Raw genomic sequence first — 54,900 nt, forward strand, 5'->3', positions numbered from 1 at the left:
GCACAGCTGTCAGAGCTGCTGTTAGAGAAAATTAATCAACACCATCCAACCTATCAGATCCAAGAATTCAACAGCACTGTGGTATGAAGTGCAATAGCACAGTTTTGCCATGTCTTTGTTAATTATGATGTTAAATGCAGGCCTTCCTGAAGACTCATCCCCGCTTGACATGTCCGTTTTGTGCATTCTTACTTCATAGATCGATGGGTGAAAATTAATTATTATCCTTATTGTGCAGCTATACTAAGCTAACAATGCAGAATGCAGCATGTTTATCATCTCTGTCAGGGGTTTGTTGCTTTACCGGTACTGTACTGTCCTCCTGTACTGTACTAAAAACTATACTAAGTAACTTTAAAAACGCACAATGGAATTCAACATGATATCACTTTAGATCCATGCATATATTTGAAATTTATGATATTGTATGTAATGCACACACATCTTGAAACATCGATAAAGGACATTTATTGTCAAACTCAAGAATTAATTCACAATAAAAAAATTCAAAGTGACAGTTGGTCCATGTTCGGACCGTCATGCTGGAGATTCTGGGTCTGTGTCGTCCAGGGGTCTCAGCAGCAGTGACTGAGGGGGTCAGGAATCTGTCACGGAGGTGAGCTAGCCTGATGTGCTGATCCTGAACTGGCGTCGTGACTCGAGGCTGACCAGGGCGTGGACGATCCCTGGTGCTCCCTGTCTGTCTGTAACGCTGACTCAAACGGGAAATGGTCGAATGATGAACACCGAAGTGCCGGGCGACCTCTGTCTGTGTACTTCCGGCACGCAACATCCCGATGGCCTGTTCACGTTGATTTTGGCTTAGGCGTGGCATCTTCAATAATGACAATTTTCCCATCATTTCCCCCGGGTATTTATAGGCAAGATTGTGTGTGTACAGTGTATGCAAAATTTGTTTGAAAATGAAAGCCTGTCCATGTCATTGACTACCCGAGTCATATTGTACGTTACTGAGTACAACTCCCTTAAATTCTGATTTGAGCACAGATTTGGACCTTATTCGGGCGGAACGAAGTTATTTTTCCATTGTGATATATTTCTTTTCTTCTTGAGATAAACTCAGCACGAATTCAGCAAGTTTTATCAATGTGCGTTTTTAAAGTTACTTAGTGTATATTATGATCCAGTTGTACAAATGACTTATTCATCCCTTTGCTCAGGGAGAGTGTGTGGCTCCATCCGTGCATCTGGACCTTAAGCCGAACCAGTTTCCTCGTCCCTGCTGATGAAAAGCTTCCCCGTGATGTGATTCTACCACCACCATGCTTCACTGTGAGAATGGTGCTCTCAGGATGATTTGCAGTGTTGCTTTTCCATCCGTGTGCCAAAGCAAAAAGGTCTCATCAGACAAGAGAACCTTTTTCCTATGTTTCCCAAGTCTCCAACATGCTCCATCTCCAAATTAAAATGACTACTGTGGATTTTTCTTACCTTTATTTTGTCATCTATTCTGTGCTTTCCTGATAGAATCAGATCTCTGTTGGGAGGACAGAAGTACGAGTGACAGATATGGAAGATGGGAATGCCTAAGGATTCCAGTTTCCATGTTATTCCATCACAGACTTATTTGGTGAACTAGCTTGTGTCGCTTGTCGCCTGAATGATTAATCCATGTCGTACTTTTGTAGGACTAAGGAAGCTGGCTACGTTTGATCCATGGATATGTGGTATCTGTAATGCAGGATTGAACACAAGGAAGCAGGCAGGTCTTAGTTTCTGCTGAATGATCGCATCAAGTGCTCTTAGATCTGCACCATATATTCAGGATAAATGAGCTGTGATGGCTTACCTGTCTGTCCATAATGTGCCTCAGTGAAAAACAGCGAGTGTATAATGCTGTGAACCTGACGTGCAGAAAGGCAAGGCAAGGCAAGTTTATTTGTATAGCGCATTTCATACACACAGGCAATTCAATGTGCTTCACAAAAAATAAAAGCATAAGAACAGTAACAAAGAATTAAAATAAAAGTAAATCATTAAAATCCAAGATTAAAAAGAAATTAAAATAAAGAAAGTAAAATCAAAATTAAAAGAAATTATATTAAAGGAAATTAATTACACTTTAGGTAAAAATGAATCAAGTGAAAGCATCTGAAAACAGCTTTGTCTTGAGCCTGGATTTAAAACTAACAACAGTAGGAGCATTTTTGATATCATCTGGAAGTTGGTTCCAAAGCTTAGCAGCATAGCAACTAAAGGCTGCTTCACCACACTTCGTTTTGGCAGCTGGTATTACTAGCAAGTTTTTCTCTTGTGATCTTAGAGACCTAGTTGGTGCATATAATTGAAACATATCCAGTAGGTAGCTGGGTCCCATCCCATTTAATGTTTTAAATAGAAGAAGTAATGCTTTAAAGTCAATTCTATAGCTCACTGGGAGCCAGTGCAGAGACCTTAGGATTGGAGTGATATGGACGACCCTTTTTGTTCTTGTAAGAACCCTTGCTGCTGCATTTTGGATTAGTTGAAGCTCTTTGATGGTCTTTTTTGGAAGACCTGTGAAAAGGCTATTGCAGTAATCAACCCTACTGGAGATGAAAGCATGAATAAGTTTTTCTAGATCATGTTTTGACATGAGACCCCTGCGTTTAGAAATGTTTTTTAGGTGATAGAATGCAGACTTTTTTACCACTTTCATATGACTGTTGAAGTTAAGTTCGCTGTCAATAAGGACACCAAGGTTTTTGACAGTATCCTTTGCTTTAAGCCCCTTAGTTTCAAGAACAGTGGCAATCCTAAGCCTTTCCTCCTTTTTGCCAAATATAATTGCTTCAGTTTTATCTGCGTTCAGCTGAAGAAAATTGTGAGACATCCATTTGTTAATTTGGTCAATGCATCTATGAAGAGACTCAAGAGGGGTATAGTCATTAGGTGACATAGCTAAGTAAAGCTGAGTGTCATCTGCATAGCTATGGAAGTTTATTGAGTTATTCTTAATAATTTGTCCAAGTGGGAGCATATAAAGGTTGAATAATAATGGTCCCAGGATTGAGCCCTGGGGAACCCCACAGTTCAAGGACACGGGTGATGAACTGTGGCCTCCAATGGCCACATAAAAAAATCTTTGTTGTAGGTAAGATTTTAACCAGTTGATTACTATACCAGTAAATCCAACCCAATGCTCCAGTCGATGTAACAGTATGGAATGATCGACCGTGTCAAATGCAGCACTTAAGTCTAAAAGAAAGCCTTAATGCAGATTAATGCACTGTGAAAGTGGACCATTGGCTCTTTTCTAGGAAGTACAAGTGTTTCTTTTGTCGGACTGATTAAGCCAAGATGACTATTGCAAGAAATCTAAATAAGCGTCATACGAGACGTCTATTGACCATCTCTCAGATTTAGAAACTCCGCCATGCACTGCTCTCTCTCTCTCTCTCTCTCTCTCTCCTGCTCTTCTGCTTTAACGTATCTGATGCCTCTATTGACATCCACATCATTCTGCCTTGTTGAGTTATTGGAAGTTCCCTAATTGACTTTGTGTGCGTGTGTGTGCTTGCTTTCGACTCGCTCCTGCTAATGTTAACCCCTCCACCCACTTCTTTGCAAAGGACAGCCGTGTTTATCTCTTCCAAACCTTCCTGGATCTCCATGGAGCAGCCAGACTCGAGCGTCCCAGTCATAAGCAGTAAAGTGCAGCTTCATGGAGTGTTGTGGAAAAGAGCCTCCGGAAGACCATCAGCCAAATGGGCTCGAAGGTATAGTGGGGATCTCATCTCACCTTCTGCTGAGATAAGGGGTTTGGTTTATTACTATTTTACAGTCTGTACTGGTTTTAAATGCTTGATGTCCTGAAAGTTTGAATAAATATCGGCGTTTGGATGATGTTTGTATTGATACCTACTGGTTAATTTACAGATTTTATTCTCCTGATAGTAAAACCACGATAGGTTTATTCCTCGAGATGATGAGTCATGCAGTAGGAAGTATTGCGCACACATTCAGTGTTTGCAGTCCATCTGAGAAAAGAGTAAAGGAGAACGTACAGTACACATCATTATCACTTGTACAGTATAGTGCCTGAAGTGCATTACTGATCCTGGTGCTTTTAATTCTGCAACAAAAAAATATGAGATATGCGATTTATAATCTAGACTGTAACAATTAATATGCAGATGAACAATATGAATAATTTAAAAAAAAAACAATATTTTCAGATTCACATCACTTTTTATTGGAGACCAAAATCTTAATATGCTTCATACAGATTAAACAGGTTGCATTATAAAGCATCTTTAATAAAGGAATCACAGTCAGTCACTGATTTAATGATGTTCCTGAGAAACGGCAAATTCGTCTGTCCTGAAGTAACCTGAAAAACTTAGTGACTCTGGAAACAACTTCCATGAATAAACATCGCCGTATTAATGATTACAAACGAGTATCAGACAAAAGTCACTGTGAATGAGTTCTTACTGTAGAAATGATCGTGTATTAAATTGAGTGCGTACATACTATAAGCTAGTAATTAGAATAACAATCAGCACAATTGTCAGAGCTGCAATTATAGAAAATGAAGCAATTCTGATAAATCATTAACAAGAATTCAGCAGCACGGTAGTAGAAATGCCCAAATGAATGGCAAATTATAGCTAGAATAGAAATAGAACATAAATGATACTATATATACACACTACCATTCAAAAGTTTGGGGTCACTTTGAAATGTCCTTATTTTTGAAAGAAAAGCACTGTTCTTTTCAATGAAGATCACTTTAAACTAATCAGAAATCCACTCTATGCATTGCTAATGTGGTAAATGACTATTCTAGCTGCAAATGTCTGGTTTTTGGTGCAATATCTCCATAGGTGTATAGAGGCCCATTTCCAGCAACTCTCACTCCAGTGTTCTAATGGTACAATGTGTTTGCTCATTGCCTCAGAAGGCTAATGGATGATTAGAAAACCCTTGTACAATCATGTTAGCACAGCTGAAAACAGTTGAGCTCTTTAGAGAAGCTATAAAACTGACCTTCCTTTGAGCAGATTGAGGCTACGTTTACATTAGACCGTATCTGTCTTGTTTTCTTCGCGGATGCACTGTCCGTTTACATTAAACCGCCTGGAAACGCCGGGAAACGGGAATCCGCCAGCGTCCACGTATTCAATCCAGATCGTGTCAGCTCCGGTGCTGTGTAAACATTCAGAATACGCGGATACGCTGTGCTGAGCTCTAGCTGGCGTCTCATTGGACAACGTCACTGTGACATCCACCTTCCTGATTCGCTGGCATTGGTCATGTGACGCGACTGCTGAAAAACGGCGCCGACTTCCGCCTTGTATCACCTTTCATTAAAGAGTATAAAAGTATGAAAATACTGCAAATACTGATGCAAATACTGCCCATTGTGTAGTTATGATTGTCTTTAGGCTTGCCATCCTTCCACTTGCAAGTAGTAAGTGATATGCGCTGGGATCACACACACAGCGGCTCAGTCCCGAATCACAGCTTGTTCACTTCACTCGCGCGCTCTGTGAGCTGCGCAGGGCCGGAGTGCGCACCCTCCAGAGGGCACTCGCTGTTCAGGGCGGAGTGATTTGGAGCGCAGGATGCCTGCGGAGCCGAGCATATCCGTGTATTGGTACTGCTGTGTGCACGCGAATCGTGTATTGCTGTTGCTGTGTGCACACTAATCGTTTTAAAAACGTTAATCTGATGATCCGCTGATACGGTCTAATGTAAACATGGGCTGAGTTTCTGGAGCATCACATTTGTGGGGTCGATTAAATGCTCAAAATGGCCAGAAAAATGTCTTGACTATATTTTCTATTCATTTTACAACTTATGGTGGTAAATAAAAGTGTGACTTTTCATGAAAAACACAAAATTGTCTGGGTGACCCCAAACTTTTGAACGGTAGTGTGTGTGTGTGTGTGTATATATATATGGACACAAGTGTTTTACTGTAAAATATGCCACTTGTATTTTTCATCCGAGCTCCATCCAGGACATGGAGAACCAAAACTGTGACAAATCTCTATGACACTCGTGAGGAAATTGATGAATAGGTTTTTTTTATAAATTTGGGGAATTTTTGTTTGTGAATGTTTCAATCTAATAAAAATAATTATATGGGCGGCACGGTGGTGTAGTGGTTAGCGCTGTCGCCTCACAGCAAGAAGGTCCAGGTTCGAACCCCGTGGCCGGCGAGGGCCTTTCTGTGTGGAGTTTGCATGTTCTCCCCGTGTCCGTGTGGGTTTCCTCCGGGTGCTCCGGTTTCCCCCACAGTCCAAAGACATGCAGTTAGGTTGACGTGGGGCGGCCTTGGGCTGAGGTGCCCTTGAGCGAGGTATCGAACCCCTGACTGCTCCCCAGGCGCTCTGGTGTGGCTGCCCACTGCTCTGGGTGTGTGTGTGTGTTCACTGCTTCAGATGGGTTAAATGCAGAGGATGAATTTCACTGTGCTTGAAGTGTGCATGTGACAAATAAAGGTTTCTTCTTCTGAAAATCACACATTGGCTGCAATATATGACATTTATCTTCTTGTGTTAAAAAACTCCCATTTTTCATACAAAATACATCGCGGATCTGAGTGACATATTTCCTGATATTTCACTCCGATGATGTCACTCCCAGTGTTTTACCGCTGACTTGACGCATGTTGTCAAAATGGCAAGCCGGTTCAAAATTAAAATTCTTTTCATTAACTTGCGTTTTTTTTTTGTAGATGTGTCCATATAGTATAAATAACACTACATGGTGGGACGAAGATATGAAGTTTATCTTCTTATGTTGAAAAATATTTTCACTCGTTCGCTTTGCTCACTCATGAGTATGTTCACCACTCGAAGATAAACTCCATATCTTCGTGCCACCATGTGATATGCTTTATATTTGTTATTCCATGAAATCGAGTCGTACATGAGCTGATAGCTGCTATAATCCATGTACAATGAGATGGAGTGGAATAACTGTTTTATTCTATCCACATTCACTGGATTCTGAGAAACGGAGCATTTTTTATTTTTTGCAAATTCAATGAATAAAACTTTATACAAAACGTCCGACAAAATCATTTCCCCTTAGAACGTAAACAAACTGCTGAAATGACAGGTGAAATTTGTGGAAAATGCGATAATAATTCTTGAAAAATAAAAAAAAGAAATGTTCTTACCATCAAATACTTTCATTCCATATTTTGTTGCTTTTTTTGTGGTTTTGTTTTCAAGTAGAGTTCGTATTTCGTCCTCGGTTGGTTCAGCAACACGCGCCGCCATTTTGTTTTTCTCCACTCATGGTATATGAGCTGATATCCTAGTAGTAGAGTAGCCAATCAGAGTGTGCGATTGCTCATATCCAGTGAATGTGAATAAAATAAATAAGTAAATAAATAATATATTCCCCCTCTAAAAATGTTGGGTAACAAACCTATTTAGTTACCTAAATAAATTTAACAAAATTAATGCAGCATTTGGCCTGTTTTTTTTTTTTGTCTTTTTTTTTTAAATTTGAACAGATTCTTCATTATCAAAGACAGCTTCCTGCTCTACTATGCTGAGAATGAGAAAAGAAACTTTGAAACTAACAGATACTTCAATATTCATCCAAAGGTAAGCGTCTCAGATATCCACTCTGAAATCCAAATCCAAAATGCGAAGAGCAACTGGTCCGAAAATTGTATTATTTTCTTCTTCTCTTCAGCTTGAAGTCTGTTTCTTTTTTGCTGTCTCACACACTCCTGTTATTTTAACAGGGAGTTATCCCTCTGGGCGGATGTGTGGTCGAGCCAAAGGAGGAACAGGGCATGCCTTTTGCAATGGTTCTCAACCATGAGGATTTTAATGTATGATCCATTCTTCTGTTCACCTCAGGCTACTAAAAAAAAATACCAGACAAGACATTGTCCAGCTTTTTGCTATTAACTTTTTTTTTTAAATCATCCTTTACAGGGCGACATTGTATTAGCAGCCGAGTCGGAGTCAGAGCAGAGCCAATGGCTGGAGATGCTGGAGGAGTCAGGAAAAGTGTGAGCTTAAGTACTTAAGTGCATCCAGTTAAGTGCAAAGGTTTGCATACCTTGAGGACAAATTAATCTTCAGTGAGTGCTGCACTGGATCTGGAGCCTATCCCAAGTGGCGAAAAAAAAACAAGGCATTTATTTTATAAAAGCACAACGTTTTGTGCAATTCATCAATTCCCACTCATTAGTTAACTCTCCTGTAACACCACAACTACCAGCATCGTTGTGCACAAGATGTTATTTTTGCACGTCTTTTCAAACTGTTGCTCATGCTGTATAACAGGAGCACGCTCAGAGGAAAGCGCTATCTACCCTCTTCCACATACATGAGCTCAAAGGTACTTGCGATTGGCTAGTGTTGCTCTAAATAACAGAGAAGAAACAGGAATGCCGTCACACCCACCCAAACAGTACAGTCCCTTTTTACCTCTTGACTTTCAAGCCCAAAACGAGATATAGTGTATAACTTGAGTGCATTGGGTTGATGCATTGAGTTTCTGTGCATGGTTTTCCTGTATCCAGGTGGGATTCCAGTGCAGTGTGTTCTCTGGTATCCTCCTAAAAAGATACTAACATTGGCTTCAAAAATGTCTGTCCAGTGTGTAGTCTTGCATCATGCCCAGTCAGGGGCGCAGATACGTTTTTTGAACTGGGGGGGACAAAAAACTGGGGGGGACAAAAAACTGGGGGGGACAAAGCTGCCAGCAAACCAACCCCAACCCCAATATGCCTGTCAAACTTGTTGTGGGTAACCATAGCAACCAAGCTCGAGCCTGTGCAGTGTGCGCAGCTCAACCAACCGAATATCAGTCTTTGTTTTGTTTTATGTGAGTTGTTGCAACTATGTATACACTGCTGTGCACCTCAATAAACCGAATGGTAATTAGTCTTTTGATTTTTCCGTGAGGTTTGCCTTATGCAAAGAAAGACAGCATAGACGTTTTTTCCTCCCTACCGAACGAGGTGAATTTAAATCTGGGTGGGACGAATCCCACCCGTCCCACCCTCTATCTGCGCCCGTATGCCCAGTGTTCGTCTAGATCCACTGTGACCCTGACATTACATTACATAGCATTTGTACGCCACTCTTATCCAGGGCAACGTACAACGAGTGCTAAAGTCAGATACAAGAAGTGCTGAACTTCTAGACAAGAAAGTTCAAGTGCAAACTGAACAAGTGACAGAATAACACCAAGTGTAATATTCTGTTGAAGTACCAATACTCAAACAGCCAAGGAAGCAAACCGTACACAGCCTGGGTTGGTCGAGACCGAAATGCAGTTACACAGTGGGCAGGGAAGAAAGGGAGAGGTGCAGCCTGAAGAGGTGAGTCTTCAGTCTGTGCTTGAAGGTGGTCAGGGAGTTGGCAGTTCTGACCTCAATGGGAAGGTCATTCCACCAACGGGGAGCCAGGACAGACAGTAGTCTTGAGCGGGCTGGGCAGAAGTGGAGAGGAGGAGGGGCCAGGCGACCAGTAGTTGTGGAGCATAGGGATCTGGCTGGCATGTAGGGGTGGATCAGAGTCTGGAAGTATGCTGGCCCTAACCCCTTGACATCCTGGGAAGCGAGCACCACTGTTAAATTTGATACAAGCTGTAATAGGTAACCAGTGCAGATCAGCAAGCAGAGGGGTGACATGGGAAGAACGAGGGAGGTTGTAGACCAGGTGAGCTGCAGTGTTCTGCATGAGCTGCAGGGGACTGATGGCAGAAGCTGGAAGGCCAGCAAGGAGAGAGTTACAGTAGTCCAAGTGGGACAGGATCAGTGCTTGGACCAGGAGCTGATTAGAGTAGCTGGTGAGGAAAGGGTGGATCCTTTGGATGTTGTAGAGAAGGAATCTACATGTCTGGGTTACTGCTTTATATCGTTTTCTATGAAGTCTATCAAAGACAACTCTATGGGAACTTACCAAGATTAACCACTATAATTAGGCAGTGTCGTCTTGCCCTTGCAGGCCATGTGATGCGACATGTGGAACATGCAAGTTCTTTCCTCTTCTGGGAACCCAAGGAGAAACAAAGAATTGGTCATCCCCCATCATTCTTCAGAGACTACCTCTGAAGGATGTCATTGAAAACTAGAAAAAGCACTCAGAGAGTGCAGACCTCCGCCAAGAATCCTTTAAAAAAATCCGGGATCCAGAAGGTGATCCGGATCACTGCCAAAATTTAATGGATTGTTACTTGTGCCCAGTCACACCTCTGGAAAAAATTTCAGAGCAATCCGTTCATTACTTTTTTCCGTAATGTTGCTAACAGACAAACCAACCAACAAACAAACCAACGCTACCGAAAACATAACCACCTTGGCAGAGATAATGATTCTGGCCTTGATGGTGAGGAGCTGTTGGTGGCAATGAAGGATCAAAGTTGTTGGTGAAAGGATTTCATATTGTCACTGACTGTTGTTGGATGACAGTAAGTAGGAGTTCCTGCAGTGATGTTTGCTGAGGAGGAGAGTCTGTCATCGAACACTGTCCCTAGGTTCTTTGTGCTGGGTGAAGGTGACCTAGATATGTCCCCCAGGGAGATAACGATGTCCAAGGGTGGAAAGGATGGAGCAGGAATGTGAATCACCTCTGTCTTGCCTGGTTTGAGCTTCAGGTGATGGTTGTCCAGAAGAAAGTCAAGTTTATTTGTATAGCGCTTTTAACAATAAACATTGTCACAAAGCAGCTTTACAGAATTTGAACGACTTAAAATATGAGCTAATTTTATCCCTAATGTATCCCCAATGAGCACGCCTGTGGCGACGGTGGCAAGGAAAAACTCCCTCAGATGACATGAGGAAGAAACCTCGAGAGGAACCAGACTCAAAAGGGAACCCATCCCCATCCGGGCAACAACAGACAACATGACTATAACATTAACAACATAAAGTCAGCTTTGTTGATGCTATAAACCCCCCACTGACGGAAATCCAAGCGCAAAACCGTTCACGACAACCGCAGTCCCAAAGTCAGCAAGTCAATTGCAGTCCTAAAGTCAGCAAGTCAACTGCAGTCCCCAGCCAAAAAAGCACCACTGCAAGAGTCCAGAGCGTCCTCCAGGTGCGACCCCCAACTGTCCACATGGGGCCGCCCTCCACAGGAGCGATGCAATAAGACTCCAACCAGACACGGGGCACCAGGATGGATCAGGCAGGTCCGAGGAGCAGAAGAGGTTCACCATCTCCATCCCAGGACCGACATGTAACTCAGAGGGACAGATTTGGGGGGGGGGGAGAGAAGAGAGAGAAAACACAGGTTGTTAGGTATGCCCAATGTCACCTGAATAAGGAGGAACAGTATCCATATTGCACTGAGTACAAGCAGGGACTCCGGCAACTAACTATGACAGCATAACTAAAAGGGGAGAGCCAGAAGGTAACACAGGCATGAGGGAGTCCCGGGACATAAAGCAGCAGCCACTACACCGTCAACAAACTCGAGTGAGCAAGTGAGTGGGGACTGACAGCATCCATACATCCCAGTTTACCAAAACACTCTGTCTGAGGATCCTCCAGATCTACACCTTTACCTCATAAACACCATTAACACAGGGCTTGACTAAACAGATATGTTTTCAGCCGAGACTTAAACGCTGAGACTGTGTCTGATTCCTGAACATTACTTGGAAGGCTGTTCCATATCTGTGGGGCTTTGTAAGAAAAGGCTTCGCCCCCTGATGTAGCCTTCACTATACGAGGTACCAGCAGATAACCTGCACCTTTTGATCTAAGTAGGCGTGGCGGGTCATAGAGGAGCAGAAGTTCACTCAGGTACTGTGGTGCGAGACCATTCAGTGCTTTAAAGGTCAGTAGTAGTACTTTATAATCAATAAGAGAGCACTTATTGAGTATGAATGAGTGTATGTCATGATGTACTGTATGGCCAGAAGTACTATATATGGACACCTGACCAATGACACCCACCATATATGCTTGTTGAACATATCCCACTCTTTCAGGAAGGCTTTCCACTAGATTTTGGAGCATGGCTGTTGAGATTTGCCCATTCAGCCACAAGAGCATTAATGAGGTCAGGGACTGATGTTTGACGAGGAGCCCTGACACGCAGTCAGTCTTACAATCCATCCCAAACGTGTTCAGTGGGGTTGAGGTCAGGGCTGTGTGCAGGCCACTCCAGTTCTTCTACTCCAGTCTTGGAAAACCATGTCTTCATGGAGCTTGCATTGCCATGCTGGATCAGGTTTTGGCCTCTTATTTACAGTAAAGGGAAATGTTAATGCTACGGCATAGAAAACTCTATTCGAGAATTGTGTCCTTCCAATATGGTGGTGACAACAGTTTGGGGAAGAACCACATATGGATGTGATGGTCAGGTGTCCACATACCTTTGGCTAGGTCGTCGTCTTTGGCTGTCCATCACTACCGATGATGACTGCTTCATTAGGATGTGCGGAAACGCAGATGGGCTGCAAGGCCTGCACCAGACTTATTCTCCTCTCCTAATGAAGCACCTTGCACAGTAAGGTAAGACAAACAATGTCGTGGCCCCATCATGTTGTCTCTCTGGACCTCCAGACCTGATGCCAAGTGATGCACAAAAGTGCCACAGACCTGACGGGTATGGAAGTTGCCCCACAGTGACAACTGACTTGCCAAGTGATGCCATCCATTGGGCATTTGAGTGGCTCTTCCACATGCCATTGACCCTGTTGGGTTCATCTGCCATACTGCACCGAAAAGTACCCTGCTGCCAGCACCTTATTGGTGATGTACAATTTAACCCATAGCTGGAACCCAGGCAAGTGCTACCACTCCGGGTCAGAGCGGATTAAGGGGTAACTCCACTTTCCCCAATGCTCAAGTCCTCCTGGACCTGAGACTCACCACCAGTTGTAATTTAAAGTCACACCCAGGACTAAATAAATTTGGCTAAGTAGTGTGTTCTTGGCAAACGTTTGCACTCAAATGTGTAAAGATGCATCCAAAAATCTGACTTCTCTACCAAGAACTATTTTTCTGTCATCATTGTTATTCAGAAATGCTTTTTAATCTGATTGATACACACTGAATTATACCCAAATGTTTGTGGATAAGAACTGAAATAAATCAGAATACACGGTGATGTTCAGACAGACATTTTCTTCAAATGATAACAAATCCATGCTCCAAACATACTCCGAAATTAATCGAAATGTAACTATCATTTCACAAAACTATATAACTGCGTATCCAGCTTGAAGACCAAGACATATAGCATCCTACTGATGTGTGTTGTATAATTTGTAATGATGATGTGGTGATCTATTTTCAGCACCTGGAAGAACGCCCAGCTAGGGGAAGCTATGATTGAGAGTCTGGAGGCTCAGGGACTGCAGCTGGCCAAAGAGAAACAGGAGTACCTGGGTGAGGCTTATGGATGCATCAGTATTACAGCTGAACTCGATTACGTTTCATCATAATGCGTTTGAAATGCTATCTTTTACGTTGGCTTTGCTGAAATGCTTGGGTTATCAAACCTATCCATTTCCTATCCTGCTGTCAGCAAAACCTCATGTTGGTAAAAGTAGCACAGTCTGATAACTTTTATTACAAAAGTCTCAACCTGCGCTTGTTTTGCTCCAGATAAACTCATGGAGGAGACTGAAGAACTCAGCTTACAGAGAGAACAAAAGGCGGTTAGTTATTTTAGACGTACACACACTGAGGTGACAGGGTTGGTTTTTCTTTCTTTTTTTTTTTTATAACTCAGTGTAAGTAGACACTTGTATTTGCTGTGTTTCTATGTGTTTTAAATATGTTTTATGCTGCTAAATATCTCTTATCTATCCTGTGGTTCTCAGACAAATTCTTATAATTATATGGATGCAAATTTGTCTGTTTATTAGTAATGCTCGTGTGTTGACATCCATCTGTGGATGCATAGGGAATGAGATGTGTGTATGCGTGTGTGTGGGTGGGTGTGGATGTTTGTCAGATTTTTTTGCATGTTGTCTGTTGGCACGAGTTTATTGATAAAAAATGGCATTTTATCAAGTGAAAATATTGAATTAAGTCAATGTATCTAGTATTTCCTTGTATAAGATTACAATAAACCAAGTATAAGGTTATTAAACCTATTTCTAGATTTGAAATAGTCTTGTTCTATTGGCAGATCCATCCATACAGCCAACTATTATCTATGCCGCTTAATCATCAGGGTCTCAGGGAAGCTGGAGCCAATCCCAGCTGACTTCAGGAGAGAGGCGGAGTTCATCCTGGACGGGTTGCCAATGTATCACAGGGCTAACACGGAGACAAACAACCATCACACATCCACACTTATGGGCAATTTAGAGTAGCCTGTTCACCTAATCTGCATGTAGGTGCTAAAGAAGGCAACTGGAGTTGCTTGAAATTCTTGAAGATGTTTCACCTCTCATCCGAAAGGCTTCTTTAGTTCTGTCTGACTAGTGGAGAGTTCCAGGTATTTATCCTCTCGTGGACCAAAAGCAAGCCTAAGGAGATATGTAGTGAAAGTTCATTATGTCTACCTATTGAAACTATTCTTTAAATTCGTTTCTTAAGACAAGGATTTTTTAAGATGTTACCTTGACAGTTTCAGCGATAAACTTCCGCCTTCTTCAAAACAGTCACCAGATGTCGAGTGGTGATGTGCCTTATCAGCTGATGTTACTCTAAGGAGGCGTGAACGTCCCGCCCAATTTGACAGGTAGTCCACGCCTCCTGCTGTCAGGTCGCTCCTCCAGATCGGCGCTCCAGGTGTGTGACAGCGCGTACGCTCCCTCATCCCGGTTCATCGTCCTCTGCGCCCGCTTTCGTATCTCCACTGCCTCCAACGCTGGAATCTATTTTCTTCAGCGCGAATGACTCTGGCCTCTTCCCAATTCATTATATGATTTTGCCGTTTGCAGTGGTCTGAAATGGCTGATTTTAAGTTTTCTTGGTTTGCTTTTTCTTTTTCGGATCTTGTGAGTCTTTTTGTTGTTTCTTTTTCACACTCTATTTGGTGTTCTTTTTTGTGAGTGTGGAAGCATCTGCCCGTTTCACCAATATAAACTTTATTACATGAACGGCGAGGGATTTCATATATGACGTTGCATTTATTGTCCAGTTGTATTTTGTCTTTGGGGTGAACTAGCAGCTGTCGGAGGTTTTTGTATGGTTTGACCGGGGTGTTGATGTGGTATTTCTTCATGGATCGTTGGATGCGTTCTGTAACTCCTTTTATGTATGGTAGTGTGACAAAGCCTCGGTTTGTTTTTTCTGTGTTTTTCCTTGTTTGTTTGTTTTTTTCCTTTGTTTGTGTCTATAATTTCCCTTTTCGGATTGCCCACAGTGGATATTGGCAGTTTTTATTGGCAAAATCATATAATGAATTGGGAAGAGGCCAGAGTCATTCGCGCTGAAGAAAATAGATTCCAGCGTTGGATTTTAGAGGCAGTGGAGATACGAAAGCGGGCGCAGAGAACGATGAACCGGGATGAGGGAGCGTACGCGCTGTCACACACCTGGAGCGCCGTCCTGGAGGAGCGACCTGACAGCAGGAGGCGTGAACTACCTGTCAAATTGGGCGGGACGTTCACGCCTCCTTAGAGTAACATCAGCTGATAAGGCACGTCACCACTCGACATCTGGTAACTGTTTTGAAGAAGGCGGAAGTTTATCGCCGAAACTGTCAAGGTAACATCTTAAAAAATCCTTGTCTTAAGAAACGAATAGAATAGAAAAAGCCTAAGGAGAGTCGTTGAGGTCACATGGGTTGTTGACCCTCTCAGCCATCCTGTAGGTGTTGGGGTCACTGGAGGCCAGGTGTGAACGGTGTTAGTAGCCTAGAGCAGTGGTTTTCAAAGTGGGGGCCGCGGCCCCCTGGGGGGCCGCCAGGGGGTGCTAGGGGGGCCTCAGAAAGTTGGAGGGACGATAACCAAAAAATTGCAGAAAAAATATATACTTTTTTAAAATAATTATTATTAAATATATTGTAATTAGTTTTTTAATCATCTCATCTCATCTCATTATCTCTAGCCGCTTTATCCTGTTCTACAGGGTCGCAGGCAAGCTGGATCCTATCCCAGCTGACTACGGGCGAAAGGCGGGGTACACCCTGGACAATTCGCCAGGTCATCACAGGGCTGACACATAGACACAGACAACCATTCGCACTCACATTCACACCTACGCTCAATTTAGAGTCACCAGTTAACCTAACCTGCATGTCTTTGGACTGTGGGGGAAACCGGAGCACCCGGAAGAAACCCACGCGGACACGGGGAGAACATGCAAACTCCACACAGAAAGGCCCACACCGGCCACAGGGCTCGAACCCGGACCTTCTTGCTGTGAGGCGACAGCGCTAACCACTACACCACCGTGCCGCCTTTTTTAATCATTATTATAAAATATACTTATTAATAATAATGCATCATATCGAAACATTGTTTGCCATGCTCATCTCTCCGATTGCCTGTGACGTTGCGGTTTGCGCCATTTATCAAGCTGCTTTGCTCCTCAAGCTAGCGTATTGCTAGTGCAAAATGGACAGGTTTTTGAAGAAGAGACCGAAGGAACAAACCAACAGCCCTGCTGTGGAGGACACTGCTGCGAAAAAAACTAAGAAGTCCTGGCCAACTAAAATCCGAAAATATGAGGCAGCATATATTAAGTATGGCTTTACAGCCATACAGCCATGATTGCCCGAAATGTGTCCTCTGTCTGGAGACCCTGCCAAACGAGTGCTTAAAACCTTCGAAACTTCAGCGTCACTTGGTACAAAAACATCCGACAGATGCCGAAAAAACAGTCGATTTCTTCAGACGCAAAGAAGAGCATTTGGTCAGGCAATCTGCTGCATTCACACAGCAAGCTACTGTCCCCGAGCGGGCCCTGAAGGCATCATTTTTAGCCTCGTACCACATTGCTCGTGCTAAAAAACCTCACTCAATTGGAGAAGATTTGATTTTACCAGCCACCAAAGACATTGTCCGAGAATTGCTTGGTGAGGATGCTGCCAAAAAAATCGCTGCTGTCCCACTCTCTGATAACACCGTGAGCCGACGGATTGGTGACATGGCTCAAGACGTATCTGCTCAGCTGTTGGAGCAGGTGAGAGCCAGCGAATACTTCACACTTCAGCTGGATGAGAGCACAGGTTTATCCAGTCAGGCCCAACTGCTTGTGTACATCAGATTTATTTCACAGGAAAGATTTGTGGAGGAAATACTATTTTGTAAAGCACCTGAAAGAAGAACTACTGGGAAAGACATTTTTCAAGTTTTGGACGATTACATCGAGTTTAACGGATTGGACTGGACCCGTTGTGTGGGGGTGTGTTCGGATGGAGCCGCGGCAATGACCGGGAAGATCAGTGGAGTGACCGCGCTCATTAAGCAGAAGGCCCCGCATGTAGTGGCCACACACTGCATGCTCCATCGCGAGGCACTGGTTGCAAAAAGGATGGATAATGAGTTGAATCAGGTACTACAGGAGGTTATACAGTTTATTGTTCAGTGCGAAAATATTTGTGTTGAAAACATGTTGGTTAATAATATTCTTCTGCTAAACAAATGTAACAATTATTGAATATTGAATAAAAGTAAGAGAAAACATTCTAAAAGTTGTTTCTTTACATATTTTGTAGCATTGTCTGTGGGTTTGCAAAGGGGGTCCCCGGCCAGAAGCTAATGCTGTTTGGGGGGCCTTGGCATGGAAAAGTTTGGGAACCCCAGGTCTAGAGGGTTGTTCGGGTGATCTGTGGGTCATTGGTTCTCTCTGTCATCATGTGAGTCATTGAAGTCAGCTGAGTTTTGGTGTGGATGTGTATTCAGTTTGCTGGAAAGTATGCCAAGGACTGCATTGTAGGTGGCTGATAAGTGGTGTCTCAGACCACCTCCTCTGTTCAGCGATGGATGTTCTAGTTGACGAAGATGGCTTCTTTTACTCATCTTTCAAACCACCGGTCTTCTCTGGTTAGAATGCGTACATTGTAGTCCTGAAACCTTTGTTATTGAGATGAAGATGGACTGCAGAGTCCTGGCCTGGTTTGCTTTTGATCCACTAGAAGATAAATGCCTGGAACTATCCACTAGTCAGACAGAACGGAAGAAGAGAAGTGAAACGTCTTCAAGAATTTCAAGCAAGTCCAGTTGCCTTCTTTAGCACTTACGGATTATGATGACCTGGATAACTGAGAACCTTCACAGACTAATCTGCATGTCTTTGGACTGTGAGAGGAAAACAGAGCACACGGAGGAAACCCACTCAGGCATGAGGAGAACATTTAGTTTTTCATCTTCCCATCTCCCAACCTAGGCAGTGTAGGGTCTAACCTGGGGTTAACTGTTTGAGTTCTTTATTTAGTTGTACTTTGTATGGTTGGTTTGTTTCCTTGGCTGTTTGCTGAGTGTTGATACTTCAACAGAATATTACACTAAGTATTATTCTGTCACTTGTTCAGTTGGCACTAGAATTTTCTTCTCTAGAACTTCAGCACTTAGTGTACCTGACTTTTGTACTCATTGTACGGTATGTCACTCTGGATAAAAGCATCTGCTAAATACCGTGTAATGTAACATGCAAATTCCATACAGAAAGGCCCCAATCAGCTGCGAGATTGAAACCCAGAACCTTCTAATCACTGCAACTCCATTCCACCCCAACTGGCAGATACTTTAGCGAATTTTCTAAGCATTTATTTCTTTAAAAAAAAATTTATCCCCCAATAGAATCAATAAAACCTGAAGCTTGAAATTTGTATACATTAAAGATGGCAAGAGACCACTTTTTTCTGATACCGATACTGAAACCTTGATCAGCCAATACAGAAACCCGTCCAATATTGTTTTCTTTAAAAACTACTAATCTTTAAGTGTTTCTAATTTTTTTTTTTAAATCTGAAGCACTTCACATTTAAAATATCTCATCTCATTATCTCTAGCCGCTTTATCCTTCTACAGGGTCGCAGGCAAGCTGGAGCCTATCCCAGCTGACTACAGGCGAAAGGCGGGGTTCACCCTGGACAAGTTGCCAGGTCATCACAGGGCTGACACATAGACACAGACAACCATTCACACTCGCATTCACACCTACGCTCAATTTAGAGTCACCAGTTAACCTAACCTGCATGTCTTTGGATTGTGGGGGAAACCGGAGCACCCGGAGGAAACCCACGTGGACACGGGGAGAACATGCAAACTCCGCACAGAAAGGCCCTCGCCGGCCACGGGGCTCGAACCCAGGACCTTCTTGCTGTGAGGCGACAGCGCTAACCACTACACCACCGTGCCGCCCACATTTAAAATATTTCACACAAAAATCACTCACATTCTCAATATAAGGATAACAAATATACTGTAATAACAACTATACTAAAGTATACTCGTACTCAAGTATAAATATAATAAAATCATTCTTAACTAAGGGGGGGGGATGTTAAAGGGATAGTTTGGGATTTTTGACATGAATCTGTATGGCATCCCCATCAATAGTGTCGTGCAAACACACTGACTTACCCCTGACAGCATCCTGTGAGTCCAGTTCTTGTCCTGTTTTGGTCCAGACGAAAGTAGTCCGGCAAGTTTGTTGGGGTCACGAAAGTAAAACGTTTTTCTTCTCAAAACAGTATGTGTTCAAAAGAGTGATATATTTGCATCACAAAACCGTTGCCAAATAAAAGGTCAGACCTCGAAATCGCTTGGCACTATTTTCTCTCCCTTCTTATCACTGCGTGCTGCCGCCAGGTGACAGCCACGGCTGTTTCATTCATTGTTTACTGCTAGCAAAGTTAGCGACAACATGTCTGACTACGACAGCGACGTTGAAAACATTGACTTCATCTCACAGCCAAAGGGATATCTTTATGAACCCGAATATACAGATGAAGAAATTCGCCAGATGGAGTTAGAACGGGCAGAGAGAGAAAGGGTGGACAGAGAAGAAGTGGAAGAAGGTGAAGCTGGAGCCGCAGCTTGTTAGCGCCACTGATCTGAACTCCTAATCACTGTCAAACAACGCGAAAGGTGTTGATTCCTGCGCAGATGTCAACATGACAGCGCGCAGTGATACCGAGGGAGACAAAATATAGCGCCAAATAATTGCGAGGTCTGCCTTTTTATTTGGCAACGGTTTTGTGATGCAAATATATCACTCTTTTGAACACATACTGTTTTGAGAAGAAAAACGTTTTACTTTCGTGACCCCAACAAACTTGCCGGACTACTTTCGTCTGGACCAAAACTAGACAAGAACTGGACTCACAGGATGCTGTCGGGGGTAAGTCAGTGTGTTTGCACGACACTGTTGACGGGGATGCCAGACAGATTCATGTCAAAAATCCCGAACTATTGCTTTAAACCTCTTTAGAGGCAAACATCTCCATTTCCAAAAATAAATTTCTTCTCCGGGGTGGCACGGTGGTGTAGTGGTTAGCGCTGTCGCCTCACAGCAAGAAGGTCCGGGTTCGAGCCCCGTGGCTGGCGAGGGCCTTTCTGTGTGGAGTTTGCATGTTCTCCCTGTGTCCGCGTGGGTTTCCTCCGGGTGCTCCGGTTTCCCCCACAGTCCAAAGACATGCAGGTTAGGTTAACTGGTGACTCTAAATTGACCGTAGGTGTGAATGTGAGTGTGAATGGTTGTCTGTGTCTATGTGTCAGCCCTGTGATGACCTGGCGACTTGTCCAGGGTGTACCCCGCCTTTCGCCCGTAGTCAGCTGGGATAGGCTCCAGCTTGCCTGCGACCCTGTAGAAGGATAAAGCGGCTAGAGATAATGAGATGAATGAATGAGATGAAATTTCTTCTCCAAATCCACTTCCAATCATTGCTTGGATCATGTGATGTCTGAAATGATTTCTTTGATATCCATCATTCATTGATTTATTTGTATTGACCTGATGCTGGGTATCATATGAGTGGCATCTCGATTGAAAACGTCGAGAAATGTGTTGATTAGTCTTACATTTGGTTGATGGTAATCTCATTCTAGGAAATTTTAGTGGAAGATTCCAAACCCAACAGTGGCACTGACCTGGTAATGTGTGGTACCTGCTTCGAGCTACACGCTACAGACTTTAACTGTCAACGACAGTGTGCTCTGTGTGTTCGGTTTACCTGATAAAATGCCCAATAATTACAAGTACAAGGTCAGAGTAACTAGTGAATGAATAGCTCTCTATTATTGAGGGTGTGTGTGTGTGTGTGAACACATTGTAGGAGCTGGAGCGGCTGAATCAGGTGCTCGAGGAAGAGAAACACAGGTTTGAGGAGGTTCTGATGGATCTGAGAACCGAGCAGGAGCAGATCAAGCAGTATGCCTCAGCCTTTATCTTTATTACAAAAAGATGTTGAATTCATGATTCCGATTAGTCAGAAGGTGTTGATTAGTTTTCTATTACAGCAGCTGATTTTGATAACAAATCATAGGTTTATATGGGGAGAGCAGGGAGACTTGGGACAAGTTTTCAGCTTTTGTAGATTGTGTGAAATTCTTTGCGTCACATTCATACTGCATTCGAGAGGATTTACTCTACCCTCTTACCACAACATGAGTTTCTCAGCTTGGCACATATACTGACCTTCAGGATTCACTTTTTTCTGTCATTATTTTTTGTGTCGAGAAATCCAGCCACTGGGGGTGCATAAGCGTACTCTTGGTGCCGGTCCCAAGCCCGGATAAATTGGAGAGGGTTGCGTCAGGAAGGGCATCCGGCGTGAAACTGTGCCAAATCTAACATGCGGAATGAAAAGAGAAATACCATACCGGATCGGTCGGGGCCCGGGTTAACAACGACCGCCTCCGGTACTGTTGGTCAGCAGGGTGCCGGTGGAAAGTGTGCTACTGTTGCGCCAAAACGGAGAAGGAGAAAGAGAGGGGGGAGGCGTGTTAGGAGAGAGCGTGAAAGATGGAAGGGAAGGAGCTTAGAATTGAGGGTAGGAACACTGAATGTGGGAACATTGACTGGCAGAGCGAGAGAGTTAGCAGGTATGATGGAAAGAAGGAAGTTGGACATTTTGTGTGTGCAGGAGACGAGGTGGAAAGGAAGCAAGGCCAAGAACATTGGAGATGGATGCAAGTTGTTTTATTATGGAGTCGATGGAAAGAGAAATGGTGTTGGTATTGTTTTGAGGGGAGAGTTGGTCAACAGTGTGATTGATGTGAAGAGGGTGTCAGATAAAGTGATAGGCATGAAGTTGGAGATTCAAGGAGTGTTAGTCAATGTTGTGTGTGCGTACGCCCCATAGGTTGGATGTGAGAACGAAGAGAAAGAGTCTTTCTGGGAAAAGATGGATGAAATGGTAGAAAGTATACCGAGGGAAGAACGCATGTTGATAGGAGCAGATTTCAACGGACATGTCGGCGAGGGAAACAGAGGAGATGAGGACATGATGGGCAGATATGGTGTAAGAGAGAGAAATGTGGAAGGGCAAATGGTGGTTGATTTTTCAAAGGGGATGAATTTGGCAATAGTCAATCCATACTTCGAGAAGAAAGAGCAGCACAGGGTGACGTTTAAGAGTGGAGGAAGATCTACACAGGTGACCTACATACTCTGCAGAAGGGGTAACCTGAAGGAGATTGGAGACTGTAAAGTGATGGCAGGGGAGAGTGTAGCTAGACAACATCGAGTGGTCGTGTGCAGGATGAGCTTGAAAGTGAAAAAGAGGAAGCGTGAAATAGTGGAGCCGAAGATTAAGCGGTGGAAACTAAAAGAGGTTGAACATCAGAAGGAGTTTAGGGAAGAAATGAGATGAGCATTGAGTGGTAATGGAAGTCTGCCAGAAGATTGGAATACTGCTGCTGTACTAGTAAGAGAGGCAGCAAGAAAGGTGTTAGGGTGGTCATCGGGAAGGAGGAAGGAAGACAAGGAGATATGGTGATGGAACAAAGAAGTGCAGGAAATTATAAAAGAGAAGAGGCTAGCAAAGAAGAATTGGGACGATCGAGACGAGGAAAGCAGGTGGTTATACAGAGAGACGAGACAGAAGGCAAAAAGAGCGGTAGCGAAGGCGAAAGCAGATGCATACCAGGAGTTGTACAAAAGATTGGAGACCAAAGAAGGAGAGAAAGACCTGTACAGACTAGCTAGGCAGAGAAACAGAGAAGCGAGGGATGTACAGCAGGTAAGAGTGATGAAAGATGTAAATGTGCTGACAAAGAGAGTGTATTAAGAAGGTGGAAAGAGTATTTTGAGGATTTATTAAATGAGGAGAATCCGAGAGAGAAAAGGTCAGATTCATTGGAGACAGCAAATCAGGAAGCAGAGTTGGTTAGTAAAGATGAGGTGAGGACAGCCATGAAAAGAATGAAGACTGGGAAAGCAGTCAGACCAGATGGTATCCCGATTGAGGCTTGGAGATGTTTGGGTGAGACAGCTGTGGAGTTCCTAACGAGATTGTTTAATAAGATCATAGAGAATGAGAAAATGCCAAATGAATGGAGAAAGAGTGCGCTAGTCCCAATATACAAGAATAAGGGAGATGTACAGAGCTGCAGTAAGAATAAAGAGGAATAAAACTGATGAGCCACACCATGAAGTTATGGGAAAGGGTATTGGAGGCGAGATTGAGAAGAGAGGTAGCAATCTGTGAACAGCAGTACGGGTTTATGCCAAGGAAGAGCACATCGGATGCAATTTTTTGCTTTAAGAATGTTAATGGAGAAGTACAGAGAAGGCCAGAGAAAGCTACACTGTGTGTTTGTAAATCTGGAGAAGGCATACGATAGAGTGCCGAGAGATGAGTTATGGTATTGTATGAGAAAGAGTGGAGTGAATGAGAAGTATATTAGAGCGGTGCAAGACATGTATGAGAACAGTGAAACAGCAGTGAGGTGTGCAGTTGGAACAACTGAATGGCTCAAGGTGAAGGTGGGACTCCATCAAGGATCTGCTTTGAGTCCTTTCTTGTTTGCCATAGTGATGGATAGCTTGACGGACAAAGTGAGGCAAGAGTCGCCATGGAGCATGATGTTTGCGGATGATGTTGTGATATGTGGTGAAAGTAGAAAGGAGGTTGTGTTGGGTTTGGAGAGATGGAGGTATGCATTGGAACAAAGAGGAATGAAGGTGAGCAAAACAGAATACATGTGCATCAGTGAGAATGGGGATGAGAGTGTAGTGAAGATGCAAGGAGTAGAGGTAAAGAAAGTTGGTGAATTCAAGTACCTGGGGTCAACTGTGCAGGAAAATGGGGGCTGTGATAGTGAGGTGAGAAAGAGAGTGCAGGCAGGGTGGAGCAGTTGGAGAAGGATTTCGGGAGTCATTTGTGATCGGAAAGTCCCAGCAAAAGTGAAAGGTAAGATGTATAAGACAGTAGTGAGACCAGCCGTGATGTATGGATTGGAGACCGTACCCTTAACGAAGAGACAGGAGGCAAAGTTGGAGGTGGCGGAGTTGAGGATGTTAAGGTTTGCGATGGGAGGTTGGACAGGATAAGGAACGAGCACATCAGAGGGACAGCACATGTGGAGAGCTTGGGAATGAAGCTAAGAGAGATGAGACTGAGATGGTACGGGCACATCCTGAGAAGAGATGCAGAGCATGTGGGAAGGAGAATGTTGAGGATGGAGCTGCCAGGCAAACGAAAACGAGGAAGGCCAAAGAGGAGATACATGGATGTGGTGAGAGAGGACATGAAAGTGGTAGAGAAGGATACAGAAGACAGGGAGCAATGGAGACGAAAGATCTGCTGTGGCGACCCCTAATCGGGAGCAGCCAAAAGAAGAAGTTTTTTGTGGCGAGACATGAAACATTGAGGGGAGACATTATGGGACATTATGTTGGGAGACTTGGGACATAGTGGGGAGACATGGAACAAAAATAAAATCCTTAGCTTAATCCTACATGTTTAATTTTATTTATTATCAAAACTTGTAACATATGAACTGTAGGAACACACAGTGCTGATACAGCAATTGAAAAATGTCACTTTACCCAAAACCTGACTGTCATGTCTGTCCACGTTTGCGTTCTGAGCACGCAGCAGCTCGCCTCTAACTCACATGCAGCATTGCTCATGAGGACTAATTGATGTCCAGCACCTGTTCCAGATCAGAGCGCAATCAGCTCGCGCATATAAGGACCTCGAACACACTTTGCGAAGTATACACTCAGTGTCTCGTACCTGTCGTTACCAAGCTGTTGGAATTTTTCATTTTTACTCCGGTTTTGTCTTTGTTTCTGTTTTCTGACTACGTCCCTAGCCTTGCCTCATATACTCTGTCTGCTGATCGCATGACCCCTGCCTATTCCAGTTTACCCTCTGTGCCTCACAGTTTTGGAATTGTTTGCTAGCCTACTTTTAATAAACTGTTCCTGCACTCACATCCATTTTACTCCTGTGGTTCACGTGACACTGATGAGACAAAATGGTTCCATTCTCAAGAAGGAATGAAATGAGCTCAATCCTCATGCTGGTACATGCCCACCTTTTTAACAAAAAATTTAAACAATTTTATATTTGTAAACCACAAGAAAAAACCTGTAACATGACGAACTGTCCCATATATACATACAGTAGTATGCAAAAGTTTGGGCACCCTTACTGAAAATGTCTGTTACTGTGAATAGTTAAGTGAGCAGAAGATGAACTGATCACCAAAAGGCATGAAGGTAAAGACAACACGTTTCTTTTCAGTGTTTTCTGCAAGATTTGTGTATTATTTTTGTTTTGTACAATTGGAGAGTGAAAAAAGAAAAGGAACACCATGCGAAAGTTTGGGCACCCTGATACATTTGAGTTCTCAGGTAACTTTTACCAAGGTTCCAGACCTTAATTAGCTTATTGAGCTGTGGCTTGTTCAAATTCTTCGTTAGGAAAGGTCAGATGATGCAGATTTCAAAGCTGTATAAATTCTCTGACTCCTCAAACTTGTCCCTAAAATCAACAGCCATGGGCTCCTCTAAGCAACTCCCTCGCATTCTGAATAATAAAATAATTGATGCTCACAAAGCAGGAGAAGGCTACAAGAACATAGCAAAGTGTTTTCAGGTAGCTGTTTCCTCAGGCCGTAATGTTATTAAGAAATGGCAGTGAACAGAAACAGTGGAGATCAAGGTGAGGTCTGGAAGATGAAGAAAACTTTCTGAAAGAACTGCTTGTTGGATTGCTAGAAAGGCAAATAAAAACCCCTGTTTGACTGCAAAAGACCTTCAGAAAGATTTAGCAGGCCCTGGAGTGGTGGTGCACTGTTCTACTATGCAGCGACACCTGAACAAATATGACCTTCATGGGAGAGTCATCAGAAGAAAACCGTTCCTGTGTCCTAGCCACAAAATTCAGCGTCTGAAGTTTGCAAATGAACATCTAAATAAGCCTGATGCATTTTGGAAACGAGTCCTGTGGACTGATGAAATCAAAATAGAACTTTTTCGCCATAATGTGCAAAGGTATGTTTGGAGAAAAAAGGGTGCCAAATTCCAGGAAAAGAACACCTCTCCAACTCTGAAGCATGGGTGTGGATCGATCATGCGTTGGGGTTGGGTTGCAGCCAGTGGCACAGGGCACATTTCATTGGTTGAGGGAAGCATGGATTCGAATAAATACCAGCAAACTCTGGAAGCAAACATCACACCATCTGTAAAAAAGTTGAAGTAAAAAGAGGACGGGTCCTACAATAAGACAATGATCCAAAACACACCTCAAAATCTACAATGGAATACCTCAAGAGGCCCAAGCTGAAGGTTTTGCCCGGGCCCTCACAGTCCCCTGACCTAAACATCATTGAAAATCTGTGGATAGATCTCAAAAGAGCAGCGCATGCAAAACAGCCCAAGAAACTTGTAGAACTGGAAGCCTTTTGCAAGGACGAATGTGTGAAAATCCCCCAGGTAAGAACTGAAAGATTATTAGCTGGCTACAAAAAGTGTTTACAAGCTGTGATACTTGCCAAAGCGGGTGTTACTAGGTACTGACCATGCAGTGCTCAAACTTTTGCTTCGGGCCCTTTTCCTTTTTTTCATTTTGAAAATGTAAAAGATGAAAATAAAAAATTGTTTTTGCTTAAGATGTAAAGGGAATGAGTCATCTTTAACTTTATGCCTTTTGGAGATCATTTCATCTTCAACTTGCTTAACTGTTCACAGTAACAGCAATTTTGACCAGGGGTGCCCAAACTTTTGCATACCACTGTATATTTTCCCAGAATTTAAGTTTAATCAATAATACTGTATCTGGTAACTCGAGGCTACAGACTTTAATTCCTAACAAGTCCCCAATTCTCCAGCGTACATTACACCACAGAATGGAGGTGGAGGCGAAGGAGAAAACACAAGTTTTGGTTGATAAAAATAATGAACTGCACAAACCTTACTGCAGTGTCCAGCTTTGTGGCTCCAAAGGAAGTCGGTTACTCTCTAACTTCCGATGTCATCTCAAACCTGATTGGTTGAAATCAATTTATGGGAATACAGACTGTCCCAAGTCTCCCCTGTCCCAAAACTCCCCACTCTCCCCTATTAATGCAGATGTTCAAATCCGTTGTTTCTATAGTAACAACTCATTCACACGGACATACTCGAAGGCTAATATATCCTATTTTTAAATTAAATTAATTTCTGTTTCAAAATGTGTTGTGATTGAACAGTTTGTTTCCGTCATGCTTTTTCTTTCATGTTTATACAAGGGTCTTCACTGTCAGTACTTTATTAATAGTTTTCCACCATGTTCGAGTCTTCAGGTTCGAGAACTGCACTCTCTGATTTCTAAGTATCATGAAAAGCCTGCGTATTTTGTCTCAGTACCTAATAGAGAGACAGGGTCTGGTGTGAGAACTGTTTGTAGTCACTATAGCCAAAGTGTACCGTATAATAGTTATATGGTCTAATTTGTATAACAGGAAATAACAGAAGTTCCATAACATTAAATGGAGATAAAAATGTGTAAAATGTAAGACTTCTTATTCAGAAATGAATTAAAATCGTTAACTGTTCATACATTGCTGTCGTATAAGATGAATAAAAGACTTCAGAATGTGGTGTTATGCGAAAATAATGAGCCTTGGCTCCATCACACCGCCCCGTTCTTCAAGATTTTTCTTTAATTTGTTTTTTTTCCCGATATACTGTCCTTATTGACTGAAAGTTGTAGCAGTGATAAAGCAAAGCATAAAATTATATCAGTACATGGCAGTTTTTCATCATAAGGTGTCAGGATACATTAATTGCCATTTAAATGAAATGTATGTAACGGGTCACAATGATTCAAAATAATGGCACCCAGGATGTAAACACAGGATGTTTACCTCGCCTGTGACGGAGTAAGCAGAGCGAGGTGTTGTAATCAGTGCGGTTTGTTTGTTTGTTTGTCTGTGAACAATCTAGCGTCTAGATGGTTGCACCAACTGACTTGACTTCAAATTTTCAGGTTAGGTGGGCAATGGTCCGTAGATTACCTGATTAAATTTGGGGGGTAATCGAGTCAAGGTCACCGGAAAGGTCAACCTTTCGGTCAAAATAACATATTTTCCATTATAACTCAAAAACGGCTGCTGATAGACAGATGTTTACTATTATGAGCATATAGGAACTCTCATATGGCCTTTCATTTGGCACCATGATCTTTGACCTTGAGTGACTCTGAAAAGTCAAACTCAAGGTCATGGATTTTCAGAGGGCTGTAACTTGAAAATGGTTGATGGTCGACAGATATTTACTGTTATCAACTTACAGTAAGTGCCATATGGGCTTTCATTTGGCACTATGATCTTTGACCTTGAGTGACCTTGAAAGGTCAAACTCAAGGTCATGGGTTTTCAAAGGGCTATAACTTTAAAATGGTTCATGATAGCCAGATATTTACCAGTATCAACTTATAGGAACTCCCATATGGGCTTTCAGTTGCCACCATGACCTTTGACTTTGAACGACTCTGAAATGTCAAACTCAAGGTCATGGATTTTCATAGGACTGTAACCTGACAGCTAATGACTGAGAAATGTTACCATTATCAGCATATAGGTATAAAATAAGTGCTGCTGGGCGAGGTTTGTTTTGCCTGGCAACACTTGTTAAATATGTTTGGAATAAGTGTGTCATGAAGATATATTTTGCCATGCATGAGAAGTGTGTACTTTCTGTATTAGTTTTTGGTAAGTGATGGCTCAGAAGTTTCGATGCTGCTGTAATGCTGTAGTGTGTTTTTAGGGATTTGGATGGAACAGCTCAGTCACTGAAAGGAGTCGAGTCTGAGAAAGAGGAGCTGAACGGTCTGACCACTCGACTACAACGGTCTCTTGAGGTACACAGCTTCCTGGAACTGCTTTAAAAATGATCAGACTTACTGATAACACTATAGTGTGTGTGTGTGTGTGTGTGTGTGTGTGTGTGTGTGTGTGTGTGTGTATTATTCTATCCACGTTCACTGGATATGAGCAATCGCTCGCTCTGATTGGCTACTCCACTACTAGGATATCAGCTCATATACTGTGAGTAAAGAAAAACAAAATGGCGGCACGTTTTGCTGAACCAACAGAGGACGAAATAAAAACTCTACTCAAAAACAAAACTACAAAAAATACAAAAAAAAGCAACAAAATATGGAATGAAAGTATTTGATGGCAAGAACATATCTTTTTTTTTTCTTTTTCAAGAATTATTATTATCGCATTTTTCACAAATTGCTCCTCTCATTTCGCCAGTTTGTTTACATTCTAAGCGGAAATGATTTTGTCGGACATTTTGTATAAAGTTTTTATTGATCGAATTTGCAAAAAAGAAAAATGCTGTGTTTCTCAAAATCCAGTGAATGTGGATAGAATAACTGAGTTATTCCACTCAATCTCATCATACATGGTTTATAGACAACACGGTGCTACGCGCCTCGTCGACTATCAGCTCATGTACGACTCGATTTCGTGGAATAACTGTTAAATCTGCATGTTTTAGGATTTCTTGAAGTAAGCACTAGGCTTAGCTTTCGTGCTGCAGTGATTGTTTGTTTAGGGATTGTTTTTGCGACTGCTCAGGAGCTGTCTAAGGAGAAGCAGCGTACTCTGGATCTGCTCCGAGAGAAAGGGATGGGTGAGGTTGATTCTAAGGACAAGGCTTCTGCTTCTGATCCAAAATACCCCAAACCAAAGGAGCAGCTACGGGGCAACCTGAGAAACATCGAGGAGCACATGACATGTCTACTCTGTGAAAAGAAGCAGGCAGAGGAGAGGTATAAAAATAAGAAGAAGAATAAAAAGCTTGAAACTGTTTTTTTTTTTTTCTTAGCACATCATGTGTTGGGCGGCACGGTGGTGTAGTGGTTAGCGCAGTCGCCTCACAGCAAGAAGGTCCTGGGTTCGAGCCCCGGGGCCGGCGAGGGCCTTTCTGTGTGGAGTTTGCATGTTCTCCCCGTGTCCGCGTGGGTTTCCTCCGGGTGCTCCGGTTTCCCCCACAGTCCAAAGACATGCAGGTTAGGTTAACTGGTGACTCTAAATTGAGCGTAGGTGTGAATGTGAGTGTGAATGGTTGTCTGTGTCTATGTGTCAGCCCTGTGATGACCTGGCGACTTGTCCAGGGTGTACCCCGCCTTTCGCCCGTAGTCAGCTGGGATAGGATCCAGCTTGCCTGCGACCCTGTAGAAGGATAAAGCGGCTAGAGATAATGAGATGAGATGAGACATCATGTGTTGTCTGTTTTATAAAATGCTATATGAAATATATTTTGAGGTGGCACGGTGGTGTAGTGGTTCGCACTGTTACCTCACAGCAAGAAGGTTCTGGGTTCGAGCCCCGTGGCCGGCGAGGGCCTTTCTGTGTGGAGTTTGCATGTTCTCCCTGTGTCTGTGTGGGTTTCCTCCGGGTGCTCCGGTTTCCTCCACAGTCCAAAGATATGCTTTTAGGTTAACTGGCTACTCTAAATTGTCCATAGATGTGAATGGTTGAGAGGAGCAAACCTCTATAATAATCCAGTAGAAGGCAACGGGAAACTACTACTGTAATTCTTCCCTTGCGCAGCCATCAGCCTCACTCTCTCGTCCTGACCTAACTGGGTCCAGGGGCAAGACAGAATCAAGACGGCTGGAGCTAGGTCGGGATGCAGTGGATGGCCAACAGTGTTCTACATGTTGCACTGTGACCTGATCGCACTCCACAAGCACTTTGCTGGGTCCGCCTTCCTGTCCGTTGAACCATCAGGTGGTGGTCTCCTCCGCGCAGTCTGCCGAGTCCAGTCTTCGGACGTAACCCTGACCAGGGGGGCGAAGGGTTGCGAGTGCTTGCTCAAGGCACCGCCCCAGGCTAGTGAAAGGAAGGAGACGCCTTACTACTCCATTGCATTGCATAGTGGTCAAGGACGGCACACGGCCACTGCCCTAAACAGAAGAGAATACAATAGAATATACTCTTAGGCCACAGTGACCTAATCAAATAAAATAGAATCCTGAAGCCTTATTTACATAAAATAATATAATATGTAAATGTACCGGTCAGGTTCATTGACAGAAAAAATGTGGTGTTCTTTTATCCATACATAAATAAAAACTGTTAGCATTTGCAGCTTGCTGTGGTCTCAGAAGAGTAAAGCACCTGATGTTCAGTGATCAGCAGGAACAGTAACTCCACTTCACCCAACTGTTTTAGTTCTCATCTCGCCCATCCATTCGCCTTCATATAATAACGAGTTTCAGGAAACGATGACAAAGTTTTAGTATATTAATTACTGTAATCAGAACTTATTTTACACACATCATACCATTTGCACCTAATTTGAACTTTACAAGTTGAATCTCATCTGTTTTCGTCTAATCTAATCTAATATTAGGCGGCACGGTGGTGTTGTGGTTAGCGCTGTCACCTCACAGCAAGAAGGTTCTGGGTTTGAGGCCTTTCTGTCTGGAGTTTGCATGTTCTCACAGTCCAAACAGGTTAGGTTAACTGGTGACTCTAAATTGAGCGTAGGTGTGAATGTGAGTGTGAATGGTTGTCTGTGTCTATGTGTCAGCCCTGTGATGACCTGGCGACTTGTCCAGGGTGTACCCCGCCTTTCGCCCGTAGTCAGCTGGGATAGGCTCCAGTTTGACCGTGACTCTGCACAGGATAAGCGGCTACGGATAATGGATGGATGGATGGATAATCTAATATTATCTTTTAGTATAGTATTTGAACAGATAACTTACTATATTGAAAAAATATCATCTGAAAATTTATCAGCTTTTTTCCCCCCAATGAATTCATGACTGAATAATTCAGTACAAAGTTTTAAAGTATGCTTTATCAAACTGCATGTTGAGGAATGAACCTCAGGAGCCTGACTCAGGGCTTTCCCAGCGTTCATGGAGCCTGGAGACAGCAAAGTGGAAATATCTATTGATATGCAAATGGATATTGTATTGACCAATGATCCCAACCAGCAGAGCACAGCAGTGAGGATCTAGACCGACTTGAGGCTATGACTTTCACGGCAGTAAAACCATTTTGTGTTGGTTAATTATGCTTTAGAAGGGTTTGTGCTGCCCTGCAATGTACCTCAGATACTTATAGCATTAGCCATGGCCTAATGGTTACAGAAGCAGCTTTGGGATCAAAAGGTTGCCAATTCAATTCCCTGGCACAGCAAGAATGGCTGAAGTGCCCTTGAGCAAGGCACCTAACCCCTAACTGCTCCCCAGGCTGCTCTGGGTATGTTGTACATCACTCTGGATAAGAGTGTCTGCTAAATGTTATTTGCATAATGGAGTTGAAAGTGTAAAACCGCAAGGTGGCCTAGTGGTTAGTGTGTCCGCCTCTTGATTGCGAGTTCTACTCGCAGTCAGGTCATACCATAGACCATCATTAAAATGGTACCTATTGCTGTCTGGCAAGGCACGCTGCAATACAGATGCGGGTGGGGAGTCAAACTCTTGTGGTTACCAGAGGACCCGCCCCCCACTGTAACCCTAGCTATGTAATAGGCGAGAGGCCGAGGGCTACAGAAACGGAGATCGGCGCCACCCAATTCGCCATATGGAGCGGGAAGGACTTTTGACTTTCGAGTCTAAAGTGTGACTTGAAATCGGGACTTTGCTGAAGGAAAAAGTCCTTATCTTCTTAACATCTGTTATCCTCCATCATACTTTTCCTTTTGTATTCTTGGTACTTTTGGACTACTCCTTCACTGCCTTATCTTTTTCTCTTTATATATTTTGCTCCTGTAACAATGTAAATTTCCCCTTGTGGGATAATAAAAGGCAATCTTATCTTATCTTACCTCAGTTACTGACACTGGAGACTCCTTCCATAAATGTTATTAACATCTTGATACAGAAATCTTCCCCACATCAACAATTCCAGCATTTGTCTTTGTTAAATAACAGCAAATGTTTAATATGAGACTTGGATTAGATGGAGCATTGGCCGTACAAATCCCTCAGAAATTGCTGTTACTATAGAAACAATGGTATGTTTGTTCAAGCTCATTAATATAAGCCTATAATTTGATTGCAGTCAGGACTGCTGTTTGAGAAAATAAACCAACACCTTGTGACCAATTAGATTTGAGAATTCATCAGCATGAAAAGATGATAAACGTTTAGTGCATCATTTGCATCTAAAACTGTGCCCTGTTCTAGATTTCCGACAAAAGTGCATTATGGAAAACTGTCGTATTTTCTCGCTCATGTTTGCAGGAACGATGACAACAGGAGTGAACGAAACACCTTTAATAATGTGTTATATACAGTAATGAATAGTGTGCAGTGTGCATCCCAGGAGGGCCATGTTATTGAATGAAAACAACATGGTGTGTGTGTGTGTGCTGAGTGAGAGCTGCTCCGTGTCGCCCCCTGCAGGTTGAGAGAGAATGAGCAGCGAGCTCATGTGCTGCAGGAGGAGAAAGAGTTTTACTCAACTCAGGCTCAAGCGCTTCAGCAGTCCCTCAGTCAGCTAACAGCTGATAAACAGCAGGCTGAAGCTGAGCTCAAGGTGAGCGAGTGAGAGGGACATTTACCAATAACTGCTTTATCTTTCTATATTACACCTTGAGGCACAAATCAGAGCAGTGAGAAAGCACTCTGGCTGTGGAGCAGTAATATAGGTGGGATACAGGTGTGAGGAGTAGGACGTTACTCGTCTTGAATCCAGTAACCAAAACACTTCATATAGAGAAAACTATTGGAACATTTTGTGGCAAAATTAGCACCAGGGAAATCATTGGTATGGAATTGAGATGTATGCAAGCGTCCTGTTTCCACACATTTGCTTTTTGTTCTGATGGCACATATTTGCTTCAAATAATAATAATAAATTATAAGAATAAGAATAAAACATCTTAACAGGGTATTGGTACAGCTGAGGAGAAAAGGTTGCATCACCCATCGTCTCTGTGAATATACAGTCTGTATATCCAGCAATGGAAAATTTTGTTTGTGAATGTGTCAGTATAATAAAAAGAAAATTACACTGATTGAAGATTGAGGTGGTCTATCAGCTAGCGTGATACTGTACAAGTCGAAGATGAGTAGCTGAATAGAATACAGTGGTGCTTGAAAGTTTGTGAACCCTTTAAAATTTTCTATATTTCTGCATAAATATGACCTAAAACATGATCAGATTTTCACACAAGTCCTAAAAGTAGATAAAGAGAACCCAGTTAAACAAATGAGACAAAAATATTATACTTGGTCATTTATTTATTGAGGAAAATGATCCAATATTACATATCTGTGAGTGGCAAAAGCATGTGAACCTTTGCTTTCAGTATCTGGTGTGACCCCCTTGTGCAGCAATAACTGCAACTAAACGTTTGTGGTAACTGTTGATCAGTCCTGCACACCGGCTTGGAGGAATTTTAGCCCGTTCCTCCGTACAGAACAGCTTCAACTCTGGGATGTTGGTGGGTTTCCTCACATGAACTGCTCGCTTCAGGTCCTTCCACAACATTTCCTTTGGATTAAAGTCAGGACTTTGACTTGGCCATTCCAAAACATTAACTTTATTCTTCTTTAACCATTCTTTGGTAGAACGACTTGTGTGCTTAGGGTCAGTCAGTGCGTTTACATGCACATCGAGAAAATCGAATTTCTGCCATAGCTCGACTGAAATCGAAGTTCTAAATGCCATGGAAACACCTTAGCTCGGCTGAAATCGAACCGAACTGGATTTCTCGTAATCGAGCTACGCGACCTAGATTATGCAATTGTAGCCGAGCTACTTAGTGCATGTAAACCCTATCGAGCTACGTAGTCGAGCTACTTACTTCAGCACTGCCCCTTCCAGAAGTGACGAGTGATGAGACCACAAGCGGGAAACACAACAGCCTCGGTCGGCATGACAACAGTAGTAGTCTCGAGCAGCAGAAGAGGTCAGGAGGAACAACATCTCTCGATGTTGCTGTCCTCGTCGTCGTTCTTCTTGTGAACACGGAACTGATAACTTTGTTTATACTCTTGAATAGCTCTTCTTCATGACAACAACCGGAAGTGTACCAACACGATGGGGCGTGTAGCGCCACCTGTGGCTCGGGTGCACAATGTACCTCACACAATAGCTCGAGTTCCTTGTGTACATGTAGGATTGGATTTCTCTGGCACCCCTGCTGGGACCCTTAGCTCGATTACCGACAGTAGCTTGATTTGGATGTGCATGTAAACGCACTGACTGTCTTGCTGCATGACCCACCTTCTCTTGAGATTCAGTTCATGGACAGATGTCCTGACATTTCCCTTTAGAATTTGCTGGTATAATTCAGAATTCATTGTTCCATCAATGATGGCAAGCCATCCTGGCCCAGATGCAGCAAAACAGGCCCAAACCATGATACTACCACCACCATGTTTCACAGATGGGATAAGGTTCTTATGCTGGAATGCAGTGTTTTCATTTCTCCAAACATAACACTTCTCATTTAAACCAAAAAGTTCTATTTTGGTCTCATCCATCCACAAAACATTTTTCCAATAGCTTTCTGGCTTGTCCACGTGATCTTTAGCAAACTGCAGACGAGCAGCAATGTTCTTTTTGGAGAGCAGTGGCTTTCTCCTTGCAACCCTGCCATGCACACCATTGTTGTTCAGTGTTCTCCTGATGGTGGACTCATGAACATTAACATTAGCCAATGTGAGAGAGGCCTTCAGATGCTTAGAAGTTACCCTGGGGTCCTTTGTGACCTCGCCGACTATTACACGCCTTGCTCTTGGAGTGATCTTTGTTGGTCGACCACTCCTGGGGAGGGTAACAATGGTCTTGAATTTCCCCCATTTGTACACAACCTGTCTGACTGTGGATTGGTGGAGTCCAAACTCTTTAGAGATGGTTTTGTAACCTTTTCCAGCCTGATGAGCATCAACAACGCTTTTTCTGAGTTCCTCAGAAATCTCCTTTGTTTGTGCCATGATACACTTCCACAAACATGTGTTGTGAAGATCAGACTTTGATAGATCCCTGTTCTTTAAATAAAACAGGGTGCCCACTCACACCTGATTGTCATCCCATTGACTGAAAACACCTGACTCTAATTTCACCTTCAAATTAACTGCTAATCCTAGAGGTTCACATACTTTTGCCACTCACACATATGTAATATTGGATCATTTTCCTCAATAAATAAATGACCAAGTATAATATTTTTGTCTCATTTGTTTAACTGGGTTCTCTTTATCTACTTTTAGGACTTGCGTGAAAATCTGATGATGTTTTAGGTCATATTTATGCAGAAATATAGAAAATTCTAAAGGGTTCACAGACTTTCAAGCACCACTGTATATCTGATGTACTATGAAAAAAGTCAGCCAATATTATTATTATTATTATTATTATTATACATACACATTCCTTTCGGGTGTTCAACGCGTCTTTCTCTTTCAAAATTCTCTCAAAATCTTCCGTATTTAACGAAGCAAACCTGGCGGCCATGTTCGTTTACAAATTGTCCCAGTCGCTCACTAGTGCAGAAGTTTTATGTCTCTGATGTGTGACATCATGTTGTCTTGACAACCATGCAATATCGTAAACCGTATTCAACGCTCATTCTCCATTGGGTAGAGTGATGTAATACATGTAAGATAAGCGATATGCTAACAATATTGCATGCTATCGAACCAAATGAATGAAACCTGCTAGAAGGGAATAGAACACGTTTTTATTCCATGGAAAAAGTGTCTTGTATGAATAATAATTCCCGATGTTTCACTCTGATGACGTCATGCCCAGTGTTTTCCCACTGACTTGTCAAAATGGCGAACCGGTTCAAAATTAAAATTCTTTTGATTAACTTGCATTTTTTTTTTGTGGACGTGTCCATATAATATAAAATGGTGCAAGTACAGGAAGTTTATCTTCTCATGTTGAAAATATTTTCACTCGTTCGCTTCGCTCCCTCCTGAATATGTTCACCACTTGAAGATCAATGTTTTATATCTTCATGCAACTGTGTAATATCCTCTATAAATGTATACAGTCCCAGTCAGAAGTTTTGACACCCCTGCTCATTCATAGGTGTTTCTGTATTTTGTATTTTCTGCATTGTAGAACAATGCAGAAGTCATCAAAGCTATAAAATAACATCTGGAACATGTATGGAATTATGTAGTCAACAAAAAAGTGTGTTTTGTTTGATATTTTAGATTCTTCAAAGTATCCAGCGTTTACCCTGATGATGCTTCACACACAATTGGCCTTATCTTAACCAGCTTCATGAACGAGTCACCTGGAATGCTTTTCAATTAACAGCTGTATCTCATCAAAAGTTAATTAGTGGACGAGTTTCTTGCCTTCTTAATGCGTTTGAGATCAAATAATAAAAATACAGTAAATAGCTCTGTTCAACACAACTGTAGTAATCCATACAGTATTATGTCAAGAACTGAACAACGAAGTAAAGAGAAACGACATCTGTCATTACTGTAAGACATGAAGAAGGGTCTTTTAATTACTAAAAATAAAGAAGACAATTGAATTAGAAGGTGTGTCCCAAGTTTTGACTGGTACTGTAATTATTAATGTTCTGTTATATTTTTACTATTATTATTATCGTCATCATCGTTGTTGTTGTTTCGCCGTTACTCCACATCTGACATATGTCCAGCGTATAACTTGTGATAATTGGTGAATGCCACTGATACCTGACACATTTAAAGCCTTGTTGGTATGAATTTAATTTCTTCATTTTGTGCAGAATTTTGCACAAACACATGATATTTACTCAGCCAGTCAATCCCCTGTGCATTATACTCGACTGCAGAAAATAAAATCACCGTGGTTCCATGCAATGTGAGCGATGGCATTCATGTGTCCTTCTCACAACCTAATCTGCTATTAAATTTCATAGAATCTCTCTTCTCTCTCTTCGTCTCCACTCTCTGCACATATATCCAATATCATTAAGTTACTCCTGAGTGATAAAAAAAAAATCAATTGTTCATCTCCACACTCCACTGCATCGTCCTCCTTCTCTCCAGTGAAACATCGCTCATCCATACCATCTCTATTCCACAAATCTTCTCTCGGGTCTATATATTTATGTCATGTAAGTAATGTATCCGTGTCGGGGCGGGGGTGTCCAGGCTGAGATGGAGTCCAGGGCAGAGTTAGAACGCAGGCTGAAGATGGCCGAGGAGGCCCTGAAGAACCTCGAACAGGGTCTGAACTGTTTGGAACGCAGCCGAGAGAGAGACGAGAGGATGATAGGAGATGTCAGCCACCTCCGCAGTGAGTGAACTCAAAACCACATGTTAATATTTATAGTCCGACTGTTTCTAGATACTGTACATGGTATATTCAGGAGCTTAGGGCCACCGAGCCACTAGGGGGCCCCATAAGAATGCATGATTCATTCTATACATTCTGTACATTTGCTTTGCACCCTAAAGATTCAGAAACATCCCTTTTTTATCTTTCTGGTTATCAGATCTCTTTCAGAATGACTGACTCGATCCCATTTATTGCTTCATTACATACTGTTTTATCGCAGTGCTGTTGATTCCCAAATCTGATCGGTTTGAAGGTTGTAGATTAATTTTCTTTTGCACTTCTTCAGGTCATGCCATGATCAGAATTTAGTATAAATATGCAGGTGATTGATTAAAAAAAAATCACATGTGCTGATTGATCAAGAAACTTGGACCATTTCTCGATAATCACCTCAAGCGACTCAGCAAAATGGCGGCTGATCGCTTCGTCACCGTAAGTGAGTAAGAATTACAGATGATGAAAGAAAATGCTGTTCCTAAAAGCACGAAAGATGCTATGAAGTTTGGTCTAAAACTATTCAAAGGGAAGGTGGGAGTGGGATTTATTTTACTGATTTCAAAACAAAGGATTTTATGTGACTCGGCGTAGATCAGTGACGCAAGTCTCCGTGTGCCGTTGTTACATTTGTATGACACTTTTGAAGTTTGAATTAATTTTTTTTATCCGATTTTTTAAAAATAATCACCTGTGTATTTATACTAAAACGATTATCCGGTAAATGAAGTTAAAGGGGAACAGAAGGCAATATATAGAGTAAATATAACAATAAAACACACATTAACGAACCTTATTCAAGACTTACAAAAGTTTTTTGTTCTAAGGTTGGAAAGTTATAGTGTTTTGAAAGTAGCTCGAGCAAACTATTTCCGCAGTTTGAACAGCCCGCCATGATATTAATTTTATCCAATCAGAATGCACGTTCATTTTCTCTGCATAACACTCATGACGTATGTATGTGCCCAGTTGTGTTGGCTCATTGAGGTTGGGAATAGCACGTGTGAAATACCTGTTTCTGCCTCTTGCGACGATTTCGCAAGTCCACGGGTGGCGCCTATCTCATTGCAGCAAATAAATTCTGCTGGACTCGTGAGCAACTCCACGTTACATTTTCCGCACGAGCACCACGCCGTGTCACCTGCACGCAGACGCTCTGCCCCACGCTCGCCATGCCCATGGTCAGCATCAGTCTCATCCTCGCCGTCATCCGAGCTTTCTTCTCTTATTTCATCACCGGAGTCGAGAGTACCTCTCCTAGGTTCAAACTGGTACCCTTCTAAGCCATAGCCTGCTTGCAGTGTGTCTTGCAGGATCTCTTCGTATGATTCGACAGAGCTGTCGCTTTCACTTGATGCGCCCGATGCCGTGATTACACGCTTATCTCCTCTATTTCGGAGAGTTCCGCTAGTGCAGTGGGTAGCGCTGACGTCACGGTCTTTTAAAAATGGCGACTCTTGTGCGGTTTAGCGTATAAAGTATTATATTTACAATTACCAAGATATTTCGTTGTTTTCTAGTATATAAATTTGATAGAATACTTAAGAATACGTTACTTTGTCACATCAGCAACTGTATATATTATATTTGGTACCCCTTTAAATAATCAACTTTGAGAAGCTAAAAGACCTTTTTTCACATCTGGCTACATCACATTACCCCAGTGTTGATTATTGTCCTATAACCGTATGCCTTTGTTGTGCTGAATTCCTGACTTTATCCGACTGAATACAAGGCAAGGCAAGGCAAGTTTATTTATATAGCACATTTCATACACAATGGCAGTTCAATGTGCTTTACAGAAGCAAAAACAAAAACAGTAAACAATAGAGAAATAAAATTACATAAAATAATTTTATTTTTAATCTAAAACAATTAATTAAAAGAATTAAAAGAAAATAATAAGAATTAAACAACAGTAGAAATAAAATAATAAAATGCCAAAAAGAAAAAAGGAGAAAAATAAAATAATAAAACAGAATAAAATTAAAGTAAATTTAAAACATGCAGAGAAAGTAAAGATTATGAAAAATGTAAAAATATTAATTATTTAACAGAAAGCATCTGAGAACAGCTTGGTCTTTAGTCTAGATTTGAAGCTGCCAACAGCAGGAGCATTTTTAATGTCCTCTGGCAGTTGGTTCCATAGCTGCACTGCATAGTAGCTAAAAGCTGCTTCACCACACTTTGTTTTAACAACTGGTTTTACCAGTAAATGTTGCTGCTGCGATCTGGTAGATCTGATTGGGTTAGGCCGCTGCAACATATCAGAGAGGTAATTGGGCCCTGTACCATTTAGAGATTTGTACACCAGCAGCAATGCTTTAAAGTCAATTCTGTAGCTTACTGGAAGCCAGTGAAGGGACCTTAGAATTGGGGTAATGTGCTCTGTTCAACAAAGAGGGAAATAGAACCAGGCAGGAAAATGCTAAGTATCCAAGTATCAACACGTGAAATTTATACCATCACATTCAGTTCAAATAAACAGTTCTGTGTCCGTTTCTGGTTCTCACAGTTTGTATACGAGCAGGAAACATCAACAAAGTTCCTGTGATTACATCGAATAGAGCGGCAGCTACAATTATTGACACCTTAATGATCTTTTGGCCATTGCAGAAGTAGAAAAGACTTTCAATATGTAAATTGTACATGAATAGTTATTCAAACTTCCACTGGAAAAATGAGTTGATTCCCGATTACTTAGCGCATCAGATCCCGTGACAGCGTTCCACAATTATCGACACCTTTGCCCACAATTATCGACACTGTCCCACGTTTATCAACATCCAGATGATTATTTATTTTTAAATAATCAGTATGTAGTATTAAGTTGACAAAACATAGTTTTTATTTAAAATTTGTTTTCCATAGACTTATATTTAGTACAAAATATATTTTATATAAATATATCGGTGTCTGTGTTTTATGTAAATGAGGAAGTAATTCTAATGTTTGTAAACAAATGAACTGATAATGTTTAACCTGCGTCAGAAAATCTTTCTGTTCCACTTTCTAAGTATTTTCATAGATCGTATTTTGTTAATCATTCATTGTTGTTTGTATTAATTTCTAGTTTTGTAGTTTACCAATAAATCAAGCAATGCTCTAATTTGTTGCAATTAGATGCAGATTGGTGAAGCTGCAGTATTTTCAAACAAGTGATTTTTTTAAAATTGAGATTTTAAATTTACATCTAAAAATATAAAATGTCAACTGCTATTGTAATATGTGGTAGATATTTACAACAAACTGCAGAAAAAAATCTGAACGGAATAGAAAAATCTGAATATTTTGCACATTTAATTTTTCATATGCTCGGAATTTAATTCTGGTCTAATAATATTTATTGCAATCGAATTCCAAATACTCTATAAACATTCCATTCTGTTATGAATCAGAAAAAAAATTATTATAAATCACAGCAGTTTTATTTTTTTTTAAAGTACTTCATCTACTTCAACAATGTTACACAAAGATCGATCCATAACAGTTGTAAATCTCCCTTAATCCCACAGGGTGTCGATAATGGTGGACACCGGTGAAAGCGATCACTATTATCGACACCTCATGTGATTCTCAAACGCATGTTTAGATCCAAAATGGCGACTGTCAAATGAAAGAGTCAGAAACAAAGTAGGTTTTGACGAGGAGATCATGAAATATCGGTGAATTTGATCAGTAAAAACATGTCCATGATCTTCCCACCATGCTCACCTGCGATGATAACGTCCGGGCTTTCCGAAAAATTGCTGATCGTGCTTTAAAAATTCCATCTCAGGTAACGAGCTGCGTCATCAGACAACAGGATCAAAGGGCGGGGTGGGGTGTCTTCCGTTTGATTAATTAACCAATAATAACTGTTGGAACTGAAACTCACCTTTGTAAAATAGTTTTTTATTGGTAAATCTGAAAAGGCGTCGATAATTATGAACTGTTGATAATTGTAGCTGCCGCTCTACCACTCCTGCGTTCAACAGTTCTTATTTTTAAAGCTCTTCTCATCTAAACAGAAGTGGACAATTAACAAGCCCATTGAGCAAGTGAAAGGTCAACTGTTTCAGCAGTCACATGATGTGTTTTCCTGGAAACCCATTTAACTCAAAATGATCACAAGCCATTTATGAAACATTTTTGAAATGTTGACAGAAAAGCAGAAAGTTTTTGGCTGTGAGTTGTCGTGTTACTTTGTCATGTAAAGATGGTATTTAAGTCTGGGTGTGTCTTCATTTTTTTTAAACAAACCTATCAAATGAAAAGTTTTCTTTTGTGAAAGTCACCTCTGCCAAAGAGCTTATGTTTTCGATGTGGTTTATTTGTCTGTCTGTAAACAGGATTGTGTAAAATCTATCCATCCGATTTCCGTGGAACTTGGTGGACGGGTGTAGCATGGGCCAAGGAAGAACCAGTTAAATTTTGGAGCTGATCCGGCTCACAAGGCGGAGCCACAAATTTATTTTCATTTTCTCCAGCGTTGCATTTGGCCTTGGCAGAAGTCTGCGCACAGAAATGCTATACGTCTTAAAATCCAGTAGATGGCAGTAAAGTTCAATGGTGAAAAACTAAAAACGTAACCAGTGTAGGAATATGATGCCTTCATATCGCAATCCACATTCACAGGTACCAGTAATGTTCTCAGTAATTTATGGAATAAAACAAAAATGTTCATGTTCCTTAAACACGTACCTATAAATCATAAAACCAGAGAAACTGATAATTTTGCAATGATCTCTTAAATTTTTCTTCCTAGTTTTCTGATCCCATGTCCATATAGTAAATATCACATACATACATGTTATCAATTGACTCGCCTCATCTCTTACAAGTATCACCAAGCTGTGAGCAGCATCAGGGCTTGGAGTGTTTTGTTTCCTGTGTTTTGTTCAAAATGCAGTGCTGTGAACTCGATCTACTTTCAAAACGGTAAGAAAGCACTTGTTCATGAATTGTCTTAGAAGCGTTATTTAGTACTAATGAGCACTTTTTGTTTCACAAGTTTAGTGTAAAGACTCTAAAATAAAAAAGTAAATTAATAAAAAATTAAAGCGAATAGCAGAAGTTTGACCAATTACACTTTTAACTTTTACTCTTAGTTTTCATGAAGGAGCTGATTTATTCCCACATGGGACTTTTGTAAGTGAAAACCGAGCGGATCGCTCAAAAGATTCCAACGTTGTCTTCGTTGCCTTCTCGAGTTTTGTTGAATGGCTGGAATTCTTGGCGTAAATATCTGCCAAAAAGCTTAAAAAAACCTTACAAAACCTTTCATTTGACCTTTCAGAAGGCCAAACAAAAGCTGTGATAATCAAAAGGTCAATTTTCTTAAAATAAACACCACTTACTTGATATCGAATCAGCAGCCTTGGCGAACCACGAAGTGAATTTCGTTTATCTTTTTATCTGCCAATTATCTTCAGATAGTACAAAGTTATAACGAGGTTTCTCTTATTTCGTTTCTGGTTCTGATTGGTTCCGAAGTTTATCAAGAAGCAGAACGGGTAATCGAACTTGATCAGGATAACGAAGTTACGAAGTTTCGCTGTTGTTACACTCATTCTTACATTCTTACAACACGATGACATCACAGCTTCACCACTCGTTCTTGTGTACCTTTGATAACGCCAGATCAACTGTTCGTATCATGAGATCATGATTCACCATTCTGGTGATTGTAATACTTATGCGTATGCGCACGCGCGATTGTTCCACTCATTCTTACATTCTTACAACATCATGACATAGTGGCTCCGCCTCCATGAGGCCGTAGCCACAAAAAAAAAACCTGATGAATAAAATAAACTGTGGATAAAAAGCCTGGATATATGAGTTGCTTGTCCTGCGGAGCTGGGTGTGTGATTTGCCACCCCTTATAAACCACAGAGAAATTTCAAAACTTGAATCCCGTTTTGTTCAGTAGCAGGTGACGATGCATTTAATCTTAAAAAAATATGTCACCGAGGAAAGATGAAGATTAAAGTTTCACCCCATAAGTGAATTTCTGAAAATTTGACCTTTTCTTTGCTGTTGAATGCATTTGCAATCCAAGTCATGCCCCCCCACACACACACATTCTCTCTCTTTCTTTCAGAATTCTTTGAGGAGTGTATCTGTACTGCAGAGATCGAGGCCAAGCTGCCTGCCATCATGAAGAACTCTGTGTATCTGCATAAAGCTGCTGCTCGCCGAATTAAAAGCTGTCGCATCCAGAGACATGCTTCCAGGCAACACTGGCGTGAGTGTTTCTGTTTCATCCACTCACACACACACACAGCACGCACACGATGGCATCGTCGTGTCACTGTAACATGTAATATCTAAAAGGATATTTTATACTGACCTGCAATTGCATTCTCTATCATTAGCTTTATGAGCGGTATCTCATGGTGCACTTTTTAATTATTTGTATCCATTGGTCTTACGCACACTTTTTCTCATCCTCCATTTCTTCCTGTGAAACGCAGGGAAACACTCACAGTCTTTTACAGGACCACATGGTGAGACTTCCAGCATGGAGGACCTGAAAGAGAGCACTCGACGTCTGACCTCGGACATCTGCTTTAGACAGCACAACAAAGCCCACAAGGGCGTCAGCCGACAGGGCACAGTGCAGTCTGAGGACTGAGATCAGTGTGAGGTATCGACACTAACCTGGTCTGATCACTGATCAAGGAGGAAAGGTTTTGACAAATTGTATGAATGTCTAGGGAAGTTAGTGTTGGGAGAAGAGTTGGGGATTGGATCTTATCTTTCTTTGTGCACTGATAGGTTCCACTTCTGGGTTGATCAACACACAGAACATCTTCATAAAACCACTTCCTTTGCTCTAAGATATTTAACGGTTATTCCACGAAATCGAGTCGTACATGAGCTGATAGCTGACGAGGCGCGTAGTACTGAGTTGTCTATAATCCATGTACGACGAGATTGAGTGGAATAACTGTTTTATTCTATCCACAGTCACTGGATTTTGAGATCCATTCCCACTTGTCATTTCTAAGTGGAAAAATCATTTCCACTTAGAATGTAAACAAACCGGCGAAATGACGGGAGCAATTTGTGAAAAATGCGATGATAATTCTTGAAAATTTTAATTAAAAAGTTATGTTCTTACCATCAAATACTTTTATTCCATATTTTGTTGCTTTGTTGTGTATTTTGGGGGGTTTTGTTTTGAAAAAGAGTTTTTTATTTCGTCCTCGGTTGGTTCAGCAACACGCGCCGCCATTTTGTTGTTCTTCTTCTTTTAGGTTTTTTGGTGGTTGGCAAACCAACATAAAAGTGTATTACCGCCACTTACTAGGCTGGAGTGTGGAACAGGAGATATTAGGAAGGAAAAAAAAAACACCAGCACAAAAAAATATATATTCTTTTAGCTATTTCTGTTTCTTTTAAATACTTGATGATAAAGCCGCCATTCCAGTTAAACGTTATCAAATACGTTCTTACCATCAAATACTTTTATTCCATCTTTTGCCACTTTTTTTTGTATTTTTTGGGGTTTTGTTTTCAAGTAGAGTTTTTATTTCGTCCTCGGTTGGTTCAGCAACACGCTCCACCATTTTGTATTTCTCTACTCACGGTATATGAGCTGATATCCTAGTTGTAGAGTAGCCAATCAGAGCACACAATTGCTCATATCCAGTGAATGTGGATAGAATAATATTCGTTATACGGTATGTTATGCTGGACGGAGTTCATTCTGTTTCATCACTTGTCACAAATGTATATTCTTCAGTTGCTGATTTGTGTACCTGTTCCTTTAAATGATAATGAGACACTGCTCACCCCACCCCCCTCTTCCACCAGTCAATCAGGTAGCACTTTCCTCATGAATATTCATTTAAAAAGGCAGTTCTCAAGCTGTGAGTGGAGATGTTGCAGGTTAAACCTGCGTTCAGCCTAGGCAGAACTGGTGAACCACATTTTCCTGAGGTTAAACATGCGTATAGACAGCATTCAGTTTAGGTTAAACTTGTAATTTTTGTACGTTTTGAGACAGTTAGCTTTTTGTTCGGGTTTGGGCGAGTTTTATTTTAGGGTTAGGGTTCAGGTCTGGGTTAGGGTTAGGTTTACAATTAGGTTTAGGGTTATGATTAGGGTTAAGGTTCGGGTTCAGGTTAGGCTTAGGGTTTCGGATAGGGTTATGGTTAAGGTTAGGGTTTGCTTGCACAATGCATGCGCAAAATAGTAACGGTAGAGTGGGGCCGAGCACCCTCTAAAGATATTGGCTGGGGTGAATCTGGGACCAAATGTTAGAAACAATACAAAGAAGTATGGGAGAATTTGCAAGGTTAACCTGTGTAGTGTAGTGGTAAATACAAAACACTACAGCTCTGGAGGATGTGAGTTCAAATCCTGGCGAGTACAATAAAAATTCTTTATTTCATTGTGATTTGTTGAGTGTTTGTAGAGAGGGAGTTGAGAAGGTACGACATCAAGGGAAAGGAGTCCAGGTGATGAGGACCAGAGAGGGGAGGCTAGTGGGTGGACAGACAGAGAGTGTGAGTGTGTGAGAGATGATGGCAATTTCCATTTTCTTATTTATTTATATTATTATTATTTGGACACCCCCCCCACACACACACCAAAGAAAAAAAATGTTATGACACCCCATTAAAAAAAATCCCTTTTCAGAGAGTTGAACCTACCGTAAGTTGAATACACATTTTACTTCGGTAAAATGTGGGTCACCAATTCTACCGAGGTTGAATACAAGTTTAACCTAAGACCGGATTTAACCTGCAGCAGAGATACTCAGATGAGGGGGCGGGATAATTCTAATGAGCTCCACTTGTGACATAGAAACTGGAGCCGAATCTGAACGGTGTGCTGAAGCTCATGTTTTCTGAAATGGGTAACTCAAAAGAAACCGACTGGGTTGAATTGTTTCAGTTTGTGGGTTGTTTGCTGCTCCAGATATCCGAATGTATGTGCACAAGCACTGAAAAAATGAGATTTTTAAAAATAATATATCCCCTTTAAACATTTCTGACATATAAAATACACAAGCTCAGTTAAACTATAAAAATATACTCTTAATATTTCTGATTTTCTGTAACACTCGTTTATCATAACAGCGCACTACTATATGTTTAAACAGAGTGCAATACTGTGTTTTTACAGTACTACATAATCACAGTATATTACTGTATACAAAAACTGTCATTGCATCAAATATACATCTTCAATAAATTTGTGATTAAAGTCATCAGTGAGTGTTTAAGAAGAAGTTACTTTATTTTTAGTTCACAAAATGAGTCTTATTCTGTCATGTCAAACTAAAATATTAATGTTAAAAAAGTAATATAAATAAATGATGAAATGAAAGTGAATCTTTATAAAACATGGGTATATAGGTATAAAATATCAAATTACACAATAAGACAAATTATAACAATTGCTAAAATAAAAAAAAGTTAAATAATAAAGTGCTACACAATAAAACTTAAAGCTAGACGGCCTTTCGAGTTTATAAAATCGGTGAAATTTAGTTCCCTCTGAAATTTGGTCATTGTGATACATGTTTATTTCTGTAATATCTAAAAAAAAAAGCAGGCCATTCTGTGTGCAAATAATGTGCATGAAATCGCTTGCTTCGAGCAGACAGAGGAAGTCCGTGTGCACATGCGCAGGTTTACCTTCTTCTTTTAGGTTTTATGGCAGCTGGCATCCACAGTGTTGCATTACTGCCATCTACAGGTTTCCCTTTGAGCGTGCACTGACAGTTCCATCATTCTGTCGCTAAATGAACAGCTGATCACACCGAGGTGCTCGCTGAGCGCCGATATTTATTAGTTTGGTCTTGCGTTTCCTTTCCTTCGTATAGAACATAACGTCTTCTCACTTTCTGTTACTGTAGTCGGTCTTTCACGTTTCATTCGCACACTCACGTCCTCCATTTTTCTCTCCTGTTTCAAATTTGTATCCCACAATGCCTTGCGTGAACGGGGAAAGCCCACCACGTGATGCATGACGTAGTATCTTGTAGTGGGTCATGGTGAAGCAGGAAAAAATAGCGGAGAATTTAGGGCCACATGGCTCTAAATTCATTAATTGTTCTGTTTAAAAAAAAAAAAGAATAAAATTCAAAGTCTGTGATTCGAATTCAGTAGCTTTCGGTCACTAAACAAAAATAGTGTGTTGGGGAAAATTCTTTTTATGACCTACACTTGAAAAATCTGAAAGGCAGTCTAGCTTTAAATATAACTGCTTGTTGTATTGCTTGTGACTATATAAACATATAAAATAAGCTTCATTGAAACAGTGTAATCTGCTAATAATGTAAATATTTTGCCAGAATAACACATTTTCAATAAAATATTTTGTACTGAACTGTAACACATTTACAATCTCATACAGTTTGATTGGCGTATTTTATTGTACGTGCTACACAGCTACATGAATCTTGTATGAAAGATATGAAAGATATTAAAATGAGGCGATATCTCTGAAGAACCTTTAAAAAGTGGACTGGACACAGTGTCGCTCATTGAAAAGTTCATATTTTATTTTCGTTAATCATTCACACAGCATCCTATTCACAGAAACAGTACTGTTTTAAGCAGGTTCAATCATATATTGTCAACGGATTAGTCTGTTTGTGCACACCCAACAACAACTACTTCTTCTTCTTGTGAGAGTTTAATAGTTTAAGTCTTGTTAATTTGGAAATACAGTATATGGTGTAGGACAACAGCACTTGACTGATACACACACACACACACACACACACACACACACACACACACACACACACACACACACACACGTGACCGTAATACTGCTGTGCTGTAACTAACAGCATGTCAGGTTTATTGTTCTATCAATTGATTTATTGTACTAGTCAATGGCACCTAGTCCCCCCCCAAAAAAAAAGCCAATAATCATCCAACATGTGGGTTTTACTCTATTTTGCATAATTAATGCAAGATATTGATGTTCACATTTTTATTTTATCCATTAAAAATACCCTGTATAGCCAATCTAAATTGAAACAAACAAGCATGATGCAGAATATGAAACTAAGATTCATTTCACAGTATACTTTTTTCCCCCTTTTAGTCGGCCATCTTTAAAATTGAAACAGAAATCCGGTAATGATGCGTCAGTGAATGAGAATGAGATGTCTTGCCAGTTTTTATCCCATTTAAAAATTTTCTCTATGCCTGACACTGTAGCTTTATATCAGAAAACGTACTATTTTAACGCTTATTCCAGTCACGCTTTTCCTAATGACTGTTTAATTCGAGAGGAATATGAGATCCACGGTATCCGCATTCTTGGGTGTTTGATTGGGAACAGTCTGCAGCTCATGCAATGGATGCCACCTTCATCATCTCCAGACCTACATAAACATACAACCTAAGAAGCAAACAAGATCCAAGTTTATTATTCAGTTTGACCACGATACATTTAAACTAACAGTAATAAATCACTGGGAATCAGGACATCTGTGATGGATTGAATGGAAGTCAACAAAAATATTCCCACCACACCACTGTTACAGGAGCACACCTGAGACAAGAATATATCAGGCCTGAGCTGGGAAAGTTTGACCTTTGTGAATTTTTTTTTTTTAAGTTGGCCCCAGGAATTATACAAGAGGGACAATTCAGAGGAGAAAGTGATTGGATCAATGGACGAGATAGAGACTGTAACTAAAGGCACAGTGATTTGTGCTAGCTCTTACAAACTGGGATGTCTGGTCACTGTACCCTATAGATCCAGAACAGTAAGAGATCTAAAGGGTAACCCTAGGCTGACACTTGCACAACTTTTGGCCACGATTTTGTCGTGGCAAGTCGTGCCATTTTGGGGCACGAACTGGGAGGCTCCCGCACTGTTCACGACTAGTTCACGCATAGTTCACGAATGCGTGCCCGTCCACATTCACGAACTGGCACGACGAGTTCACGCATAGTTTGCGCATAGTTTACGCACTTCCCGCATTGGCACGACGAGTTTGCGCAATTCGGACGGTGTCGTGCCGACTTGGGCACGCCTGTGTCATGCACAACCTCATCCTCATCAGATACCCACACGCAATTTCAGAAGTGGACCGCGAAGATCCGGACACACATGATCTGATCCCTGGTGGATGGAGGACTGACCGACACCTGCAGGGGCTGCTGCCTCTAACCGGCCATCATACCCAGAAGGATCAGCGAGACTACCTGTCACATTACTACATGTCCCCTGCTGGTGCTGTCCCTTGGCAAGAAAGAATGGTAGTAGCTTCATGAGCTGCATCCACAGTTGTTCCATTTTTGAAATAAAAGAAACGAAACCCCCCCCAAAAAAAAAAGTCATGAAGGAAAAGAAAATAAAAGACATTAAAGAAAAAGCAAGAAAAAAAATTGCGAATGGCGAGAAGTGTCCGGGAAGCCCTATATATACCCCCGCACCGACGCGAGCGCCACTGTCGCGCGGTAGTCATGAACTGCTCGTGAACTCGTCGTGAACTGCTCGTGCCATGCGCAAACTGTTCGTGAAGTGCGTAAACTAGTCGTGAACTGCTTGTGCCATAAATGCGTGACTGTGTCAGTAGGAAGGCACGGCCACGCTGTGACGCGCACCAATTCGTGAACATGTCGTGAACTACTCGTGAACTCGACGTGAGCTGTTCATGAACTATTCGTGGCAGTTCGTGACAGTCGTGGCATGGCGCGCACTTCCACGCACTGGCACGCATCCTCCCGCATCGTCCCGACGAGTTCACGACGAGATCACGAACAGTTTGCGCATAGTTCACGACCCGGTCGTGAAATTTTGTCGTGACCAAAATTTTGAACATTTCAAAATTCTCGTCCCGACATTGCATGCAGTCACGACGGGTTTACGCACACTTCACGCCAGTTTACGACTAGTTTGCGCACTGGCACGACTCGAGTCGTGCCAATGCGTGCCACGGAATCGTGCAAGTGTCAGCCTAGCCTATGATGCTTAGTGAGGGAAAAAAAGTCAATTTTTCATGGATCATTCTGGTTCAGTGGTTCAGATCAGCACCAGAAGTCACAGTAACGTAATTCAGCCCAGAGAGATTCTTTTTCATGTGAAATTTGTTGATTGGTTGAAAACTGAGGGAGAAATAGTGTCCTAAAAAAGTTAGGATTAATAATAATAATAATAATAATGACTAGATAGAGACTGTGACTAAAGTCAAAGTGATTTGCGCTAGCTGTTACAAACCGGGATGTCTGGTCACCGTACCCTATAGATCCGGAACGGTAAGAGATAGAGAACGACGCTTAGTGAGGAAAAGTTGCGCCCTGACGTCCTGAACAAAAAAAAAAAAAACTCATTGAAAAAATCATGAAAATTGACAGAGTTATAAGTGATTAAAAAAAATCCCGTTTTTCATGCAGCATTCCGGTTCAGTGATCCGGATCAACATCAAAAGTCATAGCAACATAATTCAGCCCACTTCATGTGACATATGGTGGTGATTGGTTGAAAACTGAGGGAGAAATAGCATCCTAAAAAATGTTAGAATAATAATAACGAGACTGTCAATGACGGCGTAGCTCACTCTGGCCCCGTCTAGTCCAGAAGGAACGATCTAAAGTGGGCCACCTTGCACAATAAATGTTGCAAGCTATACACACTATATACAAGCTATATATAGAAGCGATATCCACCCTAGGAATACCGACCTATTTACCAGAAAGAATCCAAAATGGTGAGGAATTGATTGAGAAGAAGCGATTTTTGTGGAACTACTGAAGGCATTAAGGTTTAATTAGTCCATAACTTCATTAATAATTGTAATGAAGCAAATCTGGGTAGAAGTTATATGCACCCATATATGTTATATGCACACAATGAAGATGGCGCTGTTCAATGGCGACACACAGCAGCAGTAGTGCGCGTTAAGTTTGTTTGTTTGCTTTTTCTAATGATTGTGTGTGATTACTAACAGTTCATTGTCAGTTTTAAATTTCATACGTCATATGGTTTTTCGGAAACAATGACTCACCTTAAGCTGAGTGGTTTTCTGCTTTTTCTGACACTTTTTGGTCACTTTTTGCGGGTGCTGTGTTTGGATTGCCACCTCCGTTACAATCGGGAGTTTCTACTGTTATTCCGGGATACAGGAGGAGGAATCGTGGACCCAGCTGGAGTCTTCCCATCGGAGATCATCGGGCATGATCCTTCCAAGGGAGACCAGGGGACGAGGCCGACAAGGGCGAGGAGAAGAGGTAGCCGCGGTGGGGTCCACCTGAGGCTCAAAAGACAGGGCCACCGGAGGATCCCTCTCCCCTCGATAATCCTCGCCAATGTACAATCTCTCCGGAGTAAGGTGGATGAACTCCAAGCAAATGCTAGATTCATATCGGACTATAGGAATGCCTGCCTTATTGCACTGACTGAGACGTGGCTCAAGGAGCAGGATCTCCAGGCAGACTTGGAAATCGATGGTTTTGGAGTACCGTTGCGACTTGACAGGGACCCGGTAGCAACAGGAAAATCACTTGGTGGTGGTCTGTGTTTGTACGTTAATAAGAACTGGTGCAACACAGTTGTGGTCAGAGAAACTGTGTGCGCCCGTGACATTGAACTTATGTCTGTCTCTCTCCGTCCTCACTACTTGCCAAGAGAGTTTCCACAAATATTTGTCACACTTGTTTACATTCATCCGAGGGCGAACGCTGATATCGCATCTAGGGTAATAGCACAGACGGTGCAAAGGCTGCAAAGCATCACCCCTGATGCGCCGAATTTTAGAATGGGCGACTTTAATCACTGTAGGCTTGGAAAGTCACTAAGTAACTTTTCTCAATACGTCACCTGCCCTACAAGACATATGAAATGTTTAGACCTTTGTTATGGGACAGTTAAGAGAGCCTACAGGTCCTTTAGTAGAGCTCCGCACGGTTCGTCCGACCATAATGTTGTTTATTTGGTTCCGGTCTACAAAACTGTCCTGAGGAGAACAAAACCTGAGCGACGTTTGGTTCTGGTCTGGTCTGAGGAATCCACACAGGAATTATCGGACTGTTACTCATGCACTGACTGGGATTTATTCAAGGAATCATGTTCTAATTTGGATGAACTTGTTGAGACTGTTTCTGCTTATATAAGTTTCTGTGAAAATGAAATAATTCCTAAAAAGGCCATCTCCATTTTTCCAAATAACAAACCATGGGTGTCAAAATCCGTTAAAAGTATTATTAATCAAAGGAATATTAGCTTTAATCAGGGGGATATCACCGTCTATAAAGATTTGCAGAAGCAAGTTAAGAGGGAGCTCAAATTAGCCAAACTTAAATATAAAGATAAAGTTGAATCCCTATTGAGTAGTGGCAAGTCACGCCCCGCTTGGGATGGTGTGAAGTCGATGATGGGCTTGCAATCTAATCATAAAAAAGTTCTCTCCTTTGATGGCAAGACAGATTCTGAGCTTGCAGATGATTTGAACACCTTTTATAACCATTTTGATATTTATGATTTTACTCAGGAATTGTCTGTGTACAGGGAACTAGGTGCAGAGCAACCTGTTGCCATCACTATTGATAATGACAGAGTTTATAAGGTCCTTAGGGGGGTGAAAGAAAGGAAGAGCCCTGGTCCAGACAATATTGGTGGCCATCTCCTCAAAAGCTGTGCAGAGCCACTGTCTGATATATTTGCTTTCATCTTCAATAAGTCTCTCCAATCACATCAGGTTCCTCACCTCTGGAAAGAGTCAGTGATTGTGCCCGTACCCAAGATTAAAGGACCTAAATCACTAAATGATTTTAGACCAGTGGCCCTCACATCTCTTATCGTGAAAGCTTTTGAGAAAATTATTAAACAGGAAATTTTAGATATACGGTAATTTATCCCCAACTTGACCCCTTACCCCTTGCCTATAGGGCAGGTAGGGGGGTCGAGGATGCCACAGGTAGTCTGCTCAATACAGTTCTTAACCACCTGGAAGGTGCAAAGAAATTTGCACGTTTACTGTTTATTGATTTTTCATCAGCTTTTAATTGCATTCAACCTCACATTTTTGCAGACAGACTTTTAAAGACACACAACATTAACCCAGGGCTTATAGCCTGGCTAGTTGACTTTTTAACCTCCAGATCCCAAAGGGTTAAAGTAAATGGTGTCCTATCTGGCAATCTCTTATCCTCTACTGGCTCCCCCCAAGGATGTGTCCTTTCCCTTCTCCTCTTTGTTTTATATACAAATGAATGTCGTTCCCAATATGATGGAAGTCAGATTTTTAAATTTGCGGATGACTCTGTTATTGTCTCTCTTCTGGATGAAAGTGTGATTGAACATGGACCAGTAGTGAAGGATTTCAACGATTGGTGCAAGCGCTCCTTTTTAAACATAAATGTCTCCAAGACCAAAGAATTA

General features: G+C 41.7%; 1 protein-coding gene across 1 annotated transcript; it reads left to right on the forward strand.

Moving 5' to 3' along the window:
* Nucleotides 1–3,582: 3,582 nt before the first annotated feature.
* Nucleotides 3,583–45,168, forward strand: plekhd1 (pleckstrin homology domain containing, family D (with coiled-coil domains) member 1). Its single transcript, XM_060933184.1, is given in 14 exon segments — nt 3,583–3,719; nt 7,478–7,571; nt 7,715–7,804; nt 7,911–7,987; nt 13,242–13,333; nt 13,553–13,605; nt 21,129–21,223; nt 29,057–29,150; nt 29,878–30,071; nt 33,666–33,798; nt 38,376–38,520; nt 44,642–44,785; nt 45,015–45,127; nt 45,130–45,168. Coding segments are annotated over 14 exon segments (1,470 nt in total). The 5' UTR covers nt 3,583–3,612.
* Nucleotides 45,169–54,900: the final 9,732 nt, after the last annotated feature.

Source organism: Neoarius graeffei, chromosome 11 (genome assembly GCF_027579695.1).
Source record: "Neoarius graeffei isolate fNeoGra1 chromosome 11, fNeoGra1.pri, whole genome shotgun sequence".
Lineage (NCBI taxonomy): Eukaryota > Metazoa > Chordata > Actinopteri > Siluriformes > Ariidae > Neoarius > Neoarius graeffei.